The 72089-nt window shown below is 47.7% G+C and overlaps 1 long non-coding RNA gene across 1 annotated transcript; it reads left to right on the top strand.

Moving 5' to 3' along the window:
* The first annotated feature begins 58298 nt into the window (after nucleotides 1–58298).
* Nucleotides 58299–63998, top strand: LOC149333256 (uncharacterized). Its single transcript, XR_016284931.1, has 3 exons — nucleotides 58299–58491; nucleotides 61024–61204; nucleotides 62880–63998. It is a non-coding gene; the product is annotated as an uncharacterized LOC149333256 (long non-coding RNA).
* Nucleotides 63999–72089: the final 8091 nt, after the last annotated feature.

The following is a 72089-nucleotide window of genomic DNA, read 5'->3' as shown; positions in this document are numbered from 1 at the left end:
TTGAGCGTGTTCATCAGCGCCACCCACGTTCATAAGCGGCGGACGTAGAACGCCCTGAGTTACCGCAGGTGTGACGTAGAACGTCATCGAACGGATAGGGTGGAATCTGCGTGAGAACCCTCTTATGCTTCGTATGGCATCAAGGCTGCCAGAACCGAGGCCCTCGCTACGCAATTAAGCAAAGAAGGGAAGGCGAATGAGGGGCTCGTTATAAATATGACAGAAGCCAACAGCCACAGAAACCAAGGGGCACAGGGGATTTTTTTTAATATACTTTATTTATTTTGTGGTGTTGATCAATTTAGAATATTACTCAATATGTTATCGCTTAAAGTAATTGATTAGAAAAGCAGAAGAAAAAACAACCACGTGCCGCCGGTGGGATCCGAACCCACGACCTCCGAATTACGCGTCCGGTGCTCTACCTCTGAGCTACGGCGACGGCTGTCAAACCTTCTGCTTTCGGGGCTATTTATGTTTACAAGTAACCTATCCTTGAGAGTGTTCATCAGCGCCACCCACGTTCATAAGCGGCGGACGTAGAACGTCCTGAATTACCGCAGGTGTGACGTAGAACGTCATCGAACGGAGAGGGTGGAAGCTGCGTGAGAACCCTCTTATGCTTCGTATGGCATCAAGGCTGCCAGAACCGAGGTCCTCGCTACGCAATTAAGCAAACAGGGGAAGGCGAATGAGGGGCTCGTTATAAATATGACAGAAGCCAACAGCCACAGAAACCAAGGGGCACAGGGGATTTTTTTTAATATACTTTATTTATTTTGTGGTGTTGATCAATTTAGAATATTACTGAATATGTTATCGCTTAAAGTAATTGATTAGAAAAGCAGAAGAAAAAACAACCACGTGCCGCCGGTGGGATCCGAACCCACGACCTCCGAATTACGCGTCCGATGCTCTACCTCTGAGCTACGGCGACGGCTGTCAAACCTTCTGCTTTCGGGGGTATTTATGTTTACAAGTAACCTATCCTTGAGAGTGTTCATCAGCGCCACCCACGTTCATAAGCGGCGGACGTAGAACGTCCTGAGTTACCGCAGGTGTGACGTAGAACGTCATCGAACGGAGAGGGTGGAAGCTGCGTGAGAACCCTCTTATGTTTCCTATGGCATCAAGGCTGCCAGAACCGAGGCCCTCGCTACGCAATTAAGCAAACAAGGGAAGGCGAATGAGAGGCTCGTTGTAAATATGACAGAAGCGAACAGCCACAGAAACCAAGGGGCGCAGGGGATATTTTTTTAATATACTTTATTTATTTTGTGGTGTTGATCAATTTAGAATATTACTGAATATGTTATGGCTTAAAGTAATTGATTAGAAAAGCAGAAGAAAAAACAACCACGTGCCGCCGGTGGGATCCGAACCCACGACCTCCGAATTACGCGTCCGGTGCTCTACCTCTGAGCTACGGCGACGGCTGTCAAACCTTCTGCTTTCGGGGGTATTTTTGTTTACAAGTAACCTATCCTTGAGAGTGTTCATCAGCGCCACACACGTTCATAAGCGGCGGACGTAGAACGTCCTGATTTACCGCAGGTGTGACGTAGAACGTCATCGAACGGAGAGGGTGGAAGCTGCGTGAGAACCCTCTTATGCTTCCTATGGCATCAAGGCTGCCAGAACCGAGGCCCTGCACATGCACATGCACATGCGCCAAACAAGCTAGGTTAACATGCGTCTAACGCCAGTTGTCTGTCCATTTATTCAGTGGTCGTCGAAGAATCCTCAAATTGTTTGTTGGTGTGGAAGTTTCGCGCAAAAAAGCAAAAACAAACAAAGGCATGTTGAATTGTGGTTCGCAACTACTTTCGATGGTTTTTATCAATGAAGGTGATGTTCAAAAGAAAAAACAACTTGCGAGTAAATATGCAAAGGCGTGAGCAAGAGCTACATAGCCCTGAATGCAAATTACGCAGCAGCAGGATAAAATGGACAAAAACAATTTCCAACACTACGATTTGCAGAAAGGAAGGAAGGAAATAGCAAATCAGGAAACACGTGAAAGGCGCGATCACAGGGCACGAAGTAGGGAAGCGCAGGAACCGCTTAGCACGTGTCCGCGTGCGTTTATGAAGCACCCGCCTAATATTTCACGAGCGCAACGCACAATTCGAAATTACAAGGCGACTGCTTCGCTTCTGGACGTTACCAAAACTGCGCACAATTTCGGTTCAGCGAATGCACTTGTACTAATCTATTACGTTTGTATCGCGATCTCCATGAAGCAGACACCAGCTGCGCACTGCGGCAGTGAATTCCTAGAGCGAATAAGAAAAAGTGATTTTTTTTTTCCAAAAATTTAATCAAGTGAAACTTATTTGGGCGTCTCGGGTGTAATCAGAACGCTGTTGTCTTTATTGGAAGTTCTTCACATTTGTCTGTAGCTTCTTTTTTCTGTTGTGTTCTATTTTGCTCTATTGAATTTTACTGTTAATGAGCTTACCCCTTCCCCCCTCCTTAAATAAAGCATCTTAGGGCACTGTAGGTACATTTAATAAATATATAAATAAAATAGACAGTTTTCTTAAATAGCATAGCTAATTCTGGCAAACAGTGGGGGAACTCTGGCTAACATGGCCCATGATAGCCATGATTTTAAGATGGCACAACCGACAATGGCGAACCGTGGGAAAATTCTGGCTAACCTGGCCCATGATAGCCAGGATTTTGTGATGGCACAACCGACATTGGCAAAGAGTGGGAAAATTCTGGCTAACCTGGCCCACGATAGCGAGGATTTTGTAATGGCACAGCCAGTATTGGGAAAGCGATGGACAACCAGGGCCATCATTGGATGCGGTAGCAAGTGGTTCAGCCAATATTGGAAACTCATTGGGAAATCTGGGCCTACTTAGGGCCATGCTTTGCCAACAGTATTCCAATATTGTCCCGCTGTCATGTGCTACCTGGGTAGGCTTTCCAGTTTATAATATACAGTTCAAGCATGAGAGTAATAATTACCCAAGGAAATAAAGTGGGCTACACGCACCACACTACATGAAATAGAATAAATGTAATCGGCTTCAGTGGATGTAACCAACTATAAAATTATTTATGCATTCAAAAGTTTTAAGTATTAAAGAAGATAAAAACACCACATGCTTTTGAAGTCTACAACGCATGTCAGAAGACCAGAGGAAGTAAACCCCTGCTTCCTATTTCAACGCAAATGTTTGTCAAAGAAACTGAATCTGAGAAGGAATGTGGAGTGGCACCAGGATGACTCATGAAATACGTTATTCATTGAGGCAGCGCATGGAGATTTCTGAGAAAAGCGCGCTGTGTAAACGGACGAAAGGCAGTGCTAGCCTAAGACGTCTGTAAGAGTATAGACAGCATGCCTGAGCAAACACAGAAACCCGAAACGCAGTTTCCTTTTCTTTGTTTCTCCAACGTGACAAATAAAGAAACCTTCATTCACTAATGCAGTCATGCTTTGGGCACCGGCCATAACTTTTCAGGAACACATGAATGTTGCTTTAGAGGGTGTGTGCAGCTTTCACGGAAACTAACCGCCATGCAGTTCAGGTATTGCGTACTAGACCTTAAAAAATGTGGAAGACTGCAAAAAACGAAGAGGACATATAATAAGGTGGGACAAAGACGCGCTTATTAACAACAGATTAACAACCGTGTTACTTTCATCCCCGTCCACGTTTGCTTTGCACTGTTTTGCACCTTTTAAAATATGCATAAACTAGCCCACCAACAAACTTTATGACAGTTCCGTACTAAACTTGGCCATTGAATGGAGGGAAGGACAGTGATAATCTTGTACGAAGATATGGGTTCAGAATCTCAGTAATGAGCATCAGCGAGCAGGCGAAGCAGAAGCAGTACGTTACACATCACTACCGTGTTACGATTGTTCAATCTCTCTAGTCGTGCCTTGTTACCGGGTCTATTCGTGTAAAACGAATCCAGTCTTGCAATGGTTTTTAAATGACAAGCCTTTATTAAACACGCCTTGGTGGTTGTTCAGTTCCCCTCAGGCACGTTGACTGCGTTCGCGAGAAAACTGAAACCTAGAAATATAAGGAACGAAAAGGGGCTCCTCGGGCTTAATTTAGAGCCCTTCTTCCTCTCCTGCTTTGTTACAATATCTCACTTGTAACATTCCTTGGTTTGTATCTCGTTTGCGGCCAAATAAAAGCAAGCAGCATACACATTACGCCCGGCATGCAATTCTTCGCCTCAGTCAACGCACTTTAAGCTTTCCACTCAGTTTGCGTTTAATAAGTGTCGAACTAGGTGGCTGTCATTTGCGGCAATTGTATAGAAGCCAGGCGCCCTAATAATTTTCACCCGTCATCTCTCTGTCAGCGGTATCTCGCGTTGAACGTCATGCAGCGCGCCCAAGCACGGGTGTCTATATGAAATACTGGCTGACCAGTCACTATTACTGACGAGCGCTGGTGGTTCGGTTATATATAAGCGCTGTTATAAACGGTTATATAGGGTTCTATAAAGTTATTATAGGCGCCGGTGGTTCGGTTGCAGACGCTCCATAAGGTATTAACAAATATCACAGCAGAATTTTGCCCGTTCTGTTTTCTTGCTTTATTATCTTTTTCGGCGCTATATTTGTTTTATTTCATGGCTTTCAAGGAACAGGAGGCGGCCATATAACATGTTATTGCTTTCATGGACTTTTTATGGTGTGAAATGCATTTGCACGGCTAAATACTTATCAGACGCGTGTATACTTGTCTAATGCTGTTGGTATTCATTAAAGCGACCAACTTGTATATCCTTTATAACGCAAGCTGTGTTCGCTGAAATATTCACACCCGCTCAATGTGGTTTCGCCTCTGGGTCATTACAAATGGGGAGACCTGTATTCAGGTCTCGAAATGGCAGTCTCAGTCGGTCCGCGCTTCTTTTTGATCTCAGATGCCTAGAAAGTTAGCTAAATAATGTAAATAAGTGCTAAAATCCACGTGCCAGATGCTACGGGAGTGCTCTTGATCGGAAAGACGCCAACAGCCGTAGTGTACTGGCTTTCCCGGTGATCCTCCTATTGTTGGTGTCGGTGTCCATTCAGTGACCATTCAGGGCCCTCCATTTATTGTGCTGGTGGAGGTGGAAATCATATGTTGTTCAGGTCGTGGGAGGCATCGATCAGGGAGTAGATCCCTTAGTCCACGGCCGCAACAGCCCTCGTGGCCGCAGCATCCCGGACGCGTTGTTGGCGCTGGTCAATCAGGTGAGCGGCCGGAGGGCAGGCTCCCACTCCATTTACTGCCCAGGCTGGGTTTTCCAGAAAGCACTGATATTGGCACTCATCGCCTGTTTCCAGAAAAATCACGCAACAAATAGCGCAAACGATTTGTGGTATTATTTTAGTGTGCCATCTTCCACTGCTTGCTCTATTTTCTGCACATTCGATGCCTGATATACATAATGTGGGCCATGGAGACTCGTTGTCTCTTAAAATTAGGGTTGTCAAAAACACACCGTAAGACTATTGTATTTTCCTTTTGATGTTAACAACTAAGCGAATACGTGCAGCTCTCATGCGCAGGCGGCGCTTCATTACAATGAAAAAAAATATGAGTGGTATTTTGAACCACATATTCAAATAACAAAATACTATAGAATTTGGGCTAGGTGCTGTGGTGTCTACAATGTCTATTAGCTTCTTGGGACTTTCCAGCCATATCTCCGGTGGACACCTGTTCCACTGCACTTATATAATGCATTAGTCATCAACTCTTGATTATTTGTGTAAAATCTATTGGATTAGCACCTGGAGTAATACGACGCACTTCTTTATCCCAATCCTTTTACTAATCCACATGAATCAAAACTAATTCATTTTCGTAGCGGGCCTATAATTTTGTGGTTCTTTCGAACTTTGGTGGACGGGCAACTTCCGAATTTCGGTGGTCTTGAGATATTCAGACTTGTTCGCGAACTGTGTATTGTCCGCTGATAGCCACGTAGGGTTGACCACGGGTATGATCGTCGCATTCGCTCTCAGTGACCACGGAGAGTCCTAATACCAATACAGTGGTGCAGCTGCTAAGCGATGCGTCACTAGCCCGGCGGTGGCCGTTTCATACACAGACACCGATGGGGCGTGTGAGACCCGGGTTGCATTTCCCGAGTTCCTCTAAGGCTCATGTCGAAGCGCTACGGCGAGCAGGTGAAATTTAATTGAATATATTTACATTATTACATTGCCACATGCCGCGGGAGGCGGTTAATCATGATCCGGTGAGCAGGTTGTCATTCACAATGGTGGCCAGGTTGCCATTACGCCGCAAGGTTACGGGACCTGCCTCGACCAAGCATTTTTTTTTTCTTAACTACCGTCTGCCACGGTTCGCAGTTTGCTCAGAATCTGGTGGGACGTAACTTCTTGCCACGGGGGCCAGCTTGTGATAGCTGACAAAGTAACGTGATCTTTCTGTACCAATCAGGCAACCCAACGACAGACAACCCGGAAATTTTTTTTGTGAGCCATTTGCCAAAACCACATTAATTAAAAAAGGCCGGTGTTCGGTGACTGCACATTAGGGTTAGACCCGAAAATTGCAGAAAAATGGTGTTGTAGGAGATATAGAAGCCTCATTGCTGTTCATGCGCTCGCTAATTATGAGCTAGGGTGGGAGCACCGTCATGATTTCCATTTGTGCGATGGCTTAGCATCCCAGATACATTGAACAACTTTGGCCGCATAATTTGGTTACAGGGAATAAAGAGGCGCCGTAAACTCGACGCCGGGGTAGAAAGCCCGTTCTTTGCATAAATGGAGAGCAACACTAGCGTCCAAGCTACGTCCAAGCCACCGCGAGAACCCCACACCCTCCTCGCCTTTTCTAAGGAAGCAACGCCACCTCACCCCCTCCCCCCCCCCCCCCCGCCCCGCAAAATCAAAACAAGAGAATAAAATTGAATTAATACCTGAAATAGGTATGAAAATTTTGCCAGATCCGACTGTCAAATACGCATGCCTTGAAAGGAGACCGTAGCGCTGCTCTGAAGTGCGTTAACCTTTGCGTTACCGGCCTCCTGCGGCTTCTGTGCGTGAGCATGAACGGCAGAGAGCGACGGCAGCCGTTTGTCATTGGGAATATTCGCAAAGCGCAAGGCTTTCACGCTGATTTTTTGTATGTCACGGTCGCAGCCACGGTATGCGACCGTGGCTGCGACCTATGTACCACTGCGAACTATGTACCACTGCGAACTATGTACCACAACCAATATCTAAGACGACTGTGCCACCAGGCACAAATTTACCGGGAACATGTTGATGAGCGGTAACTTGTCCGCCGAGCGGCTTGCATAAATAGGAAGTTTCTGCTCGTGCTCCTCAGGCGAGCGGAACACGTGCTGCCTTCCACGACTATAGTGACCACGCCCTCCTGCCACCGCAAGGGACGAGCCAGGCCAGCCAATTAACATTGGCATAATTCACGTGCTCATCGTGTCCCATCTGAGGCGAATCAGCAGCTCATGCTGACAGCAATCGGACAACAACACACCCACCTCCGGGTTCGTATCTCTCTTCTGACCGCAATGGAATACGTTTTCGTGCATGGAACTGACTGCGGGGTGCATTAAGGTTTGCTTTCGTGGAGCAGAACTCATGGCCCCATGAACATGGTAGGAAACTATTGAGAACACAAGTTAAAGTACCCGGGCGCTTATGTGGCAAAGCGTTCTCGATGCGCAGCTCGCCGACATGATGTCGAGTGTAACTAACGTCGTTGGTGCAGTTGATAACGCTGGCATCGGAAAATTAAAGACTCACGAAAATACTACTACGCGAAGTACGAGCACTCTCCTACTGATACGAATGAATGAAGACGACGAATCGGAGGCCCACCACCAGTTGGCGTCAGCGCTTAAACCGGAATTAGTTATATCTTGTTTCTAAAACAGCTGGTGGGTGGAAACGCTATCACCGAGAAGCACATAAAAACACTGGAGGGCTTGGAAAGCGCTCGTATTGGGTAGAAATTTTATAACAGATGCGGATAAGCGACTTAACTGCCCCATCTTCTGCTTTTGGCTGTAACATGAGATGAACATTTACTACGATCCTCGGATAGAACGAACGCTATCCGCGCGACCGTTAGATATGTCATAAGTGGCGCAGTTTTAGTTTCAATTTTCGAAGCAGATTGTGCTATACATCGCGTGCATTTCTGTCAACTAAACTGTCGACATGCTGCTCCTTGGTGATTGGCAAGTTATACTGTGCAGACTGGTTCGTACGGAGACGACGTCCTTGAGAATTCGCGTGATGCACTTGTGGCAAGGAGGTTTAACTGGTTGACCAGAGAATTAGAGTGCTTCCGTATCGTGTTATTGGTTGCGGCGAGAGAGGAAAATCTATCGCTGGCTTTCAACTCCTCAAAGGTATAATGGATGTCACATTTTTTTTCCATGACGGTCTGTATATCTTCAGGTTTCATCACTTCAAAGTTGACGCGATAAGTATGAAGAGAGTTTAAGAAAGCACTGACCTGTCGATAAGTGCATACTCTCGGTGAGGCGAAAAGTGCTGCACATTTAAAGAAATGAAGGAAATCACACCGGATAAAAAAGTTCTACTCGCCTGTGTGGATTCGTCTTGTGCATGTAGGATATCTGATGAATGAGACCACAGTGCTTCCCAGGCAACACGTTCCATCTTGCAGCCGACAATATTTCGCCCTCGCTGCATATCGACAAAGCAACGTATCTGCCCCCCGAGCAATCCTCGTAGCATGTGCTGCTTCGCCGGTAGCTATAGCAACTTCCCTTACAGCGCGATAAGGCTTCAACCAAAAAGCTGCCCGTCGGAAACCGCGACCGTTCAAGGAAGTAACTAGCAAGCATACCCCTCCAGTGGCGCGTCGCACAAACCTGAACTGCGCCTTTTTCCACGTCCTTTTTCAGCTGCGCCAAGTATCTTGGGCCAGTCCTGCTTATCGGAACGCTTTCATTCGCAGTGAGCGTCGTTTGCAAGTAGTTGCCTAAGAAAAACATGCCCATCATCCACACGACAAGCATCGTGCTACGGCACGGAATAGCACTCGTCAGGTTATCAGGAGGACTCCGGCCTAAAAAGGTGGAGACCGGAAATAAAGCAACGATGGCAACGCTAAAATCCTTGCCAGGGTGCAGAAGGTGTGCACGCAACCATAGAAGCCCTATTGTGAGCAGACTGCAAAGTGTAACAGTGAGGACGAGAGAAATTACCGACTGCCAGGAATCAATCACGGATATCTGATACGACGTAACAGGCCTGTTAAAGATGCACATCTGTGTTGGAGGATACTGAGCTTCCATGAAGAGCGGTGGTACAGTTTCGAAGAGCGCTGCCTGCGGGCGCAACGAAAAGTCGCATTTTTTTGCCATCACACACACTTCAACGTTGCGTTCAGTGATACGAACAGAATTGTTTTTCGTCATGTACGCTTCCAGGGTAGCGAGGACATACGGTTGAGTAGACACTTCTTCATCAATGTGGAAAGCACCAGCAACAAAGCTTTGTCCTTTGGGCAAAGCGCTGTAAATCTTCTCCCCTGAAAAAAGCTTCGATATCGGGAAGCTAACCCTTACGTTGCACTTTTTGTATCTGTCCAAGGGAGCATTGTTGTCGCTAGCACTCACGCTGGTTACTTGACAAAGCAGGCCTGAAAACTCCTTTAGTGTTTCCTCGTGAGACCTCGAGAATATGAAGAGACGTGTGTGTGGCATCCTTCTAACACTGCTACGAAGCAATGACCTGAACTGCGTAGATTGGTTCCAGTACCACGGAAGAAAGACGAGCCTTTCAAGGTGTTCACGCTGTACAAATTTTCTTGCTCGACCTGATGAGCCCCTGAATTCAAAACTTACTTTTTTTGCGCTGTTCTGCAAAAAGAGTAGCGTTAAATTCAAGTCTAAAACGTGCGGATACATAAATGGTATAGCCCATGGAGGGTAAATAAGGATGTGCCTCGCCAGAGACACGTTCGACGCGGCCAAAACTGAGAACATTGATGTTGCTTGGTTGGCTCTCCCCGGTGATGAGGCAAGCAAGAGGAGGAACGCAAGACAAATTGTTTTGCGCATCATCACTATTAGCGCTACGTGTCGTCGTAGGGCTTTTACAGCGGGCAGCTATAACCTGTGTGCAGTTATGCTTCCTCTTCTGCGTCGCAGAAATGAGAAGTTCAGACTCATTGACCAGATAGTATAAAACAAATGTGATATAATAAAGTTGAAACTTTGGTCTCCTGTAACCAAAAACGGGTCTGTGGTAGTTGTACAGCAAGAAACTGAGTTCTATTTAAAATGTAGCTTTTAGCGCGTGTTATCTTGGACTTCCAAAGTGCAAGATATAACCGCTGGGTGAAAGTTGTGGGCCAGTGCCATGGAAATGTCTGCGGAAATAGAAAATTTGTGTCTGAAGGGCTTGGAGGCTACAAAAGCATATACGAGCTTGTTTTGTTAAGAACTTCCTATAAAGTAACTGTTCTTCTGATCGATAATGCTCATGCTCATTTATAACGGCAAAGCGTTATATACACCGATTGATGCCTTAGGTCAACTTTTAGGCCATGGTTTGCAGGTCAGAATCCAAAAGAGGCAACTGAGTTCCAATATTAACACGAAAAAGCCCAAAACTAGCTGATTTCGGATGACAGCGATGCTTCACACGGTAAGAAATTGCACTGCAACTTTTAATGCGGCCCTTCTTAGTTATCGGCGTCTGGTATAAAAATGCTGTAACGAGTTGAGTTTAGGAAGGCCCGCTTCGAAACGGTCAGCATTTCCGTTTTTTTCCTCTGGCATAATAAAATCCACACAAAATGTGGTGTGAACTTAAGGCGGAAGCGCATACAACTGATGAGATAGTCGTCTAGATACGAAGTAGCCAAAGAGCTGTTGTGGACTGGCATACGCCGGTGTCCATCCGGTGTCCTTCCGGTGTCGATCAAGTCACGCCGGTGTTCCCGCAAGATCTTTCGATCGAAACATAAATAGCTGAGAGAAAAGTAGCAAAAAAAAAAACACTGACAGCACCTCTTAAGTACCATCAAGAAAGCCGGTGCGTGCGTACGCCCTTATACCTTCGTAACAAATCAACATGTTACTGAAATTATGGAAACCAGCACTTCGCAGCCAATTTACATTGTGGGTGGAGGGAATGGCTGGCTGTTTCGAGAAAATGCTTCATTCGTGTCCGGTCAATAAGCTTCTGAGAAAAAAGGCCTGAGATATGGAACAGCAACTCTGCACGACATTGCCCATAGATTTCTTCATTGCAAAAAACAAAACAGAAGTGTGCCTTCTAAATGAAAAACAAGCTGAATAGTGCCTAATTCACATACACGGCCGACATGAATTCAAATTTCCCGTGGAAATCATAATCCACCTTGACGCTTGTGTGTCGTCGTCAGCGCCATTATAATTTCCCACTTTGCTTTATCGAACAACGTGTCTCCTCCTGTTTTGCGGATGCTCTAAATGGCAGACCTCCTCTAATATTCAGCTCATGTTGTGGGGCCACTTTTCCTGGCCGTTAAGTTTGGATTCATTTCATTTTAGCGGCTGGCACTTGTCGCTGCTTCTGTGTAAAATCCTCACATATAAGCGGTTTGTTTCAACGCCGCCGACTGTTTGCAGCTTACAGGTTGTACTGCGGTGACGATAAAAGAGCCAACGAGTTTGGGTTCTGTCAAAAGTTTATCAATTTCAAGTTCTGAGCGAAGAGGAAAGATGGACACCCACTCACCACTGGCTGGGAGTAGGCTTCCTGTCTTTCCGGCTGGATGTTGTTTGCGCATCTTGGGTACATTTCCGTCCACTTCAGCTGTATCGTGATTCGGCACACTTGTTTTGACTGACCTCGGCTCTTTTCTAAAAGAACCAGTTATATGGCTCATTCGCAACGAAACGCGGTGCTGCAGTCGTAAAGCAGAAACAAAGGTTCCAAAAATCCCAGATCACGCCACCGTGGTATGAAAGCAAAGTAACATTTTTTTTTCCAAAGGTGCGGTGGATTTAAACCTAGTACTTTTGGGCTGAAGCGATACCGCAACCTATGGTGATCAAAACCGCGTATCTTCGTGTCTGCCTTACATGTGTATGCTAATGAGTTGGTGTTCCTTTAGAAAGGAAGATAAAAATAGAAATAAGTAGATGTGAAACAGAAATTAAATTTTATGCTTATGCCTCAGGAGCGAAGGAAAGAGAAAGCTGGCACGGGTATAGGCCATAACAGAACTGCCAGCAGTGGCTTCACGTGCCACCGCCAGGCACCACTTTATTTTCTTCCACGTGTGGGCGCGCGTTGGCCGGGCTCTAGGCTCAGCCAAAAGAGGGCGCTGCAGAGCACGACCTCCTCTATACACCCCCGCCTAGACTTCAGTTCGAAATTAAACTGAATGCCACCAGCGCAAGAGGGGAAACGGTGGGTAGGAGGAGACGGCGGACAGGTGGCTGCTGGTGTCAGGCGGCACTGCGAGGCCGTCAGTCGTCCCCAGGAACGCCGGCATACGGCAGTCCGAACTGACTGCCTCTTCACGGCCATTCGGAAGAAGGGTTGCAGTGTTTAGTGTGCGGCGAAGGACGTGATATGATCCGTCGTAGGCCGGGGTTGGCGGGATGCGGACAGCGTCGCGGCTAAGAAACACATGTGTGAAAGTGGCGAGATCAAGGTGAACAAAGATGGTGTTGCAGCGGGAGGGTCGACGGAGAATAGGCAGCACGTCTTTTACACAGTCCGCAAGACGCTGCAGTTACTCTTGCGGCAGCGCTGGTTGCTGTACGGATGTGAAGACGTATCCGGGGAGACCAGTGATTTACCGTACACCACGTGTGCTGCAAAGAACTGTTAGTCTGCTCGCAGGACGGGCCTTATACCAAGGAGCACATTGGCAGGGCATCAACCTAAATTATGCAGTCGAATCGGATAGCTGGGGCAGCCTTCAGCTGTTGGTGAAAGCGTTCTACCATGCCGCTGACGCACGGGTGGTACGCGCTGGTGCCCAATGCTTGGCGCAGAGAATGGTGTCAGGGGAAGCAAACAGAGCGTACACAAATTGGCGCCCACGTCCTGGTTCACGGTGCCACTACAACCAAAGCGAGAGACACTCGCGGCAATCGCGGAGCGGGAACAGTCTCAGCGGTGATGTCACTAACCAGAACAGCCTCCAGCCAGCGTATGAAAAGTAGACCATGATGTCTCTGTACAGATAGATAACATTGGGACACGGGTAGGGGAGAACGACGGCGGGATGGAACGAGGGCGTGGGGAGAGGTCTTAGTATAACAGCAGGCCTGGCAGGGGAAGCACGTGAGCGTCCACGCGAGCACATCATCCTTAATACCGGGACAGAGGTAGCACTGGGGTAGAAGAGGGTGAGTAGCTCGAATGCATGGGTGATAGATGTCGTGAAGCGACTGGAAAATAGCACGAAGTAGTGAAGCCGGAAAAAAAGGGCGCTGAAGTTCTGCTCAGAGATCGCACCATAAGGGCTCTGCGAGTCTGGATGGATCACAAGCCACAGACAGGGAGAAAGGGGGTTCTCCGGATATGCATTCACCTCGTTGTCGTCCTGCTGCACGGTGAAGAATGCGGCCCAACTGAAAGTTGATGATGGGGAGCAATCCGCACATACAGGAGGAAGAGCACCAGCGGAGCTGATGACGACACCGTTCACGTGACGGATGGTGGAAATAAATTCCGAAATATAAGTGAGATGGCTGAGTTCGCAGAACACGTATTTAAATTAGTTGGTCATTAAAACGCACGCCACTGGCTTGTGATCGGTCAGCACGTCAAAACTGCCATCATTCTAGAAAATGTCGGAAGCGCTGTATTGCAGCGGACATGGCTAGCAGCTCATGCCCGAGGACACTGTAGCGAGTTTCAGCAGGAAGTAGTTATCGAGAACAAAAGAACAAAGGTCGCCACTCGGAGTCAATGCACTGTTATAAGACGGCTCCGGCAGCCACGCCGGAAGCATCCACCATTAGCCTAGCGAGGACGTTGGTGCGAGCATGGATCAAAATCAGGGCGTTCGCGGCAGCTTGCTTGGCAGGAGTAAAGGCGGCTTGGGCTTCTGACGACCATGAATGGCAGAGGACGGGCCGGCGGTTGGCCGAAGGAGTTGAGCGAGCGGCCGGAGAAGCTCTGCTTAGTGCGGTACAACATTCCGGGAAAAATTCACCATCCCCATAATTGTCTTAACTGGCGCAGCGCAGTCGTCTATGGAACCCAGGATGTTGTTGACGTGGGACGGAATAGGACGGATACCATGCGATCATACGTGATGGCTCAAAGCCTTTAACCCGCATGTTCCTAAGCCACACTTGGCGGCGTCTTCATGCCATACTGGTATAGGCGTTGAAAGAACTCACTTAGATGGTGTTCGTAACAAATAGGGCTCGTGCCATGAGCGTGGTGATGGCGAGGTGTGGCATATCGTCGCTCGCCTTGCGGAGAATCTGATACTCCATGGGTTAGACACTGCGGAGATATTCACCAAAACGCAAAGTGGTAGGAGAGCAAAAAGGGTTGAAGACCATAACAACGGTAGAGCCAGCGGAGGGAGTCATTACAGAATACGCGAAAAGGAAGACTCGTGCGGTTCAGAAAAGCAGGGGCCGGTGTGAAGAACACAATGTCCTCGCTAAGAGACGCGCAAAAAAAAAGTGAAAAAGGACGGAGGACCGTGGAAGAAGCTCTACATCTTTAGTCTTCGGCAACTAAGGCTTCAACAAAAAAAAATGCAATGCCTTAGCTCAGCTAGGCTAGGATATACCCAGCGAAAGCAGTTCCATCTACTGACACTTCGGTAGCGACATGCCTTCGTTGTCGTTCAGCAGCTTGGCGGCGTCCCGTCGCGAGACGTTCCTCTCATTCATCGCGCGCTCGGCCGCCCGCTTAGTCTTTCTCGCCTCATTTTCACGCGGCGCGGAAACTGCGGGCGGTCCGCCACCAGCGCCATCTGCTGGGCGAGCCCAGTACATTGCCAGAAAGGTGTTCAGTGGGTGTCGCATGATGGCGCTTCTACTACACGCCAAGCACGGAGTAAATTAGGTACTCGCTTGACTGCGGATCCTGTAATTAACATGATCATAATGACTTAGATAGGTCTTAATACATATCTCGAAGATACGATTTCAAGAGCTGTCCATTCAGTAGACACGCCTTTATTGGGCTTCAAACTTTGAATTGTCGTGGCAGAGTGGCTGCGTCCCCGGCTCGCACGCCGGCGGTGCAAGTCTGATTGCCACCAAAACCTCAATTTTATTTGCTTCTCATTTGTTGTGATAGACAGTGCGAGTGGCATCATGGTTGCCATGATACTGATTGCCATGGTAACGGCGCATCCGCAGTAGTGGCCTGTCCTAGGGACCAGGAATTGCGCTTCTGCTAGCCTAGTGTAGCTTTCACTGCAAAACAGGAGTAGCGTCCGGCAAAGGACTGCGCTGAGTAGATAACCTGGCTCCGGTTCGAGAACAAACCATGGTAGCTTCATAGCGCTAAAGAAAGCCCCAGGCCAGAATTACGGCATCGGTAAATGAAGGCAACACAGCAAACTATATCGTGGGGAGGGAACCCCGAATTACATTTCCAACGGTACAGGCTACGGACGGCTGGATGTGCTAAGTGGGGGCCGTCTTTACCTTCCTTAACGAGCGACAACTTTTTATAGTCTATTAGAGAAACTGCAGCACCGGTTTCCACAAGCGCAATGACAGCAACGCTCTGAACAAAATTTCAATAAGATTAGCACGTGAAATACCAGCCCTTGGAAAATTCGACAAGTGTGTAGTTGTCGCCTCAAGAACCGCGGCTCTTAGTTTTTCTCCCGAGCAGTGTTGGGGCGACATCGTATAAATGAAATGCAGCGGTGTCTCGGCGAATGTGAACGGTGTGTAGAGAGGACGTAACGCTACGGGGAAAAGGGATAACTTGACGGCAGCTCCTGTTATCCGAAGTACTGACTCGTGGAAGTCCAGCACGCGGGAGGTTGAGACGGTGGTGTTAGTACTGGGAAACAACGATGGAAAAGCCATGCCCCATGATCAAGGTTAGCGGCAAGTGTAGTAAAATAGGCCGGTTATCAGTGGGACGCCAGGGATTGCTGACTCGCGGACCCGGCGAAAGATAAGGAGCCGCCGCTCTCGCAGGTACTGGAGTCGAAGTGTTGGTAGGTGGCCGAGCTCTGGCGGCAATGGCTACGTATGTCAGCGGTCTGGTGAGAGGGGATAGCGGGTGGGTGACGACGTCGGTGTAGGTCAGCGGAGCAGTGGGAGGCAGTGGAGGATGGGCGGGCGGAAGACCCTCAGCAACCTGCTCTTCAAACGCTTGTCGGAGAGCCGGAGCCAAATAAGCTGGTTGCTTTGGAGGGCTCGATAGAAGGTGTCAGCATTCACATTTCTGACGAGCCATGCGGTCCCAACACGCCAGCACACGACATTTAACGCTCCTGCTCAGCGACCACGAGGCGCCCCGATCCTAACTTTCTCCGACGAGCGTCCCCCTTGACAATCCACGATGCTGCGCCTTACGGCAGCGGAGTCCTAAGGAGAAGTATCTTCAACCAACACGTCTGGACTTGTCACAAGAGGCCAGACAGCGAGGCGCCGTTTCCTCCTCCCCCGGACGCCAGCGCGCGCGGCAAGATTTGAAGCGGTTGGCCGCGCGGTCGCTGGTTGGTCCTTTCGGAGTGCCGCCTTTGGATTGGCCAGTTCGGAGGGGCCACCGTTCCTCAGGCTATAAAAGCCCCACCGCTGCAGCATGAAAGAGAGACGACCGAGAGGCGCCGACGATACGAGACGCGTCGGCGAGGCCCTCTCAACTCTGCAGATCCGCCGAACCTCCTACGTTTCAATAATCCAGTTATCTCATTCTTGTATCCATAAGTTTTAAATTAAACCTGTTTTCTTAATTCGAAAAGAATCCGGCCACTTCTTGCTAACATGGCGCAGCCGACAGGATCTGCAGAGGCGTCACCCCTGAACGAAGACCGAGTCGACAACGTGGAGCCCAGCAGAACGCCGACGGTGAGCTTGGAGTTCCTGTCCCTTCTGGCATCGGCAGCACGCAACGCACTGACCACCTTGAAGAAACGGCAACTGGTGGAAGAGCTCCGATGCCGAGGACTTTCGTGCAGCGGCCGCAAGGACGACATCGTGACGCGGATCATGGACGACAATGCTCGCCGCCAAGCCGAGAGGGCGGAATTCGAAAGACTGCTGGCCGAGAGAGACCATCTGCGGAGGCTTCTTGCTCAACGGCAAGTGTCACACGATACGAGTGACAGCACGGACCAGCAGCCACTGTCGACACGGGTAGGCAACGAAAAGGGCTCCCAACGGCACGACGGACCCCGCGCCCCGGCCACGGACACTACGGTGCAGCACACGGTGTCGCCGCAAGCGGGCCACGAAAAGTGCTCCCAACGACACGACGGACCCCGCGCCCCTGCCACGGACACTACGGTGCAGCACATGGTGTCGCCGCAAGCGGGCCACGAAATGGGCTCCCAACGACACGACGGACCCCGCGCCCCTGCCACGGACACTACGGTGCAGCACACGGTGTCGCCGCAAGCGGGCCACGAAAAGGGCTCCCAACGACACGACGCACCCCGCGCCCCTGCCACGGACACTACGGTGCAGCACACGGTGTCGCCGCAAGCGGGCCACGAAAAGGGCTCCCAACGACACGACGGACCCCGCGCCCCTGCTACGGACACTACGGTGCAGCACACGGTGTCGCCGCAAGCGGGCCACGAAAAGTGCTCCCAACGACACGACGGACCCCGCGCCCCTGCCATGGACACTACGGTGCAGCACACGGTGCCGCCGCAAGCAGGCCACGAAAAGGCCTCCCAACGACACGACGGACCCCGCGCCCCTGCCACGGACACTACGGTGCAGCAGCCGGTGTCACCGAGATCGAGCCAAGGAACGGGCTCCCCACGACACGACGGACCCCGCGCCCCAGCCACGGATATTACGGTGCAGCAGCCACTACCGACACGAGTTGGCCACGAGACGTGCCTCCAACGACACGGCGCACCTTTCGCATCTGCTACAGTTACTACAATGCAGAAGCCATTGCCAAGACGAGCTGGCTCATCCATAAAGCCAGCGCCGCGACGAAAGCGCGGCAGGATGCGGAACGATCCAATAAGCCCGACTCCCTGGACCAAGAAACGTTACGAACGAGACAAACACGGCAGTCCGCATAAGTCGCATCAGGTCCCCAGGTGGAAACGACGACGCCGTCGTATCGGTGAGCATCACGGTACAAGCCCGACTCCCTGGACCAAGAAACGTTACGAACAAGACAAACACGTCACTTCGCACAAGTCGCATCGTCTCCCCAGATGGAAGCGAAGGCGTATTCGAACGAGCTGGACGCAAGCCACAAGATACGCGGGGAAGAACGCCCAGCACGCCAAAGAATTGCTGTCGACAACGTGCGCCTGAGGACAGGCGCAAATTTTGGAAAGGCCGTGTCAGCATTCACATTTCTGACGAGCCATGCGGTCCCAACACGCCAGCACACGACATTTAACGCTCCTGCTCAGCGACCACGAGGCGCCCCGATCCTAACTTTCTCCGACAAGCGTCCCCCTTGACAATCCACGATGCTGCGCCTTACGGCAGCGGAGTCCTAAGGAGAAGTATCTTCAACCAACACGTCTGGACTTGTCACAAGAGGCCAGACAGCGAGGCGCCGTTTCCTCCTCCCCCGGACGCCAGCGCGCGCGGCAAGATTTGAAGCGGTTGGCCGCGCAGTCGCTGGTTGGTCCTTTCGGAGTGCCGCCTTTGGATTGGCCAGTTCGGAGGGGCCACCGTTCCTCAGGCTATAAAAGCCCCACCGCTGCAGCATGAAAGAGAGACGACCGAGAGGCGCCGACGATACGAGACGCGTCGGCGAGGCCCTCTCAACTCTGCAGATCCGCCGAACCTCCTACGTTTCAATAATCCAGTTATCTCATTCTTGTATCCATAAGTTTTAAATTAAACCTGTTTTCTTAATTCGAAAAGAATCCGGCCACTTCTTGCTAACAAAGGGAAAGCTGACGTGCCATTTCTTCGCTAACAAAGTTTTTTTTACGCGTTGCAGCAGCGAGAAGGTGTTAGCAGCCCCCGTCAACCAAACAAGCGACTCAGCCTGCCTCGGGTGCTGACGAGTCGGTGTAAGCGGCTTGCGCGGCTCCTGAATGATCTGGATCCGAGTGACGGTGCGCAAGTCGCGCGCTAACAGCACCTGAAAAGCGTCGTTGTCAATAAATCTCACCGGTTTTCCGTAAATTTTCTCGGTATCACAGAACCCTTCGAAAACGACACTTTAGTACCAATTCCTAGAACGTAATTTATACTTACCCGAAAGCTAATGGTGAAGCTCTGAGAAACCCGCTTACCGACATTAGGTCTCTTCTCCAATCTGAATGTACCCCATGAGAGTGAACTATCCATGTTGGGAAAAATAAAAATCATTTTTGTCTGATCTCATGAACTTTGAAAGTTGTTTTAGCGACTGTTTATTGAAATCACCTTGTCCATGTAGCTCTAATTTGTTAAGGATAGAGAATTTTTTTCACTGTATATATGCTGTACTGTTCTTCGTCAAAACGTCTTAAAATCTTAAGAACTGCCGCGAAAATGTTGCGAAATTATTTCATCGTGACGTTAGGCAATGCTTAATTCGCGTCATTCGAAGTGTAAAATATGAAAATAAAGACGATAAACACAAGCAATAGTGATGGGATAAATATCTACTTTGAATTCCAAGCGGAATCAAATGATGTGAGAAAGACAAATTGAAAATCAGAGCAAGCAGTACCGACGCTGACCACTAGATGGATAATACAACGCGCTTTTATTTAAAACCATATTTCCTCAGGAGAGGCCAATACATGCATAGATGTCGACAGTGCTAGCTAGTCACCTGTTGGTTTTGTTCTTATCATTTGATCACACACTTGCTTTCCACTTGCTTTGTGCATTCCCGGCCTGCGTATCTTTATCAAGCAAGCCTGCCTTTATGACCTGCCCTTCATAAAGATGAAATACATGAACTGCACTCTACTGTATTCTTTGTGCTTATTTTCGAATCAAGCTTGTGTATTTGGTACATGCACAAAAGTTGTCAAAGCGCACAACAGGTGCTATGAAGACATTTCATTCGTGTCTATAGTATGCTGGGACAAAGAAAACGTGCGACTGTACGAAACCAACAGTTTTTTTTCCCAATTTTGTTTCTGAACTAAGGCACATGCTGCAGAAAACGTCTGCAAGACGGCAACTTGTAACGAAGAAAAGTTAAGCGTTTTTCTGTCATTACACATCCTCGGTGTACATCTTGCCTAACTCTGATACAATTGTGCAGAAGCCCGAAGTACGCTAGGCCACCGCTTTCATGCCACACTACAGAACCTATTTTTTTACGACATCAGTATCGTCGCCTTTTTGCGGAGGCCCAGACAGCAACTCACGGAGCTGGCTAAAAGTGTCAGCTCAACTAACCCCACACTAAGTCCTTTTATTCAAACAGCCTTTCTTTCCGGATGAGCCGAAAGAAGAAACTTTCTTTCATGATCCAAATCTCCCGAAACGGCTTCTACCTCTCCTAAATATACCCTCTCGATGCAGTAAATAGAGGCTTGGTTCCAGTATGGATTGTGCGAAGCCTCGGCTCGATAATATTAAGACAGCATCAAATACTTCAGAACCATAAGAGGAGTAATAGGGTGCGACCTTCTGCGCTTCGTCGGAGCCTACCTTCTCAATAAGAATGAAAGAAGGAAGAAAACTGCAACGAAGACACACAAGGCGCCTTCACAGCGCTTGATCTATTACTCTCTCGTCTATTGCTCTCTCGTCTATTGCTCTCTGCTCTATTGCTCTCGTCTCAATGGTGTCAGAGCTTTACAAGAAACACACAGTGTCGAGATCCAAAGTGGCCATAAATGTAGCAAACAAAAATTCATTATAAGCAGTGTATTTGCTCTCTGCCACCCTGAAGTACATGCCATAAAAGAAGGCACTTTTCTCTGAAAACTGGGAGCTTGTGCAATGAAACCTATGACACTGTTTCTATCCTTTACAGAGCCAAGTACTACCGCTAAAAGCCGGGAAATTTTAGGAGCGTCGATATGATGTTGAACATAAATTTTGCATTGTGGAACGGAAATTGCATTTACAGTGCTTATATATGCCGAGGCGCTTTTTTAGCGTGGAGGATAGTATATTAATTTTGGTATTCGTGACTGGTTCAACGTTATTGCATTGGAAGGCAACATTTTTGTATTTGCTTCTTACTGTCGTGGAAGAATTGCGTGCGTCCGAGTAAGAGCCACGTTATTGGTCCTTATGTTTTCCTGTGTTACAATAAATTTTATGCATATTTTCTGCAGTTTTTTCTAGGCGTTTTGAGTTAGAGAATAATAATGAGAAAGGGCATAGTCTAATTAATAATCAATTTCAGTGGTACCCTATATTATTATTAAATTTTGTGGAAAAAGCACTCTTTCAAAGGTGGCGAGAGTGCAAAAATGCACAATTTACATTCTCCTAATGCATTTTATGCAAACAAACCACACGGGAAGTGCAGCACATACTCCCCATTTCAGTATGTTTTCTTAAAATTGTCGCGGATTAAGACGGAGCGGGCACAGGCGGGGACAGGATCGCCCGCGTTAAGTCCGCTGCCATTAAATCAAGACGTCACAATCCGTCATGTCCTACTCCCTTCACCGGCGCACCGTTACATAACAATATTACGAACTCGCTGCTGGGTTGGAATACTGAAGTCGAAATTCTGTTCAAAATACACTCCTTCTGCTCCTATAACAGCTGGATTATTGTGGAAACATGGTTTTAGGCCTACGTGCTTTTTAGCGACTTAATTGTTCTCGCAGACTGTTACTTAAAGGCGCAGGCTTGTTGGGAACGCCTGTTATCCAATGACCCATCAATGACTTCTTAGCATAGTCATTCACATTCATTGAAGAAAAAACGAGCCGAAATTTATATTTACAGCGTGCGTACCTCCCCCGAACTGCAAAAAGTAAATTGCCAGAATAAGTGAGCGGTTAGCTGTTCAGCTGGGGAGGAAAACATCACTGCAGATAAAAATGACCAAAGAGGCGTTTCCTGGTGAGCACTTCAATCCCAAAGAGCGAGATTGTGACCAAGCGTTTCCAGATACAACCTGCTTAAGTAGCGGACGAGGTGACAGCAGCTATGTCTCAGCAGCTGACGACGAAGGCCACAATTGCGCCCCCCCTTGGGTTTCCATAGCAGCTCCCCGACCAGTGCAACCAGCGCAACGAAGCAGCCGAGCGCGTAAAACACAAAGAATAGGTAGGTCGCAGTCCGGCCCTCCTGTTCGTCGCTCGGACGAACCGTGAGGGGCATATGGCTGGTTGCTAGTCCAGCTTCCGCAATAGCCATCAGAAGGCGGCGGTGCTGGTATCTGTGGAAGAGAGAAAACAGTGCAAATCATCTGATCAAACTGTTTCTATCAGCTCTTGGAAGATTTAAAGGCTTCGCGAATGTGAAAAATTTTAGAACAGGTTAATATTCATACTTCAGTAGGAAATTTGACTTAAAAATATCAATGGGACATGCACGATAAAAGGTAGGATTTACAGTTTATAAAATACAGTTCCAGCATGAGAGTAATAATTACCCAAGGAAATAAAGTGGGCTACACGCACCACACTAAATAAAATAGAATAAATGTGATGCGCTTCAGTGGATGTAACCAACTATAAAATTATTTATGCATTGAAAAGTTTTAAGTATTAAAGTATATAAAAACACCACACGCTTTGGAAGTCAACAACGCATGTCAGAAGACCAAAGGACGGAAACCCCTGCTTCCTACTTCAACGCAAATGTTTGTAAAAAAAATGAATCTGAGAAGGAATATGGAGTGGCACCAGGACGACTCATGAAATACGTTATTCATTGAGGCAGCGCATGGAGATTTCTGAAAAAAGCGCGCTGTGTAAACGGACGAAAGGCAGTGCTAGCCTAAGACGGCTGTAACAGTATAGACAGCATGCCTGAGAGAACACAGATGCAATAAACGCAGTTTTCTTTTCTCTATTTCTCCAACGTGACAACTAAATAAAACCTTCATTCACTAATGCAGTCATGCTTTGGTCTTCGGACACAACTTTTCAGCAACACATGACTGTGGCTTTAGAGGGTGTGTGCAGCTTTCACGCAAACTAACCGCCATGCAGTTGAGGTATTGCATACTGGACATAAAAAATGTGGAAGTCTGTAAAAAACGAAGAGGACAGATAAGAGGGTGGAGCAAAGACGCGCTTATTGACAACCGATTAACAACCGTGTTATCTTCATCCCCGTCCACGTTTTCTTTTTTTCACTGTTTTGCACCTTTTAAAATATGCATAAAACAGCCCCCCAACAAACTTTATGAGAGTTCCGTACTAAACTTGGTCATTGAATAAAGGGGAGGACATTGATAATACTGTACGAAGATATGGCTTCAGAATCTCAGTAATAAACATTAGCGAGCAGGCGAAGCAGAAGCAGTACGTCAGACATCACTGCCATGTGACGATTGTTCAATCTCTCTAGTCCTGCCATGTTACCGAGTCTGTTCGTATAAAACGAATCCAGTCTTCTAATTGCTTTTAAATGACAGGCCTTTATAAAACACGCCTTGGTGGTTGTTCAGTTCCCCTCAGGCACGTTGACTGCGTTCGCGAGGAAACTGAAACCTAGAAATATAAGGAACGAAAATGGGCTCCGCGGGCTTAATCTAGAGCTATTCTTTCTCTCCTGCTTTGTTACAATATCTCACTTGTAACATTCCTTCGTTAGTATATCGTTTGCGCCCAAATAAAACCCAGCAGCATACACATTACGCCCGGTATGTAATTCTTCGACTCAGCCCACGCACTTTAAGCTTTCCGCTCAGTTTTCGTCTCATAAGTGTCGAACTAGGTGGCTGTCATTTGCGGCAAATGTATAAAAGCCGGGCGCCCTACTAACTTTCACCCGTCATCTCTCTGTCAGCGGTATCTCGCTTTGAACGTCATGCAGCACGCGCGTACACAGGCGTCTATCTGAAATACTGGCTGAAGGGTAACTATTACTGACCAGCGCTGGTGGTTCGGTTATATATAGGCCCTGTTAGAAAGGGTTATATAGGGTTACTATAGGCGCTGGTGGTTCGGTTGCAGACGCTCCATAAGGTATTAACAAATATCACTGCAGATTTTCTCCCGTTCTGTTTTCTTGCTTTATTATCTTTTTCGGTACTATATTTGTTTTGTTTCATGGCTTTCAAGGTACAGGAGACGGCCATATAACATATGTGTGCTTTCATGACTTTTTATTGTAGAAATGCATTTGCATGGCTGTATATTTATCAGAACCGTGAATACTTTTCTAAAGGTGTTGGTATTCATTAAAGCGACTAACTTGTATATCTTTTATAACGCAAGCTGTGTTCGCTGAAATATTCACACCCGCTCAATGTGGTTTCGCCTCTGGGTCATTTCAAATGGGCAGACATGTATTCAGGTCTCGAAATGGCGGTCTCAGTCGGTCCGCGCTCTTTTTGATCTCAGTTGCTTAGATAGTTAGGTAAGTAATGTAAATAAGTGCTAAAATCCACGTGCGAGATGCTACGGTAGTGCTCCTGATCCGAAACATGCCAACAGCCATGATGTACTGGCTTCCCCGGTGTCCCTCCTATTATTGGTGTCGATGTCCATCGATGCGAATGCGTAAGTGACCATGCAGGGCCCTCCATTTATTGTGTTGGTGGTGGTGGAAATTATATATGTTGTTCAAGTCGTGGGAGACATCGATCAGGGAGTAGATCCCTTAGTCCACGGCCGCAACAGCCCTCGTGGCCGCAGCATCCCGGACGGCTTGTTGGCGCTGGTCAATCAGGAGAGCGGCCGGAGGGCAGGCTCCCACTCCATTAACTGCCCAGCTTTGGTCTTCCAGAAAGCACTGATATTGGCACTCATCGCCTGTTTCCAGAAAAATCAGTCAACAAATAGCGCAAACGATTTTTGGTATTATTTTAGTTTGCCATCTTCCACTGGTTGCTCTATTTTCTGCACATTCGATGCCTGATATACATAATGTGGACCATGGAGACTCGTTTTCACTTAAAATTAGGGTTGTCAAAAACACGCCGTAAGACTATTGTATTTTCCTTTTTAAGCTTACAACTAAGCGAATACGTGCAGCTCTCATGCACAGGCGGCGCTTCATTACAATGGAAAAAAATATTAGTGGCATTTTGAACCACATATTCAAATAACAATTTACTATAGAATTTGGGCTAGGTGCTGTGGTGTCTACAATGTCTATTAGCTTCTTGGCACTTTCCAACCATATCTCCGGTTGACACATGTTCCACTGCGCTTATATAAGGCATTAGTCATCAACTCTTGATTATTTGTGTAAAATCGCTTGGATAAGCATCTGGAGTAATACGAAGCACTTCTTTATCCAAATCCTTTTCCTAATCCACATTAATAAAAACTAATTCATTTTCGTAGAGGGCCTACTTTCAAACTTTTGTGGTTCTTTCGAACTTTGGTGGACGGGCAACTTCCGAATTTCGGTTGGCCCCAGATTTTCAGACTTGTCGGCGAACTGCGTATTGTCCGCTGATAGTCACGTAGGGTTGACGACGCGATGATCCTCTCATTCACATTCAGTGACCACGTAGAGTCCTAATACCAATACTAGAGCAGTGGTGCAGCTGTTAAGCGATGCGTCACTAGCCCGGCGGTGGCTGTTTCATACACAGACACCGGAGGGGCGTGTGAGACCAGGGTTGCACTTCCCGAGCTCCTCTAAGGCGCATGTGGAAGCGCTACGGCGAACAGGTAAAATTTAATTGAATATATTTACATTATTACATTGCCACATGTCGCGGAAGGCGGTCGCTCACAACCCGGTGAGCAGGCTGTCATTTGCAACGGTGGCCAGGGGCGCTATGCTGGAATGCCCGAGTTTGCTGAAACTCGGAATCTTCCCGAGCTCTGGCGACGCCCTGAGATGAGTGAACTAATGGTAGCAAGACAAAATCCCACCCTCGTCACGCCTCCAGCTTCATTGGGTTATCTGGATATATTTCGGGCTTTATCATCACACCGGTGCCACCTCATGGGCTTCTTGGGCGGTCTACGAAGAACGGGTCACGTGAGCCAACCGCCGGTGCACTTTTCATTTGTGTGTCGCTCCACCAAGTGCACTGCGTGTGCAATTAGACAAACGAGGTTTGTTGAATTTTGAAATGCACTTAATACACCTTTATAAGCATTTTATAGTGTGCAAGATCTGGATTTAAAGCGCTTTTGAGTGATTTATGCATTATTAAATTTTGCTTTGTACCGCGAGGGAACGCTACCAACGCCCGTCATCAGCTGACCGCCAATGGCGACGAGGTACATGTGCAACGTTACGGAAGTAGTCCGCAAAAAAAATAAAGAGAGGTGTATCACTCCGCGCTGTTCTGTGGCCATGTGGTCTAACGCGTCGCTCCGGAGAGTCGACAGGCAATGGGAGCGCGTGGGTTAAAATCCCGCATGGTGAAACGTTTTTATCACACATTTTTTTTTCATCGCAAGTTGAATTTCGCGTGACTTGAATGAGAAAACTCGGTTTGTTCAGAATTACTTGAATATTATGCCGTGTTCTGAAATGAACTGCATGCATCTGTTCATTTCATGCATACCGCGTTAATGTGAGCTGTCCGAAATTCGTTGTCAATGAGCTCGCACCGGCTTTTGGTCAGCAGTGGTGGTTATCTTACCGATTCTGCAGCATTGTGACTATACTTTTTAGATGCAAGTGAGAGGTGTGTGCGAAAGATGACATTCATTCGTCGGATTTAATTAATTAGCAGAGTGGTGTGTGCTCTGCAGTGGCCCGATTAACAAGTGGCCATCTGCAACTTTCGATTTCGCCGTTGCCGAGGAGCCCACTTTTTTTTGTGGGCCTCTCTTAAGGTACCTGGCATGTTATGAATTGTTCTGTGGAACCGGTTAGCGGCTGATCCAGCCTTCGGCAAAAGAGTCTGGGACCGACTTTGGCACTGTGCTGTAGAGTAGCCCAAAGGACTTGGCGAGAACAATTATTTTTTTTACTGATTGCAATGTTTAATGCATAATGTGCCTTCCTCGTGAAATAGTTGGCCTTCACCGTGTCAGGGCTGGACTTCGAAGGGGCCTTTACGCCAATGTAGGTCCCGTGGACGCATCCCACGACGTCTGTGATGCTGCCGCGCAAAAGGAAACGCTCCTCAACATACACACGCTCGGCCGCAGTCGTGGGCACATCGAGCCACCGCTTATGCACAGCCGCGTCGATAAGCGCGTTGGAGATGTCCCTCACACAGCGGCTCACAGTGCTTTATTGGCGTCCAATAAAGCGGTCTGCGCCGACGCTCCCCTGGAAGCTCCCGGTCGCGAAGAACCGGAGGGCGCAGAGGACTTGCTCTTCGACCGAAAGCGAATGAAGCCCGGTACGCGCTCTCCGCAGGCGTGGGTCGACGCCTAACTATTTACACAACCATCGTACCGATTTTTTGGACAGGCGGAAATGTCGCTGGAATTCGTCGTCGGCCAAGGCAGTAAACGGGTCCAGCCGGCCGTACTGACATTTGCCGTCAGAGGAAGCGATTACCCAGGCTGCTGCTGCTGCCGCCATGACAGTCCCGAGATGAATTCCGGGCACTTCACCGTTCACGAGTTTAGCTCCGAGTTCACTTGTCAATCAAAACCATTGGTCACGCCCCCGGCGTGCCGTACATAAATTATAGGCGTACGCGCTATGGGTGGGCCACTCCCAACCTCCCTACCGGCTACAGGTATGCTGCGCGGCTGTGCTGATTATTGACAGTCATCGACGATGTTGACCATCGAAATATAACAGGCAAAACAGACGTCATCGCTGATAAATCTAAGCACCTCTGCGAAGGACACGCAACGTGACGAAAGCCACCGATTTCTTCGCTCGCATACCAAGATTGCACAACACTATAGCCTGTTGCAACCACGTAAGACACAGCACAACGCTGAAGGCACGTCACACCTGCTTGCAAGGCGTCAAACACGGAGCACGACGACGAACCGGTGCTTGGAGCACGTCTTGCTCCAACAACATCGCATCACAGGTGTTTGGCTTGGCCGTCCTTTCATCGGTGATAAAGCTCAGCATCAATGTGTCAAACACATCTGGGATCGACAAACGATCGGTGCTCCAGACCCAGTGCAATAAAGTGTTTGTAATTTTTAGCACGCAAGCACTGCGTACTTCACAACCGTAACACCTTTCTCTGTTGTAAGTCCGATTACATTATTACAAACAGGATCCCTCACCTGCCCGCATGATATTAATATGATGTCCCTGCGGTGTACAACGGCGATCGACGTTAGTGACCAAACCAGTCCGCAAAACCTTGAAGTGCGCGACGTTAACAAATACTACGCAGATACGCGCGCCACCCCCTTCACAGCTTTTAGTCAGCGTCTGATGACATAGGATGAGTTGTGTCGCTGGGTAGCACGCTCTTCGCATCCGCAGTGCACTAAAGAGGCGTCACACACAACAGGCATACGTAATGAATAATTGAATACAGCCAAACAGCAATTTTTTTATTTCTCACACCGCATCACAGCCGCTCGCACGGCCAATTTCTACCGCTGAGATTCGCCAAGAGCGTACTAAAAGCAATGGTTGGCCATAGCGGGGTGCGGCAGCGGCCGTAGCAGCGGAGAGCTCCACCTGAGGTCACTGCAGAGTAACGTTTTTAGATCCCTTTCAGTTTGCAAGCTCCCCCGCGCCGCGCCCGAGAAAGCGGCCCCCGTCCGCTTCCACTCACCACGCGGCGCTGCTGTCGCTGTCGCTGTCGGCCCGGAGGCGCCGGAGCGCTCGCGCTTGGCAGTTGCTGTGACAGCCTGTTCTCATCCGCGATAACATCGGGAGCGAACACGTCGAACTCAAATTTGCTGTACTTTTGGAGCTGTCACGTTGAAACTTCAGCCTCATGGTTAAATAAATGTTTCACCTGGCTAGTAAGGGTGAGATAAAGAGCAGGCTGATGCCAGTTCGCAAAAAAAAACAATCGTTTGCATTGCGCTTTATCGCATCACGTTTACGACGTTTAGCGCTGATGATATGCGTATGTTGGAGTAGAGCTATCGATATTTCTTCGGGAGAATGCACGAAACATTAATGAAAGGATAAAACTAGCGATGTTCCGCTTCTAGAGCAGTCACGAAATTCCGCGCTATATTATCAACGAAGCACCGCACATGCGAGCAGCATTTTGCACGTTCTTTAGAATTCCAATTTCAGAGAACACAAGTATAAATGCAGACACACTTAGCTGGATGCAGGGAGGGAATAACTATAGAAGAGCTTTTTATTTGCAATGATAGCACAGACAGGAGCAGCGTACTGCACTTTCATTTTTAGAATGTTAATTTCATTGAACACAGACAAGCATTAAATGCAGACACACTAAGTCGGAAGCACGGAGGGAATGGCTACTTGAAGGCGAGCTTTTTTATTTGCAATGACAATATTTCTCTGTTCTCTAGCCGACGGTTCACGTCTCTCGCCTAGAAGTGGATGCGTGTCACTATGACAAAATGCAGCACTTGGCATGTAAAAGTGGCCATATGCTCTGCACATCCAAGCCGAACAAGGGTTTGCAATTCAAGCTCGTCTAGCAGCTCCCAAAAAACGTCCCTTTCAAAAACGTAACCTTCCTTCAAAGAAATCGGAATTGCTTTGTTTACAATGTTGGTAAACTCTAGCATCTTTTTGGTGGGATGCTTTAAGCACCCTTGCTTGAAGCTTTTTTATACTGTAAGATAAGCGTCACTGCCAACAACTGGCACAGGACAGCTGATATCTTCCATGCTGATATCTGCTGGCTGCTCCAAATCAGGCGGCGGTGACCATGGCGTAGACGCGAAGGGCCACGCTGGTCGGGCAAACAGCGTGGCGAGCGCCACCGCACGGAAGGAAACGGAAAGGCGACAATCCGCGCACCACAGCTTTCAAACTGAAAGGGATCTAAAAACGTTGACTGCAGAGAGCAGCAGTGACGCGGGGGTGCAGTGAAGTTCAGTTTTTTGCTTTTGTTTATTATGCAAGCCAGAAGATGCATGACTGTTATATTTTGATAAAGGACACAATAAAATATATTATCGCAATGGCCGGAAAATAAGACAGATTCAGCGTGTAGTAGTTGCCCAGTCTTTCCAGTCGAAGGCAGCGCTACCGGCGGCGTGTCAGCGCAGGAGCTCTCTCGTTTTCGACACGGTGGGCTGCCGCTCTAGTTCATATGCAAGCCACGCTGCAAGCAATTGCCTCACTATCGCCTCTAGCGGTAGAAAGTGTCAAATCTTTGTTAATTTCCTAAAGCTATGCTTTTCAACAACGCTTCATTGGATTGAGATTTTAAAATACATTTGGAAATGAACAAAATGTTCATAATATTATCTGTTGCCTTTTAACGTATTCGAGAGAAGAGAAAGGGTTGATAAAAGAGTGCACCTAGTGCGCACTGTTCGCCTTCGGAAATGGAGAGACAGATAGAGCTGAAAGAGAAGACACGCCTTTGACGCGCCCGAAAAGGCGTGTCAAACAGCTAGCGGCGAGTGTGCAGATAGATAGTAGAGAAGTCAAGCTTTCGCGATTGCTGATACTGCGCTGATAACTTCAGGTAGCGCTGCGGCCTGGTATTGCGCAGTGTATAGTGTTTGAAGTGTGAAACAGGCGCGCAGGGTGCGCTTGTATCGCCTTTACGTGGCTTTATCTCTACATTTTATTGTCCGCTGCCTGCGCACGTTCCGCGCTATCTTCGTTCACTGACTGCCGTCATCGCAAACTCGGATGAAACTCGGGCGAGCGCCAAACTCGGGCCTTCCGGCATAGCGCCCCAGGTTGGCATTACGCCGCAAGGTTACGGGAGCTGCCTCGACCAATCATTTTTTTCTTAACTACCGTCTGCCACGGTTGGCAGTTTGCTCAGAATCTGGTGGGACGTCCCTACTTGCCACGGTGGCCAGCTTGTGATAGCTGACAAAGTAACGTGATCTTTCTGTACCAATCAGGCAACCCAACGACAGACAACCCGGAAATTTTTTTGTGAGCTATTTGCCAAAACCACATTAATAAAAAAATGCCGGTGTCCGGTCACTGCACATTTGGGTTAGACCCGAAAATTGCAGCAAAATGGTGTCATAGGAGATATAGAAGTCTTATGGCTGTTGATGCGCTCGCTAATTATGAGTTAGGGTGGGAGCACCGTCAAGATTTCTATTTGGGTGATGGCTTAGCATCCCAGATACATTGAACAACTTTGGCTGCATAATTCCGCTACAGGGAATAAAGAGGCGCCGTAAACTCGACGCCGGGGCAGAAAGCCCGTTCCTTGCATAAATGGAGAGCAACACTAGCGTCCAAGCTACGTCCAAGCCACCGCGAGAACCCCACACCCTCCTCGCCTTTTCTAAGGAAGCAACGCCACCTCACCCCCCCCCTTCCCGCAAAAACAAAACAAGAGAATAAAATTGAATTAATACCTGAAATAGGTATGAAAATTTTGCCAGATCCGGCTGTCAAATACGCATGCCTTGAAAGGTGACCGTAGCGCTGCTCTTAAGTGCATTAACTTTTGCGTTACCGGCCTTTTGCGCCTTCTGTGCGTGAGCATGAACGGCAGCGAGCGACGGCAGCCGTTTGTCATTGGGAATATTCGCAAAGCTAAGGGCTTTCACGCTGATTTTTCGTATGTCACGGTCGCAACCACGGTTTACGAACTATGTACCACAACCAATATCCAAGACGGCTGTGCCACCAGGCACAAATTTAACGGCAGCATGTTGATGAGCGGGAACTTGTCCGCCGAGCGGCTTGCATAAATAGGAAGTTTCTGCTCGTGCTCCTCAGGCGAGCGGAACACGTGCTGCCTTCCACGACTATAGTGACCACGCCCTCCTGCCACCGCAAGCGACGAGCCAGGCCAGCCAATTAACATTGGCATAATTCACGTGCTCATCGTGTCCCATCTGAGGCGAGTCAGCAGCTCATACAGACAGCAATCGAACGACAACACACCCACCTCCGGGTTCGTATCTCTCTTCTCAACGCAATGGAATGCGGTTTCGTGCATGGAACTGACTGCGGGGTGCATTAAGGATTGCTTTCGTGGAGCAGAACTCATGGCCCCATGAACATGGGAGGAAACTATTGAGAACACAAGTTAATTTACTCGGGCGCTTATGTGGCAAAGCGTTCTCGATGCGCAGCTCGCCGACATGATGTCGCGTGCAGCTAACTTCGTTGGTGCAGTTGATAACGCTGGCATCGGAAAGTCAAAGACTCACGAAAATACTACTACGCGAAGTACGAGCACTCTCCAACTGCCACGAATGAATGAAGACGAAGAATCGGAGGCCCACCACCAGTTGGCGTCAGCGCTTAAACCGGAATTAGTTATATCTTGTTTCTAAAACAGCTGCTGGGTGGAAACACTATCACCAAGAAGCACATCAAAACACTGGAGGGCTTGGAAAGCGCTCGTATTGGGTAGAAATTTTATAACAGATGCGGATAAGCGACTTAACTGCCCCATCTTCTGCTTTTGGGTGTAACATGAGGTGAACATTTACTGCGATCCTCAGATACAACGACCGCTATCCGCGCGACCGTTAGCTTTGTCATAAGTGGCGCAATTTTAGTTTCAATTTTCGAAGCAGATTGTGATATACATCGCCTGCATTTCTGTCAACTAAACTGTCGACATGCTGCTCCTTGGTGATTGGCAAGTTATACTGTGCAGACTGGTTCGTACGGAGACGACGTCCTTGAGAATTCGCGTGATGCACTTGTGGCAAGGAGGTTTAACTGGTTGACCAGAGAATTAGAGTGCTTCCGTATCGTGTTATTGGTTGCGGCGAGAGAGGAAAATCTATCGCTGCCTTTCAACTCCTCAAAGGTATAATGGATGTCACATTTTTTTTCCATGACGGTCTGTATATCTTCAGGTTTCATCACTTCAAAGTTGACGCGATAAGTATGAAGAGAGTTTAAGAAAGCACTGACCTGTCGATAAGTGCATACTCTCGGTGAGGCGAAAAGTGCTGCACATTGAAAGAAATGAAGGAAATCACACCGGAGAAAAAGTTCTACTCGCCTGTGTGGATTCGTCGTGTGCATGTAGGATATCTGATGAATGAGACCACAGTGCTTGCCAGGCACCACGTTCCATCTTGCAGCCGACAATATTTCGCCCTCGCTGCATATAGACAAAGCAACGTATCTGCCCCCCGAGCAATTCTCGTAGCATGTGCTGCTTCGCCGGTAGCTATAGCAACTTCCCTTACAACGCGATAAGGCTTCAACCAAAAAGCTGCCCGTCGGAAACCGCGACCCTTCAAGGAAGTAACTAGCAAGCATACCCCTCCAGTGGCGCGTCGCACAAACCTGAACTGCGCCTTTTTCCACGTCCTTTTTCAGCTGCGCCAAGTCTCTTGGGCCAGTTTTGCTTATCGGAACGCTTTCTATCGCAGTGAGCGTCGTTTGCACGTAGTTGCCTAAGAAAAACATGCCCATCATCCACACGACAAGCATCGTGCTACGGTACGGAATAGCACTCGTCAGGTTATCAGGAGGACTCCGGCCTAAAAAGGTGGAGACCAGAAATAAAGCAACGATGGCAACGCTAAAATCCTTGTCTGGGTTCAGAAGGTGTGCACGCAACCAGAGAAGCCCTATTGTGAGCAGACTGCAAAGTGTGACAGTGAGGACGAGAGAAATTACCGACTGCCAGGAATCAATCACGGATATCTGATACGACGTAACACGCCTGCTAAAGATGCACATCTGTGTTGGAGGATACTGAGCTTCCATGAAGAGCGGTGGTACAGTTTCGAAGAGCGCTGCCTGCGGGCGCAACGAAAAGTCGCATTTTTTTGCCATCACGCACACTTCAACGTTGCGTTCAGTGATACGAACAGAGTTGTTTTTCGTCATGTACGCTTCCAGGGTAGCGAGGACATAGGGTTGAGTAGACGCTTCTTCATCAATGTGGAAAGCACCAGCAACAAAGCTTTGTCCTTTGGGCAAAGCGCTGTAAATCTTCTCCCCTGAAAAAAGCTTCGATATCGGCAAGCTAACCCTTACGTTGCACTTTTTGTATCTGTCCAAGGGAGCATTGTTGTCGCTAGCACTCACGCTGGTTACTTGACAAAGCAGGCCTGAAAACTCCTTTAGTGTTTCCTCGTGAGACCTCGAGAATATGAAGAGACGTGTGTGTGGCATCCTTCTAACACTGCTACGAAGCAAAGACCTGAACTGCGTAGATTGGTTCCAGTACCACGGAAGAAAGACGAGCCTTTCAAGGTGTTCACGCTGTACAAATTTTCTTGCTCGACCTGATGAGCCCCTGAATTCAAAACTTACTTTTTTTGCGCTGTTCTGCAAAAAGAGTAGCGTTAAATTCAAGTGTAAAACGTGCGGATACATAATTGGTATAGCCCATGGAGGGTAAATAAGGATGTGCCTCGCCAGAGACACGTTCGACGCGGCCAAAACTGAGAACATTGATGTTGCTTGGTTGGCTCTCCCCTGTGATGTGGCAAGCAAGAGGAAGAACGCAAGACAAATTGTTTTGCGCATCATCACTATTAGCGCTACGTGTCGTCGTAGGGCTTTTACAGCGGGCAGCTATAACCTGTGTGCAGTTATGCTTCCTCTTCTGCGTCGCAGAAATGAGAAGTTCAGACTCATTGACCAGATAGTATAAAACAAATGTGATATAATAAAGTTGAAACTTTGGTCTCCTGTAACCAAAAACGGGTCTGTGGTAGTTGTACAGCAAGAAACTGAGTTCTATTGAAAATGTAGCTTTTAGCGCGTGTTATGCTGGACTTCCAAAGTGCAAGATATAACCGCTGGGTGAAAGTTGTGGGCCAGTGCAATGGAAATGTCTGCGGAAAAAGAAAATTTGTGTCTGAAGGGCTTGGAGGCTGCAAAAGCATATACGAGCTTGTTTTGTTAAGAACTTCCTATAAAGTAACTGTTCTTCTGATCGATAATGCTCATGCTCATTTATAACGGCAAAGCGTTATGTACACCGATTGATGCCTTAGATCAACTTTTAGGCCATGGTTTGCAGGTCAGAATCGAAAAGAGGCAACTGAGTTCCAAAATTAACACGAAAAAGCCCAAAACTAGCTGATTTCGGATGACAGCGATGCTTCACACCGTAAGAAATCGCACTGCAACTTTTAACGCGGCCCTTCTTAGTTATCGGCGTCTGGTATCAAAATACTGTAACGAGTTGAGTTTAGGAAGGCCCTCTTCGAAACGGTCAGCATTTTCGTTTTTTTCCTCTGGCATAATAAAATCCACACAAAATGTGGTGTGAACTTAAGGCGGAAGCGCATACAACTTATGAGATAGTCGTCTAGATACGAAGTAGCCAAAGAGCTGTTGCGGACTGGCATACGCCGGTGTCCGTCCGGCGTCCTTCCGGTGTCGTTCAAGTCACGCCGGTGTTCCCGCAAGATCTTTCGATCGAAACATAAATAGCTGAGAGAAAAGTAGGCAAAAAAAAACACTGACAGCACCTCTTAAGTACCATCAAGAAAGCCGCTGCGTGCGTACGCCCTTATACCTTCGTAACAAATCAACATGTTACCTAAATTATGGAAACCAGCACTTCGCAGCCAATTTACATTGTGGGCGGAGGGAATGGCTGGCTGTTTCGAGAAAATGCTTCATTCGTGTCCGGTCAATAAGCTTCTGAGAAACAAGGCCTGAAATATGGAACAGCAACTCTGCACGACATTGCCCATAGATTTCTTCATTGCAAAAAACAAAACAGAAGTGTGCCTTCTAAATGAAAAACATGCTGAATAGTGCCTAATTCACATTCAAGGCCGACATGAATTCAAATTTCCCGTGGAAATCATAATCCACCTTGACGCTTGTGTTGTAGTCGTCAGCGCCATTATAATTTCACACTTTGCTTTATCGAACAACGTGTCTCCTCCTGTTTTGCGGATTCTCTAAATGGTAGACCTCCTCTAATATTCAGCTCATGTTGTGGGGCCACGTTTCCTGGCCGTTAAGTTTGGATTCATTTCATTTTATCGGCTGGCACTGGTCGCTGCTTCTGTGTAAAATCCTCACATATCATCGGTTTGTTTCAACGCCGCCGACTGTTTGCAGCTTACAGGTTGTACTGCGGTGACGAGAAAAGAGCCAACGAGTTTGGCTTCTGTCAAAAGTTTATCAATTTCAAGTTCTGAGCGAAGGGGAAAGATGGACACCCACTCACCACTGGCTGGGAGTAGGCTTCCTGTCTTTCCGGCTGGATGTTGTTTGCGCATCTTGGGTACATTTCCGTCCACTTCAGCTGTATCGTGATTCGGCACACTTGTTTTGACTGACCTCGGCTCTTTTCTAAAAGAACCAGTTATATGGCTCATTTGCAACGAAACGCGGTGCTACAGTCGTAAAGCAGAAACAAAGGTTCCAAAAATCCCAGATGACGCCACCGTGGTATGAAAGCAAAGTAACACTTTTTTTCCAAAGGTGCGGTGGATTTAAACCTAGTACATTTGGGCTGAAGCGATACCGCAACGTATGGTGATCAAAACCGCGAATCTTCGTGGCAACCTAGAGCGTAACAAGTCTGCCTTACATGTGTATGCTAATGAGTTGGTGTTCCTTTAGAAAGGAAGATAAAAATAAAAATAAGTAGAAGCGAAAAAGAAATTAAATTTTATGCTTATGCCTCAGGAGCGAAGGAAAGAGAAAGCTGGCACGGGTTTAGGCCATAACAGAACTGCCAGCAGTGGCTTCACGTGCCACCGCCAGGCACCACTTTATTTTCTTCCCCGTGTGGGCGCGCGTTGGCCGGGCTCTAGGCTCAGCCAAAAGAGGGCGCTGCAGAGCACGACCTCCTCTATATACCCCCGCCTAGACTTCAGTTCGAAATTAAACTGAATGCCATCAGCGCAAGAGGGGAAACGGTGGGTAGGAGGAGACGGCGGACAGGTGGCTGCTGGTGTCAGGCGGCACTGCGAGGCCGTCAGTCGTCCCCAGGAACGCCGGCATACGGCAGTCCGAACTGACTGCCTCTTCACGGCCATTGTGAAGAAGGATTGCAGTTTTTTATTGTGCGGCGAAAGACGTGATATGATCCCTCGTAGGCCGGGGTTGACGGGGCGCGGACAGCGTCGCGAACAAACATATGTGCGAAAATGGCGAGATCTAGGTGAACAAAGTTGGTGTTGCCGCGGGAAGGTCGAAGGGGTGGAGGCAGCACGTCTTTTACACAGTCCGCAAGACGCTGCAGTTGCTCTTGAGGCAGCGCTGGTAGCTGCACGGATGTGAAGACGTATCCGGGGAGACCAGGGATTTACCGTACACCACGTGTGCTGCAAAGCACTGTTAGTCTGCTCGCAGGGCGGGTCTTATACCAAAAGCACATTAGCAGGGCATCAACCTAATTTATGCAGTCGAATCGGAAGCTGGGGCAGCCTTCAGCTGTTGGTGAAAACGTTCTACCATGCCGCTGACGCACGGGTGGCACGCGCTGGGACGCAATGCTTGGAGCGGAGAGAACTAAAAGAAACGCCACTGGCTTGTGATCGGTCAGCACGTCAAAACTGGCATCCTTCTAGAAAATGCCGGAAGTGCTGTATCGCAGCGGAGATGGCTAGCAGCTCGTGCCCGAGGACACTCTAGCGAGTTTCAGGAGGAAGTAGTTATCGGGAACAAAAGAGCAAAGGTCGCACCTCGGAGTCAATGCACTGTTGTAAGACAGCTCCGACAGCGACGCCGGAGGCATGGTGTTAGAATATTTCTAACACCATGGCCGGAGGCATCCACCACTAGCCTAGCAAGGACGTCGGCGAGCATGGATCAAAAGCAGGGCGATCGCGGTAGCTTGCTTGGCAGGAGCAAAGGTGGCTTGGGCTTATGACGACCATGAATGGCAGAGGACGGGCCGGCGGTGGCCGAAGGAGTTAATCGAGCGGCCGGAGAAGCTCTGCTTAGTGCGGTACAACATTCCGGGAAAAATTCACCATCCTCATCAATTGGCGTAACTGGCGCAGCGCAGTAGTCTATGGAACCCAGGATGTTGTTGACGTGGAACGGAATAGGACGGATACCATGCGATCTTATCTCAAAGCCTTTAACCCGCATGTGCCCAAGACACACTTGGCGGCGTCCTCATGCCATACTGGTATAGGCGTTGAAAGAACTCACGTAGATGGTGTTCGTAACATATGGACTCGTGCCATGAGCGTGCTGATGGCGAGGTGTGGCATATCGTCGCTCACCTCGCGGAAGACCTGACACTCGATGGGTTGGACACTGCGGAGATATTCACCAAAACGCAAAGTGGTTGGAGAGCAAAAAGGGTTGAAGACCATAGTTACGGTAGAGCGAGCGGAGGGAACCATTACAAAATACGCGAAAAGGAAGACTCGTGCGGTTCAGAAAAGCAGGGGCCGGTGTGAAGAACAAACTGTCCTCGCTAGAAAAGGCGCAAAAAAGTGGAAAAAGGACGGTGGAGCGTAGAAGAAGCTCTACGTCTCTAGTCTTCGGCAACTAAGGTTCCAACACAAAAAAATTGCAGTGGCTTAGCTCAGCTAGGCTAGGATATACCTAGCGAAAGCAGTTTCGTCTACTGACACTTCGGTAGCGACACGCCGTCGTTGTCGTTCATCAGCTTGACGGCGTCCCTTCGCGAGACGTTCTTCTCAATCATCCCGCGCTCGGCCACCCGCTTATTCTTTCTCGCCTCATTTGCACGCGGCGCGGAAACAGCGCGCGGTCCGCCACCACCGCCATCTGCTGGGCGAGCCCAGTACATTGCGAGGAAGGAGTTCAGTGGGTGTCGCATGATGGCGCTTCTACTACACGCCAAGCACGGAGGAAATTAGGTACTCGCTTGACTGCGGCACCTGTAATTAACATGGTCATAATGACTTATATAGGTCTTAATACATATCTCGAAGACACGATTTCAAGAACTCTGCATTCAGTAGACGCGCCTTTATTCAGCTTCAAACTTTGAAGTGTCGTGGCAGAGTGGCAGCGTCCCCGGCTCGCACGCCGGCGGTGCAAGTCTGATTGCCACCAAAACCTCAAATTTATTTGCTTCTCATTTGTTATGATAGACAATGCGAGTGGCACCATGGTTGCCATGATACTAATTGCCATGGTAACTGCGCATCCGCAGTAGTGGCCTGTCCTAGGGACCACGAATTGCGCTTCTGCTAGCCTAGTGTAGCTTTCACTGCAAAACAGGAGTAGCGTCCGGCAAAGGACTGCGCAGAGTAGATAACCTGACTCCGGTTCGAGAACAAACCATGGTAGCTTGATAGCGCTAAAGAAAGCCCCAGGCCAGAATTACGGCATCGGTAAATGAGGGCAACACAGCAAACTCTATCGTGGGGAGGGAATTCCGAATTACATTTCCAACGGTACAGGCTACGGACGGCTGGATGTGCTAAGCGGGGGCCGTGCGCAGCCATTGGCCGACATTCGCGTCTTTACCTTCCTTAACGAGCGACAGCTTTTTATAGTCTATTACAGAAACTGCAGCACCGGTTTCCACAAGCGCAATGACAGCAACGCCCTGAACAAAATTTCAATAAGATTAGCACGTGAAATACCGGCCCTTGGAAAATTTGACAAGTGTCTAGTTGTCTCCTCAAGAACCGCGGCTCTTATTTGTTCTACTGAGTAGTGTTGGGGCGACATCGTATAAATGAAATGCAGCGCCGTCTCGGCGAAGGTGAACGGTGTGTAGAGAGGACGTAACGCTACGGGGAAAAGGGATAACTTGACGGCAGCTCCTATTACCGGAAGTACTGACTAGTGGAAGTCCAGCACGCGTGAGGTTGAGACGGTGGTGTTAGTACTGGGAAACGACGATGGAAAAGCCATGCCCCATGATCAAGGTTAGCGGCAAGTCTAGTACAATAGGCCGGTTATCAGTGGGACGCCAGGGATTGCTGACTCGCGGACCCGGTGAAAGATAAGGAGCCGCCGCTCTCGCAGGTACTGGAGTCGAAGTGTTGGTAGGTGGCCGAGCTCTGGCGGCAATGGCTACGTATGTCAGCGGTCTGGTGAGAGGGGGTGGCGGTTGGGCGACGACGTCGGTGTAGGTCAGCGGAGCAGTGAGAGGCAATGGAGGATGAGCGGGCGGAAGACCCTCAGCAACCTTCTCTTCAAAGGCATGCCGGAGAGCCAAAGCCAAATAATCTGGTGGCTTTGGTGGGCTCGATAGAAGGGAGAGCTGACGTGCCACTTCCTCGCTAACAAAGTTTTTTTTACGTGTTGCAGCAGCGAGAAGGTTTTAGCAGCCCCCGTCAACTAAACAAGCGAGTCAGCCTGCCTCGGGTGCTGACGAGTCGGTGTAAGCTGCTTGCGCTGCTCCTGAATGATCTGGATCCGAGTGACCGTGCGCAAGTCGCGCGCTACACCTGAAAGGCGTCGTTGTCAATAAATCTCACCGGTTTTCCGTAAATTTTCTCGGTATCACAGAACCCTTCGAAAACGACACTTTAGTACCAATTCCTAGAACGCAATTTATACTTACCCGAAAGCTAATGGTGAAGCTCTGAGAAACCCGCTTACCGACATTAGGTCTCTTCTCCAATCTGAATGTACCACAAGAGAGTGAACTATCTATGTTGGGAAAAAAATAAAAATCAATTTTGTCAGGTCTCATGAACTTTGAAAGTTGTTTTAGCGACTGTTTATTGAAATCACCTTGTCCATGTAGCTTTAATTTGTTAAGGATAGAGAATTTTTTTCACTATATATGCTGTACTGTTCTTCGTCAAAACGTCTTAAAATCTTAAAAACTGCCGTGAAAATGTTGCGAAATTATTTCATCGTGACGTTAGGCAACGCTTAATTCGCGTCCTTCGAAGTGTAAAATATGAAAATAAAGACGATAAATACAAGCAATAGTGATGGGATAAATATCTACTTTGAATTCCCAGCGAAATCAAATGATGTGTGAAAGACAAATTGAAAATCAGAGCAAGCAGTATCGACGCTCACCACTAGATGGATAATACAACGTGCTTTTATTTAAAACCAGATTTCCTCAGGAGAGGCCAATACATGCATAGGTGTCGACAGTGCTAGCTAGTCACCTGTTGGTTTTGTTCTTAGCATTTGATCACAGACTTGCTTTCCACTTGCTTTGTGCATTCCCGACTTGCGTATCTTTATCAAGCAAGCCTGGCTTTATGACCTGCCCTTCATAAATATGAAATACATGAACTGCAGGCTACTGTATTCTTTGTGCTTATTTTCGATTCAAGCTTGTGTATTTGGTACATGGCCAAAAGTTGTCAAAGCGCACAACAGGTGCTATGAACACGTTTCATTCGTGTCTATAGTATGCTGGGACAAAGAAAACGTGCGACTGTACGAAACCAACAGTTTTTTTTCCCAATTTTGTTTCTGAACTAAGGCACGTGCTGCAGTGAACGTCTGCAAGACGGGAACTTGTAACGAAGAAAAGTTAAACGTTTTTCTGTCATGACACATCCTCGGTGTACATTTTGCCTAACTCTGATACAATTGTGCATAAGCCCGAAGTACGCAAGGCCACCGCTTTCATGCCACTCTACAGAACCTATTTTTTTACGACATTCGTATTGTCGCCTTTTTGCGGAGGCCCAGACAGCAACTCACGGAGCTGGCTAAAAGTGTCAGCTCAACTAACCCCACACTAAGTCCTTTTAGTCGAACAGCGTTGCTTTCCGAATGAGCCGGAAGAAAAAATTTTCGTACATGATCCAAATCTCCCGAAACAGCTTCTGCCTCTCCTAAATATCCCCTCTCGATGCAGTAAATAAAGGCTTGGTTCTAATATAGATTGTGGGCTTGATAATATTAAGAGAGCATCATCTACCTCACAACCACAAGGGGAGTAATTGGTGGCGATCTTCTGCCCTTCGTCGAAACCTACCTTCCCAATAAAAATAAAAGAAAGAAGAAAACTGCAACGAAGACACACAAGGTGCCTTCGCAACGCTTTCTCTATTGCTCTCGTCTCAATGGTGTCAGAGGTTTACAACACGAAACATGTGATATAGAGATGCAATGAGACGATAAATGTAGGAAAAAAAATGTCATTATCAGCAGCTCATTTGCTCTCTGCCACCCTGAAATACATGCTATAAAAGGAGGCTCTTTTCTCTCCAAATTGGGAGCTTATGCAATGAAACTAATTACACTGTTTCTATCCTTTATAGAGCCAAGTACTTCCGCTAAAAGCCGGGAAATTTTAGGACCGGCGATATGATGTTGAACATAAATTCTGAGATTGTGGAACGGAAATTGCATTTACACTGCGTACATGTGCCTGGGCGCTTTTTTAGCGTGGATGATAGTATACTAATTTTTGATATTCATTACTGGTTCAACATTACTGCACTGGAGAGCAACATTTTTGGATTTGCTTTATATTGTCGTGGACGAATTGCGTACGTCCCAGTAAGAGCCACTTACGCTATTGGCTCCTTATGTTTTCCTTTGTTAGAACAAATTTTGTCCATATCTTCTGCAGTTTTTTCTAGAGGTTTTGAGTTATAGAATGAAAATGAGAAAGCGCATAGTCTAATTAGTAATCAGTTTCAGTGGTACCCTATATTATTATTAAATTTGCACAAAAATCACTTTTTCAAAAGCGGCAAGACTGTAAAAATACAGCTCTATATTCTGCTAATGCGTTTTATGTAAACAAACCACACGGGAAGTGCAGCACATACTCCCCATTTCAATATCTTTTCTTAAAATTGTCGCGGATTAAGGCGGAACGGGCACAGGCGGGGACAGGATCGCCCACGTGAGGTCCGCTGCCATTAAATCATGACATCAATATCCGTCATGTCCTACTCTCTTCACCGGCGCACCGTCACATAACAATATTACAAACTCGCTCCTGGGTTGGAATACTGAAGTCGAAATGCTGTTCAAAATACATGCCTTCTGCTCCTATAACAGCTGGATTATTGTGGAAGCATGGTTTTAGGCCTATGGGCTTTTTAGCGACTTGTTCTCGCAGAGTGTTATTTAAAGGCGCTGGCTTGTTGTTGGGAACGCCTGTTATCCAAAGACCCACTAATGACTTCTTAGCACTGCCATCCACATTCATTGAAAAAAAAAAACGAGCAGAAATTTATACTTACAGCATGCGTACCTCCCCCGAACTGCAAAAAGTAAATTGCCAGAATAAGTGAGCGGTTAGCTGTTCAGCTGGGGAGGAAAACATCACTGCAGATGAAAATGAGCAAAGAGGCGTTTCCTGGTGAGCACTTCAATCCCAAAGAGCGAGATTGTGACCGAGAGTTTCCAGATATAGCCTTCTTAAGTAGCGGACGAGATGACAGCAGCTAAGTCTCAGCAGCTGACAACGAAGGCCAAAATTGAGCCCCCCATTGGGTTTCCATAGCAGCTCGCCGACCAGTGCAACCAGCGCAACGAAGCAGCCGAGCGCGTAAAACACAAAGAATAGGTAGGTCGCAGTCCGGCCCTCCTGTTCGTCGCTCGGACGAGCTACGGTGGGCATATGACGGGTTGCTAGTCCAGCTTCCTCAATAGCCATCAGAAGGCGGCGATGCTGGTATCTGTGGAAGAGAGAAAATAGTGTAAATCATCTGATACAACTGTTTCTATCAGCTCTTGGAACATTTAACGGCGCCGCGAATCTGAAAAATTTTAGAGCAGGTTAATATTCATACTTCAGTAGGAAATTTGACTTAAAAGAAGAGTGTATATTATTGGGACATGCACGATAAAAGGTAGGCTTTCCAGTTCATAATATACAGTTCAAGCATGAGAGTAATAATTACCGAAGGAAATAAAGTGGGCTACACGCACCACACTAAATGAAATAGAATAAATGTAAGGGGCTTCAGTGGATGTAACCAACCATAAAATTAACTATGCATTGAAAAGTTTTAAGTGTTAAAGAATATAAAAACACCACACGCTTTTGAAGTCAAGAACGCATGTCAGAAGACCAGAGGAAGGAAACCCCAGCTTCCTATTTCAACGCAAATGTTTGTCAAAGAAACTGAATCTTAGAAGGAATGTGGAGTGACACCAAGACGACTCATGAAATACGTTATTCATTGAGGCAGCGCATGGAGATTTCTGAAAAAAGCGCGCTGTGTAAATGGACGAAAGGCAGTGCTAGCCTAAGACGTCTGTAACAGTATAGACAGCATGCCTGAGAGAAAAAAAAACCCGAAACGCAGTTTCCTTTTCTTTGTTCCTCCAACGTGACAACTAAAGGAAACCTTCATTCACTAATGCAGTCATGCTTTGGTCTTGGGCCATAACTTTTCAGCAACACATGAATGTGGCTTTAGAGGGTGTGTGCAGCTTTCACGCAAACTAACCGCCATGAAGTTCAGGTATGGCATACTGGACCTTAAAAAATGTGGCAGTCTGTAAAAAACGAAGAGGACAGATAAGAAAGTGGGACAAATACGCGCTCATTAACAACCGTGTCACCTTCATCTCCGTCCACTCTTTTTTTCTCATTGCTTTGCACCTTTTAAAATATGCATGAACTAGCCCACCAACAAACTTTATGACAGTTCCGTACTAAACTTGGCCATTGAATAAAGGGGAGGACAGTGATTTTCCTGTACGAAGATGTGGCTTCAGAATCTCAGTAATGAATATTAGCGAGCAGCCGAAGCAGAAGCAGTACGTCAGACATCACAGCCGTGTAACGATTGTTCAATCTCTCTAGTCGTGCCTTGTTACCGGGTCTATGCGTGTAAAACGAATCCAATCTTGTAATGGTTTTTAAATGACAAGCCTTTATAAAACACGCCTTGGTGGTGGTTCAGTTCCCCTCAGGCACGTTGACTACGTTCGCGAGAAAACTGAAACCTAGAAATATAAGGAACGAAAAGTGACCCCGCGGGCTTAATCTAGAGCCCTTCTTCCTCTCCTGCTTTGTTACAATATCTCACTTGTAACATTCCATCATTTATACCTCGTTTGCGCCCAAATAAAAGCAAGCAGCATACACATTACGTCCCGCATGCAATTCTTCGCCTCAGTCAACGCACTTTAAGCTTTCCGCTCAGTTTGCGTTTCATAAGTGTCGAACTATGTGGCTGTCATTTGCGGCAATTGTATAGAAGTCGGGCGCTCTACTAATTTTCACCCGTCTTCTCTCTGTCAGCGGTATCTCGCGTTGAACGTCATGAAGCGCGCCCAAGTACGGGTGAGTATCTGAAATACTGGCGAAGGGTAATTATTACTGACCAGCGCTGGTGGTTCGGTTATCTATAGGCGCTGTTATAAAGGGTTATATAGGGTTATATAAGGTTATTATAGGCGCTGGTGGTTCGGTTACTGACGCTCGATAAGGTATTAACAAATATCACAGCAGATTTTCTCCCGTTCTGTTTTCTTGCTTTATTATCTTTTTCGGCACTCTATTTGTTTTATTTCATGGCTTTCAAGGAACAGGAGACGGCCGTATGACATATCTGTGGTTTCATGGACTTTTTATTGTGGATATGCATTTGCACGGCTGAATACTTATCAGACGCATGAATAATTCTCTAAAGCTGTTGGTATTCATTAAAGCGACCAACTTGTATATCCTTTGTAACGCAAGCTGTGTTCGCTGAAATATTCACACCCCCTCAATGTGGTTTCGCGTCTGGGTCATTTCAAATGGGGAGACATGTATTCAGGTCTCGAAATGGCGGTCTCAGTCGGTCCGGGCTTCTTTTTGATCTCAGATGCTTAGAAAGTTAGATAAGTAATGTGAATAAGTACTAAAATCCACGTGCGAGATGCTACGGTAGTGCTCTTGATCGGAAAGACGCCAACAGCCGTAGTGTACTGGCGTTCCCGGTGTCCCTCGTTTTTTGGTATCGTTGTCCATCGATGCGAATGCGTAAGTGACCATGCAGGGCCCTCCATTTATTGTGGTGGTGGTGGTGGTGGAAATTATATATGTTGTTCAAGTCGTGGGAGACATAGATCAGGGAGTAGATCCCTTCGTCCACGGCCGCAACAGCCCTCGTGGCCGCAGCATCCCGGACGGCTTGTTGGCGCTGGTCAATCAGGTGAGCGGCCTGAGGGCAGCTCCCACTCCATTTACTGTCAGCATTGGTCTTCCAGAAAGCACTGATATTGGCACTCATCGCCTGTTTCCAGAAAAATCACGCAACAAATCGCACGAACGATTTTTGGTATTATTTTATTGTGCCATCTTCCACTGGTTGCTCTATTTTCTGCACATTCCATGCCTGATATACATAATGTGCCCATGGAGACTCGTTTTCTCTTAAAATTAGGGTTATCCAAAACACGCCGTAAGACTATTGTATTTTCCTTTTTATGTTCACAACTAAGCGAATACGTGCAGCTCTCATGCACAGGCGGCGTTTCATGACAATGGAAAAAATGTTAGTGGCATTTTGAACCACACATTCAAATAACAAAATACTATACAATTTGGGCTAGGTGCTGTAGTGTCTACAATGTCTATTAGCTTCTTGGACTTTCCAGCCACATCTCCGGTTGACACCTGTTCCCCTGCGCTTATATAATGCATTAGTCATCACCTCTTGATTATTTGTGTAAAATCCATTGGATTAGCATCTGGAGTAATACGAAACACTTCTTTATCCCAATCCTTTTCCTAATCCACATTAATCAAAACTAAATCATTTTCGTAGGGGGCCTACTTTCAAACTTTTGTGGTTCTTTCGCACTTTGGTGGACGGCAACTTCCGAATTTCGGTGGTCCTCAGATTTTCAGACTTCTCGGCGAACTGTGTATTGTCCGCTGATAGTCACGTAGGGTTGACGACGCGATGATCCTCTCATTCACATTCAGTGACCACGTAGAGTCCTAATACCAATACTAGAGGAGTGGTGCAGCTGCTAAGCGATGCGTCACTAGCCCGGCGGTGGCTGTTTCATACACAGATACCGATGGGGCGTGTGAGACCCGGGTTGCACTTCCCGAGCTCCTCTAAGGCTCATGTAGAAGCGCTACTGCGAGCAGGAGAAATTTAATTGAATATATTTACATTATTACATTGCCACATGTCGCGGGAGGCGGTCGCTCACAACCCGGTGGGCAGGTTGTCATTTGCAAATGGTGGCCAGGTTGGCAGTACGCCGCAAGGTCACGTGATCGGCCTCGACCAATCATTTTTTTCTTAACTACCGTCTGCCACGGTTGGCAGTTTGCTCAGAATCCGGTGGGACGTCCCTACTTGCCACGGTGGCCAGCTTGTGATAGCTGACAAAGTAACGTGATCTTTCTGTATCAATCAGGCAACCCAACGACAGACAAACCGGAAATTTTTTTTTTGTGAGCTATTTGCCAAAACCACATTAATAAAAAAATGCCGGTGTCCGGTGACTGCACATTTGGATTAGACCCGAAAATTGCAGAAAAATGGTGTCGTAGGAGATATAGAAGTCTTATTGTGGTTCATGCGCTCGCTAATTATGAGCTAGGGTGGGAGCACCATCAAAATTTCCATTCGGGTGATGGCTTAGCATCCCGATACATTGAACAACTTTGGCCGCATAATTCGGTTACAGCGAATAAAGAGGCGCCGTAAACTCGGCGTCGGGGCAGAAAATCCGTTCCTTGCATAAATGGAGAGCGACAGTAACGTCCAAGCTACGTCCAAGCCACCGAGAGAACCCCACCCCGTTCTCATCTTTTCTAAGGAAATAACACCCCCCCCCCCCCACCCCCGCAAAAACAAAACAAGAGAATAAAATTTAATGAATACCTGAAATAGGGATGAAAATTTTGCCAGATCCCGCTGTCAAATACGTATGCCTTGAAAGGTGACCGTAGCGCTGCTCTGAAGTGCATTAACTTTTGCGTTACCGGCCTTCTGCGCCTTCTGTGCGTGAGCATGAACGGCAGCGAGCGACGGCAGCCGTTTGTCACTGGGAATATTCGCAAAGCGCAGGGCTTTCACGCTGATTTTTCGTATGTCACGGTCGCAACCACGGTTTACGAGCTATGTGCCACAACCAATATCCAAGACGACTGTGCCACCAGGCACAAATTTAACGGGAACATGTTGATGAGCGGTAACTTGTCCGCCGAGCGGCTTGCATAAATAGGAAGTTTCTGCTCGTGCTCCTCAGGCGAGCGGAACACGTGCTGCCTTCCATGACTATAGTGACCACGCCCTCCTGCTACCGCAAGCGACGAGCCAGGCCAGCCAATTAACATTGACATAATTCACGTGCTCATCGTGTCCCATCTGAGGCGAGTCAGCAGCTCATACTGACAGCAATCGAACGACAACAGACCCACCTCCGGGTTCGTATCTCTCTTCTGACCGCAATGGAATACGTTTTCGTGCATGGAACTGACTGCGGGGTGCATTAAGGATTGCTTTCGTGGAGCAGAACTCATGGCCCCATGAACATGGGAGGAAACTATTGAGAACACAAGTTAATTTACTCGGGCGCTTATGTGGCAAAGCGTTCTCGATGCGCAGCTCGCCGACATGATGTCGCGTGTTCTAACTTCGTTGGTGCAGTTGATAACGCTGGCATCGGAAAGTCAAAGACTCAGGAAAATATTACTACGCGAAGTACGTGCACTCTCCTACTGCCACAAATCAAAGAAGACGACGAATCGGGGGCCGACCACCAGTTGGCGTCAGCGCTTAAACCGGAATTAGTTATATCTTGTTTCTAAAACAGCTGCTGGGTGGAAACACTATCACCGAGAAGCACATCAAAACACTGGAGGGCTTGGAAAGCGCTCGTATTGGGTAGAAATTTTATAACAGATGCGGATAAGCGACTTAACTGCCCCATCTTCTGCTTTTGGCTGTAACATGAGATGAACATTTACTACGATCCTCGGATAGAACGAACGCTATCCGCGCGACCGTTAGATATGTCATAAGTGGCGCAGTTTTAGTTTCAATTTTCGAAGCAGATTGTGCTATACATCGCGTGCATTTCTGTCAACTAAACTGTCGACATGCTGCTCCTTGGTGATTGGCAAGTTATACTGCGCAGACTGGTTCGTACGGAGACGACGTCCTTGAGAATTCGCGTGATGCACTTGTGGCAAGGAGGTTTAACTGGTTGACCAGATAATTAGAGTGCTTCCGTATCGTGTTATTGGTTGCGGCGAGAGAGGAAAATCTATCGCTGGCTTTCAACTCCTCAAAGGTATAATGGATGTCACAGTTTTTTTTCCATGACGGTCTGTATATCTTCAGGTTTCATCACTTCAAAGTTGACGCGATAAGTATGAAGAGAGTTTAAGAAAGCACTGACCTGTCGATAAGTGCATACTCTCGGTGAAGCGAAAAGTGCTGCACATTGAAAGAAATGAAGGAAATCACACCGGAGAAAAAAGTTCTACTCGCCTGTGTGGATTCGTCTTGTGCATGTAGGATATCTGATGAATGAGACCACAGTGCTTCCCAGGCAACACGTTCCATCTTGCCGCCGACAATATTTCGCCGTCGCTGCATATCGACAAAGCAACGTATCTGCCCCCCGAGCAATTCTCGTAGCATGTGCTGCTTCGCCGGTAGCTATAGCAACTTCCCTTACAACGCGATAAGGCTTCAACCAAAAAGCTGCCCGTCGGAAACCGCGACCGTTCAAGGAAGTAACTAGCAAGCATACCCCTCCAGTGGCGCGTCGCACAAGCCTGAACTGCGCCTTTTTCCACGTCCTTTTTCAGCTGCGCCAAGTCTCTTGGGCCAGTCCTGCTTATCGGAACGCTTTCTATCGCAGTGAGCGTCGTTTGCACGTAGTTGCCTAAGAAAAACATGCCCATCATCCACACGACAAGCATCGTGCTACGGTACGGAATAGCACTCGTCAGATTATCAGGAGGACTCCGGCCTAAAAAGGTGGAGACCAGAAATAAAGCAACGATGGCAACGCTAAAATCCTTGTCAGGGTGCAGAAGGTGTGCACGCAACCACAGAAGCCCTATTGTGAGCATGCTGCAAAGTGTGACAGTGAGGACGAGAGAAATTACCGACTGCCAGGAATCAATCACGGATATCTGATACGACGTAACACGCCTGCTAAAGATGCACATCTGTGTTGGAGGATACTGAGCTTCCATGAAGAGCGGTGGTACAGTTTCGAAGAGCGCTGCCTGCGGGCGCAACGAAAAGTCGCATTTTTTTGCCATCACGCACACTTCAACGTTGCGTTCAGTGATACGAACAGAGTTGTTTTTCGTCATGTACGCTTCCAGGGTACCGAGGACATACGGTTGAGTAGACACTTCTTCATCAATGTGGAAAGCACCAGCAACAAAGCTTTGTCCTTTGGGCAAAGCGCTGTAAATCTTCTCCGCTGAAAAAAGCTTCGATATCGGGAAGCTAACCCTTACGTTGCACTTTTTGTATCTGTCCAAGGGAGCATTGTTGTCGCTAGCACTCACGCTGGTTACTTGACAAAGCAGGCCTGAAAACTCCTTTAGTGTTTCCTCGTGAGACCTCGAGAATATGAAGAGACGTGTGTGTGGCATCCTTCTAACACTGCTACGAAGCAAAGACCTGAACTGCGTAGATTGGTTCCAGTACCACGGAAGAAAGACGAGCCTTTCAAGGTGTTCACGCTGTACAAATTTTCTTGCTCGACCTGATGAGCCCCTGAATTCAAAACTTACTTTTTTTGCGCTGTTCTGCAAAAAGAGTAGCGTTAAATTCAAGTGTAAAACGTGCGGATACATAATTGGTATAGCCCATGGAGGGTAAATAAGGATGTGCCTCGCCAGAGACACGTTCGACGCGGCCAAAACTGAGAACATTGATGTTGCTTGGTTGGCTCTCCCCTGTGATGAAGCAAGCAAGAGGAAGAACGCAAGACAAATTGTTTTGCGCATCATCACTATTAGCGCTACGTGTCGTCGTAGGGCTTTTACAGCGGGCAGCTATAACCTGTGTGCAGTTATGCTTCCTCTTCTGCATCGCAGAAATGAGAAGTTCAGACTCATTGACCAGATAGTATGAAACAAATGTGATATAATAAAGTTGAAACTTTGGTCTCCTGTAACCAAAAACGGGTCTGTGGTAGTTGTACAGCAAGAATCTGAGTTCTATTGAAAATGTAGCTTTTAGCGCGTGTTATCTTGGACTGCCAAAGTGCAAGATATAACCGCTGGGTGAAAGTTGTGGGCCAGTGCAATGGAAATGTCTGCGGAAATAGAAAATTTCTGTCTGAAGGGCTTGGAGGCTGCAAAAGCATATACGAGCTTGTTTTGTTAAGAACTTCCTATAAAGTAACTGTTCTGATCGATAATGCTCATGCTCATTTATAACGGCAAAGCGTTATATACACCGATTGATGCCTTAGGTCAACTTTTAGGCCATCGTTTGCAGGTCAGAGTCGAAAAGAGGCAACTGAGTTCCAAAATTAACACGAAAAAGCCCAAAACTAGCTGATTTCGGATGACAGCGATGCTTCACACCGTAAGAAATCGCACTGCAACTTTCAATGTGGCCCTTCTTAGTTATCGGCGTCTGGTATCAAAATACTGTAACGAGTTGAGTTTAGGAAGGCCCTCTTCGAAACGGTTAGCATTTCCGTTTTTTTCCTCTGGCATAATAAAATCCACACAAAATGTGGTGTGAACTTAAGGCGGAAGCGCATACAACTTATGAGATAGTCTTCTAGATACGAAGTAGACAGAGAGCTGTTGCGGACTGGCATACGCCGGTGTCCATCCGGTGTCCTTCCCGTGTCGTTCAAGTCACGCCGGTGTTCCCGCAAGATCTTTCGATCGAAACATAAATAGCTGAGAGAAAAGTAGCCAAAAAAAAAACACTGACAGCACCTCTTAAGTAGCATCAAGAAAGCCGGTGCGTGCGTACGCCCTTATACCTTCGTAACAAATCAACATGTTACTGAAATTATGGAAACCAGCACTTCGCACCCAATTTACATTGTGGGCGGAGGGAATGGCTGGCTGTTTCGAGAAAATGCTTCATTCGTGTCCGGTCAATAAGCTTCTGAGAAACAAGGCCTGAGATATGGAACAGCAACTCTGCACGACATTGCCCATAGATTTCTTCATTGCAAAAAACAAAACAGAAGTGTGCCTTCTAAATGAAAAACATGCTGAATAGTGCCTAATTCACATTCAACGCCGACATGAATTCAAATTTACCGTGGAAATCATAATCCACCTTGACGCTTGTGTTGTAGTCGTCTGCGCCATTATAATTTCACACTTTGCTTTATCGAACAACGTGTCTCCTCCTGTTTTGCGGAGGCTCTAAATGGCAGACCTCCTCTAATATTCAGCTCATGGTGTGGGGCCACATTTCCTGGCCGTTAATTTTTTATTCATTTCATTTTATCTGCTGGCACTGGTCGCTGCTTCTGTGTAAAATCCTCACCTATCAGCGGTTTGTTTCAACGCCGCCGACTGTTTGCAGCTTACAGGTTGTACTGCGGTGACGAGAAAAGAGCCAACGAGTTTGGGTTCTGTCAAATGTTTATCAATTTCAAGTTCTGAGCGAAGGGGAAAGATGGACACCCACTCACCACTGGCTGGGAGTAGGCTTCCTGTCTTTGCGGCTGGATCTTGTGTGCGCATCTTGGGTACATTTCCGTCCACCTTAGCTGTATCGTGATTAGGCACACCTGTTCTGACTGACCTCGGCTCTTTTCTAAACAAACCAGTTATATGGCTCATTTGCAACGAAATCCGGTGTTCCAGTCGTTAAGCAGCAAAAAAGGTTCCAAAAATCCCAGATGACGCCACCGTGGTATGAAAGCAAAGTAACATTTTTTTCCAAAGGTGCGGTGGATTTAAACCTCGTACTTTTAGTCTGCAGCGATACCGCAACCTATGGTGAACAAAACCGCGTATCTTCGTGGCAACCTAGAGCGTAACAAGTCTGCCTTACATGTGTATGCTAATCAGTTGGTGTTCCATTAGAAAGGAAGATAAAAATAAAAATAAGTAGAAGTAAAAAAGAAATTAAATTTTAGGCTTATGCCTCAGGAGCGAAGGAAACAGGAAGCTGGCACGGGTTTAGGCCATATAGAACTGCCAGAAGTGGCTTCACGTGCCACCGCCAGGCACCACTTTATTTTCTTGCACGCGTGGGCGCGCGTTGGCCGGGCTCTAGGCTCAGCCAAAAGAGGGCGCTGCAGAGCACGACCTCCTCTATATACCCCCGCTTAAACTTCAATTCGAAATTAAACTGAATGCCATCAGCGCAAAAGGGGAAACGGTGGGTAGGAGGAGACGGCGGACGGGTGGCTGCTGGTGTCAGGCGGCACTGCGAGGCAGTCAGTCGTTGTCGCCAGGAACACCGGCTTACGGCAGTCCGAACTGACTGCCTCTTCACGGCCATTCGGAAGAATGGTTGCAGTCTTTTAGTGTGCGGCGAAGGACGGGATATGATCCGTCGTAGGCCTGGGTTGGCGGTGCGCGCACAGCGTCGCGGTGAACGAACACATGTGTGAAAGTGGTGAGATCAAGGTGAACAAAGATGGTGTTGCAGCGGGAAGGTCGAGGGGAAATATACCGCAGGTCTTTTACACAGTCCCCAAGACGCTGCAGGTACGCTTGCGGCAGCGCTGGTAGCTGCGCGGACGTGAAGACGTATCCGGAAAGACCAGGGATTTACCGTACACCACCTGCGCTGCAAACCACTGTAATGGCTCTGTTATACTCCGACGTTCTCGGCGCGCGCAAGCACGGCGGTTGTGGTCGGACAGGTCACGTTGGTGACGCGGCGGGGGGCTGAAATTCGCCCTCCTATACTCAAGCCACGTCGACGTGAGACAGCGCTGAGGGACAAGCGGCGCGCATGCGCAGAAATTCATTCGTCCGGCCTGCTGCTTCCTAGTAGCGGCTGCGCGCTCTACAGCCGACACATGCAGTGCATTCTGGGTTCGCGGCTTCGACGCCCCGGCCCAGAAGAGGCTCATGTTCCAGTTCTACGCCAGCACCGTCAGAGCAAGCCGAAGCTGTCGAACATCACCATCATCATCATCAGCCTGACTACACCCACTGCAGGGTAAAGGCCTCTCCCATGTCTCTCCAATTAGCCCTGTCATTTGTCAGTCGCCGCCACTGTATCCCCGGTAACTTCTTAATCTCATCCGCCCACCTAATCTTCTGCCGTCCCCTGCTACGTTTGCTTTCTCTTGGAATCCACTCCGTTAACCTTAAGGACCAGCGGTTATCTTGCCGTCGCATTACATGCCCAGCCCAAGCCCATTTCTTCCTCTTGATTTCAACTAAGATGTCATTAACCCGCGCTTGTTCCCTCACCCACTCCGCCCTCTTCCGATCTCTTAACGTTACACCTATCATTTTCCTTTCCATAGCTCGCTTCGTTGTTCTTAATTTAAGCTGAACCCTCTTTGTTAGCCTCCACGTTTCTGCCCCATAGGTGAGTACAGTGAGATACAGCTGTTGTAAACTTTTCTCTTGAGGGATAATGGTAAACTGCCATTCATGATCTGAGAGAACCTGTCATATGCGCTCCACCCCATTCTTATTCTTCTAGTTATTTCCCTCTCATGATCTAGATCTGCTGTCACTACCTGCCCTAAGTAGTAAGTAGTAAGTAAGTAGTAAGTAGTAAGTAGTAGTCGGAGTACAGGGGGTCTCGCTTTAGCGAATGTGACGTGGCACTGCAGCGCGCGCGCGTTACGTCGGAGTATAACAGAGCCCTATGTCTACTCGCAGGACAGCTTTTAAACCAAGGAGAACAATGGCAAGGCATCAACCTAATTTATGCAGTCGAGTCGGATAGCTGGGGCAGCCTTCCCCTTACAAAAATGGATATCAACTTTCTTTAGAATTTGTATTAACATTCTATTGACTCTAGTAACCTTGTAGTAACTTTTACATTCTATCAACAATTGTTCATACAACGTTGGTAGAAGTTACTTCTTTGTACGTACTCCTGTCAATAGAAAGTTACTAGAAAATAATTTTTACATTCTATGCACCTTTGTCAATACAAAGTTGGTAGACTGTTACTTCTTTGTATTTACTCCTGTCAATAGAAAGTTACTAGAAAATCTCGGTGCAGTTTGACACGTTGAGAGCAGTAAATGAACAAACTGCATGGTGTTCGAGGTGATGAACACTATCTTGTTCGCATAATCGGGACGACATCTACCTGATTGCATGGTGGAATCTGTTGCAGCTAGTCAACAATTTCACTATATCGAAAAGCGACCAACATTATTCGCAGCAAATGCGTTTGGAATGTAATCAGGATATGGGAAAACGTTTTAAAACAGACGATATATTCCATTCTAATACTTTATGTACTTTACGGACTGCTGTGAGCAGAAATACTCTAGAAAGTGACAAAACATTTTTGGTCATGCGAATAGATGCCTCAAATCATGTACTGTAGGCGAACACTTCAAAGCTATTAAAACAACCTTGAACACGAAACAAACATTACACTCCCTTAGCCGAGCATATTCTATTAACATTCGTTGATAGAAAGTTCATACAATTTCCTTACTGCTTTCTATGTACTGCTGTCAGTAGAAACATACTAGACACCGACAGAACGTTTTATAATGAGAATAAATGCCTAAATTAATTAAGTACTCTAGCCTAACATGTCAATGCAACTAAAGCAACCTTGAACACGAAACAATAATTTGCAGTCACATTTTCTTAGGGCATATTTTATCAACATTTGTTGATAGAAAGTTCATACAATTTTCTTACTGCTTATATACTGCTGTCAATAGAAATATACAACGAACCGAGAAAGCATTTTGGTGATGCAAATAAACAAATAAAAGCTTAAAATAATCAAGTACTGTAGCCGACAACTTCAAAGCGGTAACTTAACTAACCTTGAAGACGAAACAAAAATTTGCAATCACATTCCCATAGCCGAGCACGCTGTGGATTTTTAGAAATTTCAGTTCAATTTTCTCAATACTACCTTTACTGCTTTCGCATTTGCGAGTGCGGGGAAAAGGGCAAAGTTCAAAACAGAACATTTATCCCGAAATTCAGAAACGTGCCTTGAATTGAAGACATTTAGTGACAATTTTTGATTGTATGAAGTGTACGAAAAAAGTTACCAGCAAACGAAATAATTTTGGTAGAAAGTGAATGAATTCATAGAATACTCAAGTATTATTGCCTCGCACTTCAAGGAAATTAAAAGAAATTTAAGAAAAAATAGGAGCTAGTGACATATTGTGTTACATAAGCGCAATGATGACTTCGTTACAGCGAATCAGTTTCGCTGATGGCTCATTCTACACGAAAACAATGCTTTCTGCTGCGTATTCGTCATTAAATTCTGTACTCAGGCAGTCATTAAACAGATTTAAAATTTCAGAACTAACAAAGAATTTCAGCAGAGCTGTACAACAACTCTGCCAATTCGAAACACGTTGGTGTTGCTATTGTTGTAATTCTTGATAGGTCATATTTTAACATGCAGTTGAACAGTGATGTACCGTACAACGGTGCTAAAACACACTAGCATTAAGAGCGTTTCGCTCTGAGGTTTCAGAGGGATTATTGTTGCGAGCTGCAAAAAAATTCAAGTTTAGCATTGCACCGATGTGTTTCCACACTCATTGAATGACACGTTCTCGCTAGCCCAAATGGCGCCCAAATTATATCACCAGCTTCCTGAACCTGCACCGCAAGCACACTTTCCCTGCACACTGCCCGCCATGCAAAAGTGCCCGGTACACTTTATGCCACTCCACGTGGGAGCGCCCAATTTAAACCCTCGCACTACCGTCCTCCTCGAGCGACCAGCAATGGCTGATCGCACGGGACTGAAAAACCCCGCGCGAAAAGGGCCGCACCGCTTCGCGCTCTGAGTAAATTCTGTGTAACGTGTGCAGGCTTACAGCTTCGAGAACTCAAGTTGCTTCGTTCCTCAGCGACTGTACATGCGAAATTTCAGGCAAGGCAATACTAATTTTTATTCATGTTCGGCGGCCGATACTATAGAGAGAAGTATAGAGAAACAAAACAGGTAACAGCGGCCCGCTGTACTCAACTGCTGTAACAAGGGCTTTGCATGAGGAAGGTGCACGGCAATTGGAGCACTATAAGCCCTCATTCTTGACTTGTTACATTTTTCGCTAGTACTGAGCCACAGAGGAGCTTCCAGTATGGAAAAAGCTAGGGTGAGAGCAGCCCCCACTTTGAGCACCGCTAAAGCACAGGCGCAGTGCCTCTTCCGCATCTTCACTTGCATCTCCTTCAACGCAAACACGGTACGAATCTGTGGCGTGGGAAAACGTGGTGATAGCTGTATTTTCTATCTTCACGTAATGCAATGACTAAGGCATCCTGGAATAAAGTGTTGGGTTTTAACGTAGTCATACGGAGTAGACGCGCGAAAGCATGTGTTCATTCTTCGCCTTTTCTTACTGCCATCAGCGGACGTGAGGCCGAGCCGAGGACCGCGTAAGGCAGAGGCAAAAAACAATTAAGGAAGCACACAAAAAGACTACGGTAGCGCGACTGTCGGCGGGGCTCGCTCGAGCAAAGAGCGTGCAAGGTGTCCAATGACGTCATATAAACACACAAAAAACAGAGGCGATGCTGCAGCGCAGCCTTGAAAGTTTCGCGCGTCACGCTAGAGCGGCGTGCGAACGCTCGTGTTCCCTAGGTACACACAAGTACACTATATCGCATGAGCCAAGCTATGTAGAGTACGCTAAGCCACACAATATGCGAAAATAAAAACCGAAACCAGTAGCGTTTGGCAACATCATCATCAGTCCTTATTCTGCGACGCAGTTACGGGGAGCTGAGTTATAGCCTTAGAACTAGGCAGACAGTGCAGCCGTGCAGCGGCTGCGGCTTTCCTGGCCCCAGATGCGTCGCCTGTAGCTGCCCGGCATGCTGCCCGGTTTTCCAAGCTTTCGTTCGCAGCGCCGCCAGAAACAGATGGTTGTGAGTAGTCGCATTTTTTCACCTCAATCATTCCAATTTGCTGACTTTGTAAGTGAAACAAAATATTTTGTTGTTTAATGCAACAAGTTTGTGGCAAAAAGGGCTTTGTCAATTCATTTTTTAACGCGTGTAAAGTTAGGCGACATTAGCGCCATCTTTCCGTTCGCTGGCGGCGGATTGCGAGTCTCATGTTGGCCGCGCGCTACACTATCTCTTTTAGGACGCTGAAACGACTCTTTGTTGACGGGGCGCGACGGTTGTGAAGTTGTGGGTGTATTTTCTTCAGTTTGTTTGTGTTAAATGTGTGGCCTCGTTAGTGTTGTGGTAGTGTGACTGAACTCGGAAGGTGACAGATGGCTCCAGTGCTGCGGAAGACGTTCTTACGCGCACGCAGTGCTCAAAAACTGCTCTGACGTACTGCACGCAACCACGCCGAGAGCGGCCGGCGCCCGATGCCCGATAGAAGAAACGGCGGCTTGCCGTGAACGTAGACAAATGTAAGTACAGAACTGGAAAATGACTTCTGCGATGTGTCGGGGGTATGATTGAGGGCTGCGAATGCATTTGGGTTGGTCTTCACGTCTTGTTCGCAGTGAGGTGCAAAATGCGGGCACCACGCGATCGTTTGCAGAGAGAAGGTGTTCTGGGGCGCGATTACGAGTTTTCGTCTCAATTTTGAGACTCTGACGTCAAAATGACGACACCGCGAGTTGTTGACCGCGGAATCAACCAATTAGCAGCGAGGTTGTGGTGGCTAATAGTAGGGTTCCACCCAGGAAGCATTTAATTGCGCAATAAGGGACCGTATACTAAAGTTTTGCTGTAAACACGCCGTTAATAATTTGAAGAATGTTTTATTTCGCTAACAAACTATGTTTCAAACTCAACGACATGAAGCAAAAGAAGAAGCGTCCTCAATTTTGCAATTAAGTTTGCTCTTCAGTCACTTTTGCTGCCGCGAGGGTGCGCTGACGCTGGAAAAGCGTCGGTAGCGGCGGCTAGGCGGCGTGAGCTGCCGCCTGATTCAACCGATTCAGCCTTATCCCTCCACGCACATATTCAGCCATCGTAAACATGGCAGCCAGAAAAAAAATCAGCTGATTCGACGGCTGTCCTCTTTTTTTACACATTACGCAGAATCAAAGTACTGCGCAGACGTCTTAAGTGCGCGGAAAAATCTGTTTAAAGGCAGTGATTGCTACGAGTCTGCCGAGAACAATTTGGAAGGAGCGCTTGGCTCGAAAACCGGCGAAGGCAGCTTTAAGGCAAGTTCACACTGGCGAGTTGCAATCGTCGCGCTAGTATTCTAGGCGACCGATTTCGATCAATTAGTTACGGTTTGCGAAGCACATGTAAAGCGGGGAGGGAGCGTAATAAATCGATTTAAGCCTGTCGCGCGACCTCCGCGACTCGCCAGTGTGAACTCACCTTGCTGCTATCGATGGCAAATGTGCTCCAAGGGCGATGCGTGATTACATTTATTTTTGTTCAGAAAATACCCGGCCACCATGAATAATCACACTGCAGCAACTACCGACATACGGAAGCAGACCGGTGCAGCTGATGGGAGCTTGCAATCTCACTGCGGGAATTAAGAGCCGGCACGCCCGGTCACTGCGGCAACAATCACTCTTCCGCCTCGTAACCAACTCATGCCGCCCGCTTCGGGTTAAGCACTTCATATTCGTGTTGGTGGTGCCGTTCCGTTCGGATGATGCTCGGATGACGCCGCCGGGGATACTGCGGTGGCGAAAGTTTATGCGAAGGAAGTCCACCTTCGCCGCCGCCTTGTCTTGAGGGGTCTCGCCGGAAAGCGCGCACCTTCTGCGACTTAACTTTGACAGTGGTATCCGCAACTCACCGCAAACACTTGCACAGTCGGTTGGGCTACGCCGACGTTTACTTCATTTCCTACGGTGTCTTGAAACCCACCGGCGGCGAAGGTGCGCACAGGCACTTGCCGCTCCACTGACCGCGCACTCACCCGCACAAACGGCGAGTTCGTCGCACAGCCATTATGCTCCTTCCTATGTCAAAACGTCGAAACAACTCGTCCGGCACGTCAAAACCGTCTTCATGCACCCTCTTACACCGCTGTTCGCGCGGCCACCGGCCATGTAAACAACCGCCATTTTCTGTCTCGAGCGGTTTGAGACCACTCGTTCCAGTCGCAAGAAATCGTCTCAATCGGCTCGCATAATTAGGTGAGCAACGTCAACACTTTTGGCACACTTATGACGTCGGCCGGTGACGCAAAAAACCAATATGGCCGCTGGTCACGACCGACCAATAGGAACGGGGCAAATGAGACACTTTTTGAGACACTTTCCGATTGAGACGATTTTGAGCGACTCGTAATCGCGCCCCTGATACGCTCGCTTGCCAACTATGCAACTTTTAACCCGCCGCCTCACGCTCTTTGCGTCAGCTCCTCGGCGCAGGAGTTATGTGATAGAATTTGGTTGCACGCCGAGAACTATGGGGTGCTGCTTGATTCGTTATTCCGACTGAACAGGAGCAGCGCGTGAAAAGGAGACCATAAGAACGAAAAGTGCTTGTAGCGGCGTGCGTCTTTTGATTCTGCTGCCTGAGTGTTTACTGGATAAGGAGCATTGCCCGTTCTACGTCGCAGTCACATCAAGTGCTGTGTTTCTTGATAGTTCTGGTCAACGAAACGACGAATAAAAATAGCAGAACCATTCCATTGCAGTGCAGCTGAGGTAATCGCACAGTGGAAGGTTTGTTGTCATTTTATTTTTTTACGTTCACTACATTTATGTCATTCCCCCATTTTCAGTCTGAAGCGATAAAAGTATAACGTGATTCGCGAATAATAGCTTTAAGAAAAGTGTGACAAGCTTTGTAAACCATTTTTTTGCTAACTATTGGAGGCATAGGTAATTAATCATTAGCCTCCACCCATGAACACATTGGACTGAAAAGCTAGAGGTTGTAATGGGATGTGGCTTCTGTGATGATGTTTATGAAAGCATTGCTCTAATTCAGCCTTTCTTCAAATGCACCCGCAGTCAAGCCCTGTACAGCTGCTCCACCGGTATCATCACGCTACTTTTGCACCAGCTTTCATCTGTCATCGAGCCAATGCTACCTCAACCAGAGGCAAATGACATCAAGACCTGCTGGTTCAGCCTATCAGCCATTGACACTGGATATCAAGCCTGTGCCACTTGTAAAAGGATAGGTAGACAAGTGGGTATATTTTACATGTCTTTTTTAGCCTGCCAAAAATCTTCTGGTCCAGGCTCCCTCTCTCTTTCGTTTTTTTTCTTTTAAAAGATGACCAAGAGAAAGGGAAAAGATATTGCGGGCATCATGAAAGCACTCCCCTAGTCAAGTGCATTGTGTTATAGTGTGAAATGCTTTTTATAGTTTTTTCCCTCATGCCTCTCGTGCTTGGAAATCTTGACCACAGTATAAACCAAATTAAAACAATTATCTGCTTCATGACCTTTATACAGCAGTCTAAAAGCAGCAAATAAATTTTATAGGTTTACTTCAGCAGTACCTACCTCTTACAAGGTATGGCCTGTTTGAAGTGAACCAGTGATGTGATAGGCATGGCCTAACGGGCAATGCATAATTGAATATGGGCGTTCAAGTGGAGCACTCTGCTTTAGAAGCATAGGTGTTGCTAGCATCAATAATTGATACCTTACCAGATTATCCTTGCATTACATGAAACCCTGTAAAGCTTATATTTTAGCTGTATAGAAGAAAGGTGCTTATTCGATGTCATGAGCATTGCTGAGGTTTTCTTTCACACTCCCTTTGTCACAACTGACTGCACTGTACAGTTGAAATGCATTTGGAATTGAGTATTGGTGCATTGTTATTTTTATTCATGCCGACGTTCAGTTATTGATTGCATTACACTAGCTGAGCCTAAGTCAACAAATATTGCTGTGACCTTAACAAGACCCCTGGCTTTACTTGAACCGATGCATTTGATGTTGCCTTCATCCCGTGCCATCAAGGTTTGTAATAAGCTGTGTAAATAACTTAATTTACTTTCTCGAGGTATTTATTGCTGCAATTAGTGACAGGTAATTGCCTAAAGAACAACCTAAGTGCACATTTTTATCTTCTTTGGAACACTTGTTTGCTTGTTTCCCTTGTATTCTTAACTTAAACAGATATGAGCAGGCCTCAGCACTGGAGGGATGTGCTGCGGGACAAATAAAAAACTACCATTCCAGCTGCTCCCTTAGGGGCACTTTTCTGAGGCTTTTATCGCTTGTAGTTCTATGCAGCTTTACTTACAAGTATTGCATCTGACGCAGTGTGTGCCTTAATATTTTGATTCATTTGCTTTAGAGTGTGCCACTCTTGCCCTGACGAACTTGCTCACCTTTGTACTCTTTGTTCATACATTTTCCCCTAACACCTGGTATAGCTCCAAATGATACATTATCTACAGCAACATGTGCATTATATTGCAATCTTTGTGCCATCACTTTTGAAAACAAAAGCTGCCTGAATTTTTGTGCAGACAAATCAGAAACACAAAATAATTTTCATATTTGATGGCCTGCATGTTATCTTCATATGACTGGAATGGCTAAATATCTCTTCGTGGTAGCCTAATTAGGTGTAACACGTTAATGTCAGTTCCTGTGAATATCATTCAGTCTTCGAATGTGGGGGCAGAATTGAACACAACAGCATGTTATAGCTTTTTCTTGTTCAAGGACGCATTACATTTAGTTCTAGTCTTGTGACTGCTGCTTATGCTATTACTCAGCAGCCTTATCAAACTCACTCGGAGTGCTGCATTTTAGTGCACAGTTAACTGATTGTTGCTTCTCCGTGTTTGATTCTATTAGAAGTTACTATAACTGTATACGTTGAATGTTTTCTTGTGCAGTTCTCTTGCTGCTGCATTCTGCCATGGAGGAGGCTACCTGTTCGTGCACACGTCTCATCACTAGGACGCTACCTCTTCCGCTGGTGATGCAGACAAGTAACGACAGGGTTAATTGGAGAGGCATGGGAGAGGCCTTTGCCCTGCAGTGGGCATAGTCAGGCTGATGATGATGATGAACAACAAGCAGGCTGCCTGATATTGAGGACAAGTGTCAGGATAGTGCACCAACAAAGTCGATTAAGCATTTCTGTGCTGATGCATTTTTATTAAAATCAGCTTATAGCTTAATATCTACATCCTTGGGGACATTTAGCATATGTTTGGCATCTGTTTGACTTTTAATTCGCTAGTGTTTGCAGCCTTTAATGTTGGTCTTAAGACAGTGTAAGCATTGTTTCACTGTGTGGGATTTTTTAGCTGTTTTGGAGAGATGTGTGTGTATGCATGCAGTTTTTTTCCACGGGTTTGTTATGTGGCTCATGGAATCTTCATGTTACAGAAGAAATTATTTCGTTTCTGTGTTGTACAGGAAAGTGAGCAGTGTTTATATGCACCAGGTGTTTCAGGGAAGAATAAGTAGTTTTCAAAAATATGGCTTTTGCTGCATAATATTACCAGTGTTAGCAGACACCAGAAAGCCGCTGAGGTGTATTTAGTAAGCTGGTTAACTAATTTCTGATAACTTTTTAACTAACACAGGTTTGCAACTGGTTGCAGTTAGAGACTTTTAGCCAGTTGTTCGTAGTAGCCATATCAGTTTCTGGTATGTACGAGTACAAAACATGATTACTTTCGCCGCTGTGGCTCGACAGAATTTGGCTGCATCGTGCGAAAATACATGCGCTTTTGAAAGCACACAGGGAAAGAAACCCCTCCAGTGCATGTAACTGCTACAAATCTCTAATGGCAACTAGACGCCTAACTCTGATAGTGAAGGAATCATATTCTTAGCAGTAAGAAACACACATAACACCAAGACACACACACACAGGACACCCGCTAGACTTCAACTATCTTTACTGGACACTTGTACAACATAAATATGTATCACTGAGCACACGCAGGTGCCTCGTCATCCGCAACAGGTCTAACTACGCCCTGCCCTCTCCTGCAAGGCATACGGTTGCGCCGATAATCTCTTTTTCTGCCACCAACGCCAGGGAGGGAGTGCTTACACATGTCACCCGCCTCTTGAATACGAAAGACTTCAATAATTTCTCTTTCTTTTTTCTCGGCTCCCAGGCCTTTCGTATTCAAGAGGCGGGTGACATGTGTGTGAGCACTCCCTCCCTGGCATTGGCAGAAAAAGGGATTGTTTATCGGCGCAACCGTATGCCTTGCAGGAGAGGGCAGGGCGTAGTTAGACCTGATGCCGATGACGAGGCACCTGCGTGTGCTCAGTGATACATATTTATGTCGTACAAGTGTCCAGTAAAGATAGTTGAAGTCTAGCGGGTGTCCTGTGTGTGTGTGTCTTGGTGTTGTGTGTGTTCGTACCGCTAAGAGTATGATTCCTTCAAGCCGTTACCAACTAGTCCAACTTAATGTTTTAACGAAGTTTCTGATAGTGAAAAGGTTCATTAATAAAAATTAGCTAACCAGCTTACTACGTAAGACTCTTCACAAGTTTTCTGGTGCCTGCCAACACTGGTAATACTATGCTGAAAAAGCCATACATTCATCTCAAAATACCTGTTTTTTGAAAATTACTTAGTCTTCCCTGAAACACCTCGTATATATGTAAGAAAAACCTAACGGGATTTAATTGACGTTTTGGTTGGAGGGCCAGCCGTTTTCAAGTGTACTACAGCATTTGAAGCACACAGCTTTTGTTTTCGAATGCTATACTATACTCGAAAAAGGCTGGTCCTCCAGCCGAAACATCGTGAATTAAAACCTGTTATGTTTTTCAATTGCTGTGTGTCAGTCGTTGTTACTAAGAGGGAACTGAGGGGAAGTGTGCCGAAGGCAATATTCTGTTCCTCTATTGTTCTCCTTAAAATATTTTGATGCATCATGCATGTGTTGTAGCGCGTATGTACACTTGTGCACAATAAATGTAATAATTTGCATTTTGCTTCTATTATTCTTTAAGCACTCCAGGATAGTGTTCACAAAATGATTTTGAAGTGATAAAACTATGTTGGTAAAAGTGTTGTACTGTGTAGTTAACATACACTTTTCCAAAAGTTGATGTAGGAATTATACTTTCTTCGTACTTGAGTCTTTTGAATAACGGTGGCCAATTGTCGGAAGACCGTTGATAGGGTGTTGGTAGACATTGTCGGTATGTGGTTGATAAGAAGTGTAAAGACTTTCTATGTACTTGAGTCTTTTGGATAACGGTGGCCAATTGTCGGAAGACCGTTAATAGGGTGTTGGTAGACATTGTCGGTAAGGGGTCAGTAGGAAGTGTATACAAACTCGATAAGGGGATGATAGGAAGTATAAAGACTTTCTATGTACTTGAGTCTTTTCCATATCGGTGGCCAATTGTCGGAAGACGGTTGATAGGTTGTTACTACAATGTACAAAGGCGTTTAAAAGACTTTCTATTCAATGTTGATAGGTTCTATTAACAATTGTCGAAAGACTTTCTAAAGAATGTTACTAAAAATTTTTGTAAGCGTCAGCTGTTGGTGAAAGCGTTCTACCATGCCGCTGACGCACGGGTGGTGCGCGCTGGTACGCAATGCTTGGCGCAGAGAATGGGGTCAACGGAAGCAAACAGAGCGTACTCAAATTGGAGCCCACGTTCTGTTGTCACTGTGCCAGTAAAACCAAAGCGAGAGACACTCGCAGAAATCAAGGAGCGGCAACAGCTTCAACGGTGATGCCACTAACCAGAACAGCCTCCAGGCAGCCTTTGAAAAATCGACCATGATGGCTGTGTTAAGATAGATAACATTGAGACACGGGTAAAGGAAAACCATGGCGGGGCGGAAGGAGGGCCTGGTGAGACGTCTTGGTATAACAGGAGGCCTGGCAGGGAAAGCACGTGAGCGTCCACGTGAGCACATCATTATTAATACCGGGCCAGAGATTGCACTGGTGTAGAAGATGGTTAGTAGCCCTAATGCATGGGTGATAGATGTCGTGAATCGAGTGGAAACTAGCACGACGTAGTGAAGCCGGAAAAAAAATGGGGGCTGAAGTTCTGCTCAGAGATCGCACCATAAGGGCTCTGCGAGTCCGGATGGATCACAAGCCACAGACAGGGAGAAAGGGGTTCTCCCGATATGCATTGACCTCGTTGTCGTCCTGCTGCACGCTGAAGAATGCGGCCCAACTTTAAGTTGATGATGGGGAGCAATCCGCAGATACAGGAGGAAGAGCACCAGCGGAGCTGATGACGACACCGTTCACGTGACGGATGGTGGAAGTAAATTCCGAAATATAAGTGAGATGGCTGAGTTAGCAGGACACGCAATTCAATTAGTTGGTCACTAAAACACACGCCAGTGGCTTGTGATCGGTCAGCACGTCAAAACTGGCATCCTTGTAGAAAATGTTGGAAGTGCTGTATCCCAGCGGAGATGGATAGCAGCTCGTGCCCGAGGACATTGTAGCGAGTTTCAGCAGGAAGTAGTCATCGAGAACAAAAGAACAAAGGTCGCCACCTGGAGTCAATGCACTGTTGTAAGACGGCTCCGACAGCCACGCCGGAGGCATCCACTATTAGCCTAGCAAGGACGTTGCTGCGAGCATGGATCAAAAGCAGGGCGTTCGCGGCAGCTTGCTTGGCAGGAGCAAAGGCGGCTTCGGCTTCTGACGACCATGAATGGCACAGGTCGGGCCGGCGGTTGGCCGAAGGAGTTAAGCGAGCGGCCGGAGAAGCTCTGCTTAGTGCGAGTAAAGTTCAGGTTCTCTATGTTCTTTCCTTGCACCAGAGGTGCCCCGTCAGAGACGGTTTGTTCACTTGAAGACTGAAGTTCTTCGCACCTGGGGTGCCCCGTCATAGACGGTCTTGCGATGAGTTGGGACGCAGGGGTAAGGCGAATACTTAAAATTTATGTATAGATACAAGTTTAGGCACTTGAGACATTGAGCAGCAAATGACAAACAACAAAAAAGGTGGAACTGGCTAACACTAGGGGAGGCCCCTACTCGGCATAGCCGAAGATGAATAGCATCTCACCTTAGCGCAGGACCTTTTTTCTGGCGCCGGAGCCCGGTTTTAAAGACCTCAAGGCCCGGCCCACATTTGGTAGCGCCCAATCATTCTACACTCTTCATATGACTGGCTAATCGAGAGCATGGCCAGCCCTCTAACTGCCGTAGGGTAGATCACCCTCTCCACCACAAAATAAAAATAAAAACAAACACAAATACACCTTCGTGCCAGCACGTGCGCGAATCGGTAACGCGGGGCAGGGGGGACACCCGTAGCTCCCGGCGCTTTCGCGAGCGGCCGCGTTCCAAGAAAGGAGACGCTTAGCTTTGAGCGCCTCCAGCCGCGTTCCGATGACCCCGCGTACACTACCGATCCCTTACACGCCCTTCCCAAGATTCTACAATGGGCTCAAATGCCACTTTTAGAATTACAACAAAGAAGGGATCGGTACGTGTCACAAAACCACCCTGTGGGTGACATCCCGCAGCTACAACAGCACTGGCATCAACAAAACCAAAAGCAAAATAATGCACACGGGCACCAACACAACATTATGCAAAATGCTTAGGGGCACCAAGAAAACATAAGCAAAATGCACACTCCAATACACACTGTGGCATGCCTGCCGTGCGCTGTAACACGGCGTCCAAGTTGGTGGATTGCACTGAGATCACCACCTCCAAGTATACATTCGTCCTCGAGAGTGGGCACACATGCACACAGACGCTCGCAACCGGAGCGTTCATTGGCACTCATATTGGGTCCGTAAGCGGCCACGTGAGCCTCCTTGGTCGCACCGCGCGTCCCCGTGTGCGTTCGAGCCACTACGTGTTAATCAACCCGATTAACGCCTGACGGTTACTCACTCATTAGGCTGGTGCCACAACGGGGTGATAACTAAAAAGTTGCTGCCCTCCAGGATCGAAAACGTTGTGGTACTCGATGGGTCCAAATCCCTGATCACGCGACGCCCTTGAGGGCACGCTCTCTTCGGCGGACCAATACGAGACGCGTGCTGCGTAAGGAGCATAGCCCCTGTCCAGTGTAATCATATCAGGGCGGCCGCTTCTGCCACACGGGATTTGGCGTACTGCAGCACGGAACGTAGTGCTCCACGCGCTGACTTTCAACGTGAAGGCCACGCACCTGCCTCCAGCTACTCTGCCTCGCTTGGAGCCATTTGTCCCGTTCCTGCACGTGCAAACCTTGACGTTGCCGTTCCTTGCTTGATAGGCATTTGCCGGCTTCGTGGCATCGTCTAACTCTGAGGCTCCATGAGCTCCCTCGCAGTCACTTGACCCGAGCTTGCCTTGCGGCAAGTGGCCACTCACTTCCGGGTGCTCAAATAACGTGGCTGGACACACACCGGGTGCGTTCAACAAGTGCGCGGCGCTCTGCCCGGTCGGCCCAGGAGGCCCACCTCCGCTCTCTGCCTCGGATGAAGGGCTCTTGCCACCAGTAACGCTACGGGGCACTTCATGCCCTATGCCCGACACAGTGTGGGTTTGCAGCAACGCCAGATTTTTACCTGTTACTAGCTCCGTGACAGAGGTCACAATCTTAGTCATGGAGCCTGCAGGAATTCCACCGCTGTCCTGTTTGTTATCGGACGCCTTGGTCTCGATTGGCCCTAGATCATGAGAATTGGGCTGCTCCTGTTCTTTGCTAGCCGCCCGTGGTGGCGGAAAAGCTGTGATATTCCCGCGTCTTTCAGGAATCCTGTTTTCACTTCCTGAACCTTTTGCGGCCTTTCCTAACAAAGATGCGTTCCCGCATACCGGCTGATTGCTTTCAGCGTCCTCACGCTGTTTCCCTGACCTGTGCATGACAAGCATAATCCTTTGTCTTCCAGCACAGGCGGCCTCACCTCTCGGGACTCGGAGCAGTTCTCCCTGGCTAGTCCACTAGCTCTCCTAGACTCCTTGAGCTCAGCGAGCTCCAGCGCTAGCTGCTGGCGCTTTGCTTCTAATACCTCCAAGACGCACTTAACATCCTGAGGTTTTTCCTCGCACAGCGGCGCCTTTCCTCCATTCACTTTCACAAGTTCAGCCTGAAAGTACGCTAAGCGCGCCTTCGCTAATTCCACTTGGTACCTCACATCGAGTGAGGGCCGGCAAGGATAACTCTCCATACCGCCGTCTGCACCCCTAAACCGTCCTACCGGCTCGAACACATGAACAGGGACGTGAACAATGCGACGAAGGAAACTCACAGTTTCGATGCGTCGATGCGCATTGCCAGCTCCTTGGCGTCGCAGTCCACCGCCACTTTCACCGGACGCTGCGATGAGCTGTCGCACGCTGCTGGTCCTGTGCCCGCCGTCGTCACTTGCTGCAACCCGCCGGTGACCGTCGAGTTCCCGACACGCTGCTTTTCTTCACCGGATGCAGTCCCGCGTCGCTGGACTACAGCCGTGGCCCTTGCGTCCTTGCCGCCGTCTCTCCGCAGGTCCTTTCTCGAACGCTGCTGTTGCCTGACCGTCGCCTTTCTCCCTGCCTTCAATCTTCTTCCTGTGCCGTCTTCCGATGGCCGCAGGATCCTGTCGACTGCGCCAGTAAAGTTCAGGTTCTCTATCTTCTTTCCTTGCACCAGAGGTGCCCCGCCAGAGACGGTTTGTTCACTTGAAGACTGAAGTTCTTCGCACCAGGGGTGCCCCGTCATAGACGGTCTTGAAATTTATGTATAGATATTTACAGCATATACAAGTTTAGGCACTAGAGACGTTAAGCAGCAAAGGACAAACAACAAAAAAGGTGGAACTGGCTAACACTAGGGGAGGCCCCTACTCGGCACAGCCGAAGATGCATAGCATCTCACCTTAGCGCAGAACCTTTTTTCTGGCGCCGGAGCCCGGTTTTAAAGACCTCAAGGCCCGGCCAACATTTGGTAGCGCCCAATCAATCTACACTCTTCATATGACTGGCTAATGGAGAGCATGGCCAGCCCTCTAACTGCCGTACGTTAGATCACCCTCTCCACCAATAAATAAAAATAAAAACAAACACAAATACACCTTCGTGCCAGCACGTGCGCGAATCGGTAACGCGGGGCGGGGGGAACACCCGTAGCTCCCTGCGCGTTCGCGAGCGGCCGCGTTCCAAGAAAGGAGACGCTTCGCTTTGAGCGCCTCCAGCCGCGTTCCGATGACCCCGCGTACACTACCGATCCCTTACAGTGCGGTACAACATTCCGGGAAAAATTCACCATCCCCATCAATTGGCGTAACTGGCGCAGCGCAGTAGTCTATGGAACCCAGGATGTTGTTTACGTGGGACGGCATAGGACGGATACCATGCGATCATATGTGATGGCTCAAAGCCTTTAACCCGCATCTGCCTAAGGCACACTTGGCGGCGTCCCCATGCCATACTGATATAGGCGTTGAAAGAACTCACGTGGATGGTGTTCGTAACAAATAGGGCTCGTGCCATAGTGTAGTGATGGCGAGGTGTGGAATATCGTCGCTCGACTCGCGGAAGACCTGATACTCGATGGGTTGGACACTGCAAAGATATTCACCAAAATGTAAAGTGGTAGGAGAGCAAAAAGTGTTGAAGACCATAATTACGGTAGAGTCAGCGGAGGGAGTCATTACAGAAAACGCGAAAAGGAAGACTCGTGCGGTTCAGAAAAGCAGGGGCCGGTGTGAAGAACAAAATGTCCTCACTAAGTGAGGCGAAAAAAAAGTGAAAAAGGACGGAGGAGCGTGGAAGAAGTTCTACGTCTCTAGCCTTCGGCAACTGAGGCTTCAACACACCAAAAAATGCAGTGGCTTAGCTCAGCTAGGCTAGGATATACCTAGCGAAAGCAGTTGCGTCTACTGACACTTCGGTATCGAAACGCCGACGTTGTCGTTCAGCTGCTTGGCGGCGTCCCTTCGCGAGACGTTCCTCTCGTTCATCGCGCGCTCGGTCGCCCGCGTAGTCTTTCTCGCCTCATTTTCACGCGGCGCGGAAACTGCGCGCGGTCCGGCACCTGCGCCATCTGCTGGGCCAGCCCAGTACACAGCGAGAAAGGTGTTCAGTGGGTGTCGCATGATGGCGCTTCTACTACACGCCAAGCACGGATGAAGTTAGGTACTCGCTTGACTGCGGCTCCTGTAATTAACATGGTCATAATGACTCATATAGGGCTTAATACATATCTCGAAGATACGATTTCAAGAACTGTGCATTCAGTAGACGCGCCTTTATTCAGCTTCAAACTTTGAAGTGTCGTGGCAGAGTGGCAGCGTCTCCGGCTCGTACGCCGGCGGTGCAGGTTCGGTTTCTACAAAGACCCCAGTTTTATTTGCTTTCCTTTTGTTATGACTGACAGTGCGAGCAGCACTATGGTTGCCATGATAACGGCTCATGCGCAGTGGTGGCCTGTCTCAAGTACCGCGAATTGCTCTTCTGCTAGCCTAGTTAGCTTTCGCTGCAAAACAGGAGTAGCGTCCGGCAAAGGACTGCGCAGAGTAGATAACCTGACTCCGGTTCGAGAACAATCCATGATAGCTTAATAGCGCGATAATAAGCCCCAGCCCAGAATTACAGCATCGGAACAAGAAGGCAACACGACAAGGTCTATCGTGGGGAGGGAGTCCTGAATTACAGTTCGAACGGCGCAGGCTGAGGGTGGCTGGGTATGCTAAGCAGGGCCTGTGCCCAGCCATAGTCGTGGCATTCGCGTCTTTACTTTCCTTAACAAGCGACAGATTTTTAGTCTATAACAGAAATCGCAGCACCGGTTTCCTCAAGCGCAATGACAGCAACGCCCTCAACAAAATTTCAATAAGATTAGCAGGTGAAATACCGGCCCTTGGAAAATTTGACAAGGGTCTAGTTGTCGCCTCAAGAACCGCGGCACTGCGGCACTTAGTTTTTCTCCTGAGTAGTGTTGGGGCGACATCGTATAAATGAAATGCAGTGGCGTCTCGGCGAAGATGAACGGTGTGTAGAGAGGACGTAACGCTACGGGGAAAAGGGATAACTTGACGGCAGCTCCTGTTATCCGGAGTACTGACTCGTGGCAGTCCAGCACGCGGGAGGTTGAGACGGTGATGTTAGTACTGGAAAACCACGATGGAAAACCCATGCCCCATGATCAAGGTTAGC

Source organism: Amblyomma mixtum, chromosome 8 (assembly GCF_055824585.1).
Source record: "Amblyomma mixtum isolate Tamu chromosome 8, ASM5582458v1, whole genome shotgun sequence".
NCBI classification, from domain to species: domain Eukaryota; kingdom Metazoa; phylum Arthropoda; class Arachnida; order Ixodida; family Ixodidae; genus Amblyomma; species Amblyomma mixtum.
This window is presented reverse-complemented; position numbering and strand designations above follow the sequence as displayed.